Below are 60,948 nucleotides of genomic sequence, written 5' to 3'. Positions count from 1 at the left end.
TTTGTCGATATTCGGTATAAATCACCACATGCTCTACCATGGGGGAAAATTTCAGAAGCATGACCTTCATGCATCACTGCTTACCTCACTGTGTCGGATAGTGTCATGGTCTCTAGCACATGGATGGGGACAAACGAAATTACAGTGAAACCTGTATCAATTAAGCGACCTATCACTAATAATAAATTTATATATATCTGTACATTCTAAAAAATAAATAATATAACAATAATAAAAAATGTGAATAGTTGTATATACAGGTACAAATACGTTTGAATTATAAGAATAACTGTGACTAAATTGATATAATTTCGTCATTTCCATGTAGGGAGAGGGTGTAGAGTTAATAAGTTTGAATTTGTGCCCATTACCATTGATCGTCGAAAGCCACGGGTGTTTGTGTCCATTCTATTTTCACAAATAATAAATTAATAATAAATTGCGGAAGTAAAATGGATACCAAAACCCATAGCCTGCGACGATGAATATCCTATACTTATGAATGACACTAAAATGTCTGTAAAATAAATGAATGAATAAATAATCAATTAAATAAATAAAATAAATGTATGAATAATAATACTTGACTTCCTAGTTTTTTTTTTTTTTTTTTACAAAGTTTTGATTCATGTTCATATACTTTTAGATAATTGAAGTATAATTCAATAACAAAAATGTTTTTTTTTAAAGTATGTTCTAATTTTGTTAAATTTCAATTGAATTTGTTAAATATCAATTGAATTTTTGAAGAAAACAATATTCAACACTTATTAAACAATTTTTATTTTATTTATTGGGTATGTGGTGGTGGTGGTGGTGGTGGGGGGGGGGGGACAGCTCCTGTCCGCCACTCTGCAAGCGGTACCAATCGCACGTCACGCTAGACAGAGAGTCACTGAATGTGATGGAAAATTATTCAGAGGTATATTACAAGAAGTCCTTATATAAAGAGTGTCGCTATGCCAGGTTTGACTGTATTTTAATACATGTTGTAAAACGGATTCTGTTGGTTTCTGCAACCCCCATTTATAAAGCAATGTCATATTAGTCAAAACAAAATCATGTGCATGGGTGCTGTTTTTTTAATTCCACTGACCATGGCCACGAACAGCAGAGACCTTGAAGTCAGTATGGAACTTGATGATTATTATTTTAGGCTACCACATATTGAATTAATAAACAAGAATTCAAGATATATAGTGCAAGAATGATTTCAGATACATATTACAAAAAAGGTTGTGATTCGAAAAGCATAATACGAATTTAAAGTGAATCGAGATGCATAATGCAAGAGATACAAGTCCCTTTGTTGGCTTTCGCTATCAGCGCATTGTCAGGGAGCCTTTCGCTCTCCCAAAACGATTGGACATCTAAACTACTGTTTTTATTCAATTCTTGTAAAATGATTATAATTGCATCTTTCAAAAAAATATTTTTCTTCTCCATTTCTATGTATAAAATTTACAATTATATGGTATTGTGAGGTATTATATTTTCAAAATTTAATTCGATGTTAAAGTCAAGTCATTTTTTACGAATGATTGACTTAGTCTTATGTCACATTATCGCGAGTTTTGTTATTTGTTATGACCAGATAGATTTTGATTTCCGGGGGGGGGGGAGACTTGCAGGTTTTCAATTTTGTACTTTTTAAAATTGCGGTTTTATACATATGCATGTATAAGGAAGAATAGAGAGAGAGAGAGAGAGAGAGAGAGAGAGAGAGAGAGAGAACAGAAGAAAAAAAGGGGGTCATCAAAGGTTATTATTGAGGGGGCACAACCATAAAGTCCATATAGCTATGTTTTTTATATAGTATACCATATATCGACAAAATTATTGGGGGGGGGGGGCGCCCCCGACCACGTTTCCCACGGGCATTTACAGTGACACATGATGTTTATTGTGATGGTTTCATAGACATTGGGGAAAATAATTTTTGATAATAAAGAAATCTAAACTTCTTTTTCGTTAAAGATCTATAAGGATGATTTTTTGATGAGAGCCTTATTGATAGCAGAGGTATATTAATTTATTCCATGTGAATGGAAAGGTAATTTCCTTCAATGAAAAATTTACTAGTGTTAGATATATTATGCCATGTTCTGATAAGTTTAATCTATACAAGTATTTAGAGAACTTGACCCTTGTATACTCAAAGAGGGATGGCATGACATGACCCACTGAGGTAATCTCGCACTTTTAAATTCCGGGGGGAGATATTTTATGGAAAATTTTTATTTTCTCAAGGTGACGTTTTCGTTCCGTGATTTAAATAGCGGCGAGTTTAGCGACCAATGACAGTTCAAGTTTGTCGTCCACTACCACAAACTACGCACCAGTGAAGTGTAAATATTTCCATATTCATAAAGGTAAGGATTTTTAGAAGGAAATCTTGATCAGAAGTTAGTTTTTTATTTTTAATATTTCTAAAATAAATACCTTTTAGTGTTATCGATAAAATATTTAGATTCATTAAAGAAAAATCATCAACAAATTTTGAGCGAACTTTTCTTTTCATTTTTTACTCGCCAGGAATAACTCTTAAAGGTTATATAAATATAAATATAAATATAAATATATATATATATATATATATATATATATATATATATATATATATATATATATATATATATATATATATATATATATATATATATATATATATATAAGAGAAGACAAGGTGGTAAATGAAATTTAAAAGTTGATAAAAATTTAAAAGTCATGCAGAAAAATTCGATAGAAAAATTGATTGTAACCCGAAAATTTTAAACATTTGTCTATTTCCATGCATAAAAAAAATATGAAGGAAGGGATGCACTTTCGTTGTTCCAGGGCTTTTCAATTTGGTACTAAAAGCAACTAATTTCAATTGAAAACAAGTGGACATGTAATTTTTTTTTGGACAGATGGCCACTCAAACACAGAGATATTCCCTTCCAAACGAATATGACAAAGGTGCGCAACAGCTGCTAGGAAAGATTCTAGCAGAAGGATTGTCCCAGAGAGAATTGAACGCAGCTTATGATGACGTCAGTAGAGACTATGACCAGGTAAAAAAAAAATCTAATATTTTAGAATCTTATTTGATTGCTAAGAAAACCCGATACAAAACTGAAAAAGAATTGTACGAAATAATCTAATTACACATGCACATGAACGTCGATGCGATGCTGTATCAAAGTGTATTGAAAATTTGAAATGATTATGGTTGGTAAAGTAAGTTGTTTTATATTATTTGCTTAAAAAAAATTAAAAAAAACAAAAATACAGGATATTAAATTTTACGTATACTGTCACATTTACGTATGTCTCTTCTATGCAACGCTCCGCCTGTTGAAAAATAATTAAAAATTTGCAGGTTGTATTGGACAACGGGTACAAAGCCCCCAAAAGTTGTACAGACGCCGTAACAAAACTATACCCGGAAGCTGAACGGGCCCAAAAAACCATCTTAGACATTGGTGCCGGAACGGGACTACTGGCTGATGAGGTATATCTGTCATGATCACCATTGTCACACTTAAAAAAAATTTTAGCCATTTCTATAACTTAACTTAACTAATTCAATTCTAGTCAGAAAAAAAAAAACTATTGCCGAGTTCCTGTAATAAAAAGTTCAAAAGTTGAAATGTCAAAACAGCCTCTCTTTTCAACATATTGGGTCTTCAAAAAACAAAAAAAAAATTAAAGTGACGCGTACTTTCTGATTTCCGGTTTTCAGAATGTTGATGGTTTCAGGAAAAGGAAATAAATTTTCTTGAATTTCAGATGCAAAAGAAGGGGTTTAAAATCTTCGATGCCCTAGATCCATCACAGGGCATGCTTGACATTGCTAAAGAGAAAGGCGTCTATAGAAACTACATCTGCGAAGCAGTTGGCAAGGAACCTCTCAACATTCCCTCAAGTAGGAATTTTTTTCTTACATCCCCTCTTTCCATTTTAAATTTCTATCTTTGAGATGAAAATCAAACAATTATTGAACCAAATCTTTGAATCAAAGTCCATGAACACAAATAACAATACCTTTTCTTTATCTCTTTAAAGATTCTTATGATATTGTTACTGTCGTCGGAAGCCACATAGCAAACCACATCGAAAGCGAGGCTCTGATTGAGATTATTCGATTGGTCAAACCAGGTTCGTCATGTGATAATTCACTGCCTTGAAGCTGATGTTTCAATATTCTAATAATCTCAAAAACTTAAAATTATTAATATGTCTTTCTAATATTTTAAAGGTGGTATCGTGTGTATAGTTGCTCGAATGGAAAGTTTATCAAATCTTGATAAATACAAAGACTCATTTTTTCCACTGTGCCAAAAACTTGAAGAGGAGCAAAAATGGCGGAAAATCGACTGCTCATCTTGTCCATATTGGAGCAAGATTGAAGGCGTTCAAATTGTCTATAGAGTTTGTTGATATATGTTGATTAGACTTTCAGTTAGATCTGTGTTGATGTATATTTGTATAACATGAACGGTATACACTTACTTATTTCGAATGTTATTTATAAGCTTAGTTTGTACATGTAAATGCATTGTTAATTAGTTTATGCATAACTATTGCAATAAATGTGTTTGTGCATTTTTAAACGACTTTCTTAATGTTTCAAATATTTCAATTTTTTTTTCGTCGTGTCCGCACAATTGTAATCCCTGTGTCAAGGCCACTGAAACCTTGAAGTCAAATTAAAGTGATAACCCGCTTGGAAAAAAATATGCAAAAGTAACTTTTATAAGTAATCTCCCCACCCCACCCTAAAAATAAATAAATAAAAAAAATAAATAATTGCACTGATCACAATTTCGTGCTCAAACTAATGACCCGCATTGAATATGAAAGGTCATTCATTTAAACCAGTGTAGTAATTCTGAATGCACATGTCACAACTAAAACAGAGGTTATCCAGAGAGTTCAGGAGTTGAATATTTGATGTTAAATGGATTTCAGCAAAAAATAACTACCGTCACACTGCATAGTTAAACTGGAAATAAAACTATAAATAAAAATAATACTATGAACAAGGGACTCCTCTGAGTTGGGTGTCTAACATTAGAATGACAAGTTATCTGGATTTCACACATTCATCTAAACCGTTAGTACGTACAATTGTAACTGAAATGACTACTTTTAGGAAAACTTGTCACTCCTCAATCAGACAGGTTTTAGAATTATCCTTATTTATAACCCTGGAGTAAAAAATTACAATATCCTTAAATCCATAAATATTTTTTTTTCAGAAAACTCTTTAACAAAGGGGTTCTTTAAAGTTTGATCTTGGAAGAGGGTACCTGAGTTGCTACAGCACTACTTTGGGATTTTTGTTTAAATAAACTACACTGGCAATGACTTGTGTATCACAGAACCTTCTCCCCCACCCTGCATACCCCGGGACTAATATCCTCATGGCTGAATTAGTTACAATTAACAAAGAATTAATGTGAAAATTCCGGAGGAAAAAAAACACGCACACAAAAAAAGACCCATGGGCATTGACAGTCACCTGAGCACATCATAGGTTACGCAGGTTATTACCCTTAAGCCCCCTTCCCCATGAACTCATAATTTTAGTACATGCAGGGCTAATTTAAACGTGTTTATCATAATCATGGAAACTGTTTGCCTTTGATTTCCATATGTAAAGAAGAACATTTTCAATATAAATCTAACTTTGCCACAAGAATTTTACAATTTTGGTAAAGAGCTCAGGGGTAATTTTAAACATTCTAACAGTTTTCTTAAAATGTTATATAGATGTTCAGTTTGAAGAATGCAATAGATACGATGGCAGTAAGTCAAATCCTCTCATAGTAATACTAATAAATTTTTCTTGTCGAAAGTTTGAACCTTAATACCCCCCCCCCCCTCATTTTCAGGTATCTTATCAATCACTTTTCTGACTGTCTTCCCTTTTTGAAAAAATGATGCATTTGGGGGGGGGGGGGGGGAGTTGTTCTATTATTTTTTTTTTAATACTTAGAACGTCTTACAAAAAATTCTCATTAGCATGTGCGAAAATTAATGTACGTAACGCATGTTTATCTCCCTTTGACTGCAAGTTGCACAGGTGGCACGTTGTTTTTCATTTATTGATATAAAACATTGAATTAAAACAAGCTTCATGTAAATAAAAATAATCAGTGACATGGTATTAAGTATTTTTTTAAATATATTTATTCATTTACACCCCTCTCCATATATATATATATATATATATATATATATATATATATATATATATATATATATATATATATATATATATATATATATATATATATATATATATATATATATATATATATATATATATATATATATATATAATTAATACCATGTCACTGATTATTTTGATGAATAAATAAATAAATAAATTTCATTTATGATGTATACGAAGTCGAACAGCCCAGGGGACGTAAATTCAGAGAGAGAAAGGGGATGGTCCCGTTCAGAAGCACGTGCGTGTTGTACAGGCATCTTCAAAGATATACTCTCTTATTATAAAAAGGATATCTTGAAATAGATATAATTTAATCAATAAATAAATTTGTTCATTATAATTAAAATAAATCAAAATAAATAAATAAACAGATACATGTAGATAAATATTTAACAAATCATGACCCAGAGATCCACCTATAGCGAACATAAAAGTAATTAATTTACATTTACAAGCTTAATCCCCAAAATCAATATCATTTTTGCTTCGTTTTAACATTACCCCCCCCCCCCTTCCCCGAAACCCCGATGCTTAAATCTCCCCCACTGGACCAGAACAATTAAAGAATAAACAAAAGAATGTATTTACTTTTCAGTTTATAAATATACATGATTTTACAGGCCTACGAAACGTCGCAGTCTGAAATTTGACCAACAAACATTATATGTTTAAAAAAATTCCCCCATGGTCTGTATTTAAATTTTACCTTCACCTTTTCATCGTGGACCGAATCCTTATTCGTGTACATTTCCCCTATCAATCTGCGAACATCCGTGAAAGCTTTGTACGAAGTGACCTATTTTCTGTCGTGGACATAAACACTGTAAACTGACCAGCGTGGCGAATATTTATAGCGTCCAAACACGAGTTAAAATTACTTCAAGGTAAGGAGTAAATTATATATATCTTTTTTTTTGCGTGTGTAAGGTTGACTGAAACTAAACCGGGAGCTTATCAACTGCATGTTCTGCACAAACTATTATTTTTATAAATGAGATGAAACATTTACTGCATTATTAATAAAATACATGTAGAATATGAAAGGATGTCTGAATACTGTTGTAGCATCAGCTGCCGAACTCATTAAGGGGGATGTACAAGCCATCTTGGATGTATACTGCTCTAAAATAAGAAATACCAAGAATGCGCTCAATACATTACCAAACCAGCTCAAAGTTACTCAAAGTGCTAATGCACTTATTACCTACTGTTAGAGACCAAAACTAGTAAATAATTATTTTTCTATTGTTTGCATTTGGTGAAAATTAATCATGTTAGAACTGCGCAGCCACAGCATTTAGGAGATGAATAATGCAGTGAAAATGATGTCAGTTCGGTTCATTAATAATATGGCTACAACCATTTGTTTTGCTTTTTTCTTGTCGTTGTCCATAATTTTTGAAAATTTGATTTTTCATATGGTGGTCTCCCTGAGGCCATGCGTTTATTATGTCCACCATTCCTCTGTCACACAGAGTTCAAATAACATTGTTTTTAGAATAAATGAGACCGTAACAACATCAACACAAGACATATCTAAGTAATGGTCCTTAGTTTACACAACTTACATCTTTTATTTGTTGCATCGCATCGTCTGATTAATGACAAAACGCGATTTTAACCCATCTCTCGCAAACCGGGAAAAAATGTCCTGTTTATCACTCGAGTTTCCTCAGTCATATCATTCCACAGAGCACATGGTTGGCATATGCATATTTCTTTTGTGGATAGATGCATTTATTACAATTGAATTTTGCTTAGAACAAGTCTTGATAGTTTGTTGACTCCTTTCAAACTAATGGGAAAAGATTAAACAGTTCTTAACATATGTGTTTACGGCGGATCTCTTTCCTATGGCGATGGAAGAATGAATGTCCATTGTTTCCGGTGAAAACAGCTGATAGAAGGTAAGACACATTTCGGGTGTGTAAAAACGTGACTCTTTGTTTGAATCCTTGCAATGAACATGTAATAATTTTATGCAGACTTGCAGAGTTTCTAAAAATGCCATATATCTATGTGATTTCTGATCAGTCATCAGATATCCGTTAAAATTCTTGACTTCACGTTCCGAATTGCCTCTCCTTTAAGTTGTGTTTGTACATAAAGACTATTTTTAAGTGGGGCTCTGCAAGGAGGGTGAATTTTTTTGAAATTTAAAAATGTTAAGCAGGTTGTGATATATTCAATAACACATTGTAATTATTACATTCGGAAAGTAAGTACACGTGCCAATATTGTTCAGCAGATAGAAAGAAAAAGTAGTCAGTAGTAAAATTTCCTTCAGGAGCCTCATAATAATAGGAGATTGTTTGCTGTACTGTCGAGTATTAGGGCCACACATTGTATGGAACGTTGTTTGGGACCTAAAACACATCATGGAAAAGTGTGTCCAGGTTTTTAACTGCAATGTTTTGAAGTCTATTTTTTTTTAAAATACTTAAGTTATTGGACATGTTGAATAGTCATTAGTCAGAAAAATAAACTATTCATGTGACTGTGTGAAATTGTTTCCACAATTTGTTTTGCATAAATTTTGACACTGTATCATATATCTATACACATGCACTTATTTCTGTAATAAAAACTTACCCTATAGTATAATAAAATTTTACATGACTCGTGTCATAATCTCAAGGTTTCTAATGCCAAATCCAATTACATGGAGTAAACCCTCCCAAAAATTGCAGCTTTTTATATATTTAAGTAGCACTTTCAGAGGACATGGAGGAAAGGTAATAGGAAAATGTTTGCTACCATTTTCTTCTTCAATAATTTATCTCCAAAATCTGAGTATGATACACTTTTCTTGTCTTTTTTCTGCATCAACTGTGTCAACTTATATTGCTGTTGAACTGGAAAAAAATATTTACACTAAAATTGCCAATGCATCAATACTTATAATAAGTAGGCCAGGCCAGGGTTTAGCATTCACAAATTACACATCAAATATATGGAAATAACGAACAGTATTCAAGCTCAAAAGTCCATTAAACAATACAAATCTGGAGCAGAGCAAACATGGACCTCTAAAACATCAGAGGTGGGATCAGGTGCCATGGAGGAGTGAGCATCCCCTGCCGACCGGTCGCACATATCTCTTCTTAATTGTCTTGAAATGGCCTTGCTTGCAGATACCGGTAAAAAAAAAAAACTTGTGAAAATTTTGGATAATATTTCATGTACTAAATTTGCTTGAACCCATTATTTCTTAGTATTTAATATTTTGAGTTTGATGGAGAATCATGCAACCACAGTAGAGTAGGTATATATATTGTCTCTCTGGGGACTACTGAGTAAATGTAATATATTTTTAATTTTATTATCTTGGTGACTTTAGAGAGGAAGTGGGACACACATTTCTTAATGTGTGGTTTAATTACTATGTGAAAATCACATTTTATGAATCCATTATTTTTATAACTAGGCAGCACAGTGTAATATGTAAACAGTAGGCAGTATTATACATTTTTTAGAAAATTAAAATTCTCCATGGAAATTTTTGTATTACATGTATTACATTATTTGAACCATTAACTAGTGCATGATTTAAGGAAGATAATCAAGATGTGTGTATGGAAAGTAACAGGAATTAATGGAAAGCTTCATGTATTGTGTATTTATTGTTGATTAAATTATTATGAATTAAATACTTTACATATTGTAGGTGTCATATCCTTAACTAGTTTCCCATAGATTTTCTGAGATGCAATTTAATACAGACCTTAGTTTTGCACAAAAGAATCAAGTAAGTTTGTTAATAGCCCATGCATTTGTATTTATGTGCAGTTCCTCTTTTTTAATTTCAAGTTTCTTGCTAATAAACACTAAAATTTTTCATTCTTAACACCATTTGTCAATGAATTTATTAATACAGGTACTTGTAAAATTTTGTTTACAGGGGGAGTCAATGAAAGAATAAGCAAACTCAAGATTCATAATGGTGTGGATATAAGTTATAGGTGCAAATGGACTGCAAATATGAACACGAGTCTTCCCATTATTACAAAAGAAAAGCAAGAGAGAAGTAAGTCATTTGGATATCCAGGAGCTTGTCTAGATAATGATGTGCATGGCATGTCATTTAAATGCTTTGATGACAATGATCAGCTAAAGGCATCTTTGGTTAATGCATATCGAGCTTCTAAAGCAGGTCCCCTCTCATAATTTAATATTAAGCTCTTCTTGTTCACAATTTGATATGTACATTACAAAAAGTAATTGACATATTGCATTTGCAATACTAAACTTCCTTTGATTTGTGTCATTTATATTCTTGCTAATTTATGTAAGTAAGTCAAGTAGGCCAGTGAAGAGTTTTGTTATGTGCCTGATATTAGTTCAGGTTTCTTAGTAATGGATAAGCAAATTAGACCATGCAACCAGAAATATGTTTTAAAAAATAGAGATATGTCCATAGGACATGAATGTTCCACCCAGGGTTCATTAGTAATGCAACATGAAAATTTGTATCAGTGTATGAAGTTTGATGAAAATATCTTGAATAATTTCTTTAAAATTTGGTTTTATACATAATAAATGTTAAAGTCAAAGATTATTGGGAAGGTCAAGGTTAAAAAAATTGGACAAATTTGATAAATTCTCACCAAATGATGTATCAGTGCAGAAGCTTACATAAAAATATTTAGAATGGTTTCTTTGAAACTGAGCTAAACTCAGAAATGAGGTCAAGATCAAAAAATGTTCATGAAGCTGAAAGTTCTCCACAATATACATGTATATCAGCACATGAAGTTTGATAAAAATATCTTAATTTTTTTCTTTGAACTCTGGAAGAGAGGGCAATGTTTGCAGAGAGGGTAAGGCTTGTCATCCTTGGCAACAGAGAAAGGATTTATAAGTATTGTTTTGTAATTTGGTACTGTTATAATAATTTTTTTCTGATTGTTGAATGTTCTGAATGATCTTCTAAAACTGCATTTTATTATTGTAGGTCTTTTAGGAATATCTTGTGAAAATTGCATTGAAATTCTAAACTATAAAGAAATCCGTGGTAAACCCAGCCTCTTGCCAGTGAGGATACATTGTAAATCAGAGCCCAATAGTGCCATCTTGGAACATCAATTCTGTTCGTTATACTGTGCTGTTCCCTGTGATGTTTTACATATAGGATTTTGAGATAATGTTGGTAACAGAATATCAATCATATAATGTAAAATAAGAGAACTCCATTCAGTGTTTTACTTTGAAATATATTACTCTGAAATAGATTTCTAAATAAGAAAGAATTCATTCCTTTTATCTGTCTGCTGCAAGGGCTGTGTATTCAAATTAAAATTCACACATATTATGATACCTCTCCAGAAAATATCAGATAAAAAAAAAATCGGAGAGGGCTACATTATTGCAGCTAATTATGATACAATGTCTTTAAGCAGTGTGCAATGTACATGTGTAATGTGTATAGGGATTAATCTTGTGAATCTTTTATACATAATTTTTCAGGGACTAATTATTTTAAAATTTATCATGTAGTTCTTATCTCACTCTCATTACAAAAAAAGACTTCAGACTTTAAAAATACATGTATGTAAAACCAATGTCTAAAATCACAGCTTTCTGTGAGTAACACACTATTTTTTTTTCAAATGAGCATCTGTCAATTTGCTGAATGTTTTTTTAATCATAATAGGTCATAGGTGTATTTCAGAACAGTCAAATTTTTTTCCCCCTCAAATTTCTCTTGACCAATATATTGAGATTTTATTTGTAAGAATTAAGTAAAAAAAATTACCAGATCAGCATTAGAAATATGTCCACATTTATATGCATTTAGTTTTATAGAGTGTATCCTCATGTATATTGAACATTGTAGGTTCAATTGTTTGATTTTTTTTTAGGGGGGGGGGGGGGGGGGCTCCATGGTTAGAGCATAACAAGGGAACTACATTGAAAAGGGAATACTAATCTGACAAATTTATGTTTAGTAAATGCAGTTGTCAATACATATATAATGTAACACTCAAAACCTGGTTTAGGGAGGTTTTTTTATATTTACTTGATGTGAGAGACAGGGGGCTGAGAGACTCAGAGAAAGCAATTTGACTAAGGTGAGCATTGTGAACATCAGGTATCCATCAATATTATAAAAAAAATTATGCTAGTATAAACTTTAAAAAATAAATATTGAAATTTAGATTTCATCACTGGAGAGTAGATTGCATATTTGTCTTAATTTTATTAGCAAAATGTTTCATTAGCACTTTGTTTTGCAATATTGTACATGACAATCTTGAGTTTGTTTTTGAAATTATGGTCAAAGTTTTAAAATTCTAGCATTACTAGGTATATGATTAAACATGTACTAATCTTGTATATAATTATGTTGATTTTGTTTTCTTTATTTGGTGAAATTATAAGTTGGAAACCAAAATAAAGAAATTAAAAAAATGTTTGTAAATCATTAAATCCCCTAATAATTACTTTTAATGATTTTGTACCTATTGAAATGGAGCTAGGATGTAATGGAATTTGAAAATGTATGTATGACAAAATATATGTACTAAAACAAGCTCATTCACATTAATTTTATGATGCCTACTTTTTATTTGTGATTCATTGTTGATAATTACAAATCTGGAAGTTATCAATACTTGAAATACCACATTTGTTTAATTACAAAGTGGAAAAAAATTCATTCAAAAACTTTAATTTTGATGTTGCACAATTTTCATTGCCTGGAAGCAAAGACTTGAAGAATTTGTTATAACAACACACTATAAAACAAATGTTCAATAATAATTATTATTTTAATTCACTACAATTTATTACACACAACATCTCTTTTTATTGTGTTTAAATAATTTAAAAAAATTCGTAAGTAATTCTCCTTTACTTTTAAAATAAACTTAATATAGAGGTGTTTTATTACTTTGTCTGTAGTTTTTCTTCATTTCAGACCTTTACGTGCCTCCATAAAAAGAAGTGGTCTGGAAAAATTTTGTGCTAAAAATAGATCACGTGCTGCTGTCCATGAACTACTCTCATGGTTCTTTACACTCATTTTGAAGACAACAGTGCCTTGTTTGTAACGGGCAATTACCATTTAACAGTGCAAAATTCAGACATTTTCTCAACAAATGATTGTAGGAAAAACATTAAGGCACACTTTGCATATTTTTTTGGATTTTTTAAGGCTCTATTAAAGTGTGTAGCTGCGCAGTTCTAAAGTGCATATCAAAAGCATTTTTCTGCAAAAGTGTAAATTATTTACGCAAAACATGCATTAAGTTATGCATATTTATTGTTTCTTCATCCTAAGGACATAAAATTTGATCAAGTTATAGTGTACTTTAGTCATTTGAAGAAATGTTTACTTTTTGTTTTCATTGCACCCAAGGTGGCCGGACATCCCCCTTAAAGATCACTTGCTACAAAGACTGTTTTGTTTTTGTTTTTTTTTTACTTCAAAAATCATTACTGCCCTCTGCCAAATTTAATTATAATTTTAATTTAAATATGTAAAAACATACGACAATTAATTAATCATGTACTCATTGGCAATTAAAAATTATTTTAATTGTTGGACTTACGTAAAGGTTATAGGCCGAAAACTGTCCATTCTGTGAGAAGAAAGAACTGTTGGAGGGCCGTTAGGCCCGACAATAGTTCTCTCTTCTCACAGAATGGACAGTTTGAGGCCTATAACCTACTTAAAACATTTACTCTATTGTGTTCATAATATACTCTCTTAGAATTGCTTCTCATCCATTGTATTGAGTAAGCATTATCTACTTATTGGACGGTCTCAGGTAAGGGTTGCTTAAAATCAAAAGAAACTTACACTCATTGTTATTGTTAACTAAGTGGACAGTTACAGGTAAGTGCTAAATAAACGAATTAAGAATATTTAACCACAATGCCATGAGATTCCAAAATTATTTTCTTGTGATTGTCAATGTTGAAAGCACGTCTTCTTCTGAGGGAGAAAGCATATTTCTGATGCAAACCAAATCCAGATATGATGAGCAATCTACTAATAATACAGATGTCATTTTTCAAGTGATTTTTGGATTTTGAGGTTAGGATTGTCAAGATTATGAACTTTGAACTCAAAGTGGACGTTTTCTCAAATATTTCTCAACTTTTGGCCAAGGCTATTCAAGGATGCAAAAAAACAAAGGGAAAGTAGAAAGATTTCTGCAATTAAATCAACAATATTAAGATGATTTAGAAAAGGCTTTTCTCAGAAAATAGAGAAATGTAAATTGGCAATGTCTGTTCTTTAACTGTCAGGGAGAATGTTGTTCAATACCCAATGTTGATGTTTTCGTGCTTAATGACGTTGGATGATAAAGAAATCAACAAAATTATTTTTTTTTCATCACTGAAGTCAGAAACGAATCGGACAAAGACTAATGACCAAATAACCTTGCGTTCCTATAACGGAAGAAACTATGTGCTCCTGCAGAAAGTGAGCAAAATTATTCGGAGTTCTAGTGAGAAAGAAGTAGCGATTGATTCTTGCCAGTAAGGCATTAAAAAAGGAAAAGTGATATCCCCGCGTGTGTTGATGGTGCAAGTTACATACCGGTAGAATTCGGAGATATTTCCTTCAATCAATATTAAGTTTTTACATTCATTGTGATTTGGATAAACATTTCATCATTTTCAATTTTTGTGTCTGTGACTTAGAATATATATTTCATTACATTGTGAAACATTTTGGATTCATTACTTCAAATATTTATTTGTGTCTTTGTTGTGTTTTCTTAATCCATTGACTTACCTGTAGCCGTCCAATAAGTTATTAAATACTGTCCATTATTTTTAATAATGGACAGATTTTTTAACTTATTGGACGGTTACAGGTAACTTATTGGACTGTCTTTGGGCCTTTCAAGGAATAGAAAGTATTAAAAGAACAAAGGATGATGTCATACTAATGTTTTAACAATAATTAGTGAAAGACAGTTATGGACTCAATTTTAAACTCATCTGATCAAAGCGATGGTAAGTTGTCCGTCATCTGTCCGTTCATTGGTCTGTTTAGCTGCCTGTGTTTGTCTGTCAACATTTTCTTCTTCTTCTTCTTCTTCAAAAGACTACTTCTCCTACACATTTTTGGTCCGATTTCAATTAAACTTGGTACACAGACACACTAAGATACACAATTCTTTTCATCGGTTTTTGATTTGGACGAAGGTGTTGCCATGGTTTCACTTAAATACAAATTTCTGTCAAATTCTTTCAAACTTATTGTAATAATTTCAGTCCGATTTAATAAAACTTTATCCACAAGTAGCATACACTATTATAATAGAAATGATTCTGTGTATTGGATAAAATAAGGCAGTCGACTGAAGACCCTTTTCACGCAAGATTCAAGAATGACCTAAAAAATGCATAATTTCCCTACGCTTTTGTCTCTCGAAAAACCATATCTTTGATCTGTGACATACATGTTCACCCGAAATATTTTTGTTGCTAACTGTCAGAAATTTTTTTTGCAGATGACAACACAGAGATACACTCTCCCTAATAATGACCAAGGGGCGGTAAATCTGTTAGGAAAAGTGCTTGCTGAGGGACTGTCTCAGAAAGAGTTGAATGCAGCTTACGATGATGTTAGCAAAGATTACGACAAGGTTGTGTAAGATTGAATCCTATTGTAAAGAAAAAAAAAACATGAAAAATGTTATCTTTATGCAGCACAAAACTTTGAAATAAGGTATAATTTAATATGTATGGTAGGCCAGATATTTCTCTCTCTCTCTCTCTCTCCCAACATGCAAGATAAAATTATGTCAACATGCGAAAAATTATGTCTACTTGCAAGATAATAAGTTAACATGCACGGTACACGGATTTTAATACGGGTAAATTACTAATACCTGTACCTGGCATCATGTATAAGATAGAATATGTTTATGACATGCGACTTATTTATGTGAACGTGCTAGATGATAATGTTGACATCAAAATTATGTTGCATGTCTACATAATTAACGCACATGTGGACATAATAAGTCTAATGTCTACATAATTTTGTTGCATGTCGACATTATCAACTCGCATATCAAAGACATAAATATATAAGTCGATATCGACTTAAATGACTCGCATGTCAACATAAATGTCTCATGTCACCATAAATATGTTGCATTTTGCATGCATGATGTCATGTGCTAGCGTCAGTACTTTAATTTACCCATTTTAGAATCTGAATAGATTTACATGTCAGCGTTTTATCTAGCTGTACAGTAATTTGGATCAAATCATCCTATCGTTCACTCTGTATCAAACACAAAGAATCTTTATATTGGAAGTCTCTTGTCTTAAAAGGTACATTCATTTAGCTGTTTGCTGAACCATTGAGTGAAGACATGATTGGCAAATCTGAGAGTGACTTTTTTCACAAAATATCTTACTACTAAGTAAGACAAAAATTTTCCCATTCTCCAAAAAGTATCTAAGCTACAGTAGGTCACCAAAAATCTTATATTTCTATTACATGACAATATATTGTGAATAATAATAAAAAAACAAGATGTGTTTGCGAAACACTGATGCCCCCGTATGGCAGCTTATGGCGAAGGTTAAAGTTTCTCAAATGCAAGTCAAACTCCAGGTCAAGAGATCAAAATTGTTGGTATCCAAAGACAGGTTTTGTCTCGAAGAATATACCTGTGAAATTTGAAAGCCCTAGCTCCAACTGTTCAAAAGTTATGGCGAAGGTTAAAGTTTTTTTAAAAGTAAGTCAAACGTCAAGGTCAAGTGGGACCCCGAGGGAAGGTCTTCTCACAAGTGATACACATGTTCGTGAAATGTGAAAGCCTTAGAACCAAACGTTCACATGTTATGGCCAAGGTTAAATTTTTTTTTAAAGTAGGTCAAACTCCAAGGTCAAGGTCAATGCCAAAATTGTTGGTATCCAAAGGAAAGTCTCCCAAGGAATGCACTTGTGAAGTATGAAAGCCGTAGCACCAAATGTTTAAAAGGTATGGCCAAGATTAAAGTTTTTCAAAAGTAGGTCAAACTCCTAGGTCAAGGTCAAAGGGTCAAAGAGGTTGGTATCCAAAGGAAGGTCTTGTCACAAAGGATTACATATGTGAAGTATGACAGCCCTAGCACCAAACGTTCAAAAGTTATGGACAAGGTTAAAGTTTTTCAAAAGTAGGTCAAACTCCAAGGTCAAGGTCAAAAAGGGCAAAGTTGTTGGTATCCAAAGGAAGGTCTTGTCACAAGGAATACATATGTGAAGATTGAAATTCCAAGCACCAAATGTTCAAAAGCTATGGCCAAAGTTAAAGTCTCATAAAATGTTGCGAAAGTGGGTCAAACTCCAAGGTCAAAAGGTCAAATATGATGGTACCCAAAGAAAGATTTTGTCACAAGGAATACACATGTGAAATATGAAAGTCATAGCTCCAACCATTCAAAAGTTATGGGCAAGGTTTAAGTTTTTGCGGACAAACAGACAAACAGACAGCTAGACAGACGGGCGGACAGGTCAAAAACTATATACCCCCGAATCTTCGATACGGGGGCATAAAAATATGAATACCATATTAAACAAAGAAATTACAGAGTTGTAAAATTTTTATCTTGGTCGTAAGATTTTTTTGTGAAAAGGGCAACTGGTACATCGGTAGTTGAAACGTAAAACCGGAAGTCTCTGACGAGACTGTAGCTCTACTGGTTTGTACTTATACCAAAGAAGGAGAAAAGTAGCATTTGGACTTGAAACATTGCAACATCGATAAATAGAATAATGATCCGTGATTTAGTCTCTTTTTGTGGCAAGATTTATTGCAATCAGACTAAAACTGTAGGAGGAATAGCCTTTTCAAGAATTTTACAGAAATTTTGATCTTAGTAACCATGGAAACATCATTCATCAAAATCAAAAACCGATAAAGACAATTATTTATCTTATTAAGTCTACTTGCATGCACAGTTACACTAAATCAGACCAAACTATAGAAGAAGTAGTATTTTGAAAGTTTTTCACAGAAAGTTCTATTTTAAGTAACCATGGTAACACTTCATCAAAATCAAAAATTGATACACAGAATTATGTATTTCAGTATAATCTACTTGTGTGCCAAGTCATATTAAAATCAAACCAAAACTGTAGGAGGAGTATCGTTTTAAAAGTATTTCACAGAAGTTTCTATTTTAGTAACCATGGCAACACCATTCATCGAAATAAAAAACGGATGCAAAGATTTACGTATTTTAGTGCGATCTACTTATATGCAAAGTTATATTGAAATCAGACCAAAACTGTAGGAGGAGTTTCGTTTGAAAGTTTTTCACAAAAATTTCTATTTTTAGTAAGCATGGCAACACGGTTCATCTAAATCAAAAACTGATAACCAGAATTATGTATATTTTTGTGTAGTCTACTCGTTGAAATCAGACCAAAACTGTAGGAGGAGTTGCGTTTTGAAATTATTTCACAGAAAGTTCTATTTTTAGTAACCATGGCAACACCGTTATTGAAATAAAAAACTGATACACAGAATAATGTATCTTAGTGTTACAGTAGTCTACTTGTGTGCCAAGTTATATTGATATCAGACCAAAACTGTAGGAGGAGTAGCATTTTGAAAAAAAAAATGTTTACAGACGGACGGACTGACAGACAGACAGACGGACGACCTACACCTTACTATCTTATAAGCTCGCTCTTATGGTCTCTGACCAGTAGAACTATATATTATAAGGCATAGGTGTTGTTAACCACGGTGGGTTGACATAGCATGAGGATTCAATATTAAAGACCATAATCATTCTAATGGTGAGAAATGTGTGGCAGACTCTTCATAAATCTTGAACAATTTTGTTGAACAGGTGATGACGGGCAATGATTATCAGGCACCGACCAGCGCGGCTTTAGCTTTGGCGAAAGTTTTTACTGAGGAGGAGCGCCCACAGAAGACAACGCTTGACATCGGTGCTGGTACCGGACTATTGGCAGTGGAGGTACAAATACATAGTAACTAATATATACTACACATATCAGAACTTGGGTAAATAATATAGGGTTACATCTGATAGATACGTACATATTTGCTAGACATAGCAGCATATGATTTTTTTTTGTCCGTCTGTCTGTGTAATTGTCTGTTTGTCTGCAAAAACTTTAACCCTGGTCATAACTTTTGTACGGTTGGTCCTATGGCTTGTGACAGATCTTTCTTCAGATCAGAATTTCTGATCTCTTAATCTTAAGAGTTTGACCTCCTTGAAAAAAACTTCAACCTTGGCTTCTGTATGACCTCTGAAAGATTTGTGCTAGGGCTTTCAAATTCATAATATTTCACAAATATATTTCTTGTGACAAGATCTTTTTTTGGGTACCACCATTTCTGACCTAAGGACATACTTGTAGGAGTTTGACCTACTTTTGAAAAAATTATAACCTTGGCCCTAGATATGGGGATATCAAAGTTTTACAATACAACTTGTTCAACAAATTAGGGGCCCCAGATCCTCGTTCTACGTGCCTGCATTTGGTCATTCGAATGTAAATACTTTTATACTTTGACAACTATTAATTTTAGTAATGCAATAAAGCCCCACCCCCCCCCCCCCCCACCCCGGAATGCGGAATGCCAAATTAACATAAAATCAAATGATTAAAGGTATCTTTACGGGTAGTTATTTGGACTGTTTAAACCGAGGTCCCGTGTCACAGTAGGTGCTGGCACGAAAAAGATCCCTCACTGCTCAATGGCCCCCAGTGCCGAGTATAGGTATGAATTTGAGCCCTCCACCGGCAAGTTGTGGTGTCTCCATATGAGTGAAAAATTCTCGAGAGGGACGTTAAACAATAAACAAACAAACAAAGGATAATTATTTGAAATAGATATCATTAAGCTTAGATTCTTGTGTTTTAGATGAAAAAATTAGGATTCAAAATCATCGACGCCCTTGAACCGTCCCAAGGAATGATTGACGCTGCAAAAGAGAAAGGTCGTTACAGAAATTACATCTGCGAGGCCATTGGCAAAGAACAACTTGACATTCCATCCGGTAATTAAACTTTTTCATAGAAAAAAGAGTCATTAATGAAAGAATACATTGTATTAATCCTTCGATGAAAACAATAAATGGTTCTTGTTTGCAACACTTATCGATAAGACATACATGTAGGATATACATGTGTAAGTATGAACAACGTGCTCAGAATTTCGCAGCATATAAGTATTTTGCCCAGAAAAGTATGAAAACAAATGATAGATAACTTCTCTTGTCTTTTCATATTTTTTTCTTTTCAGCATCATACGATATCGTCACGGTTGTTGGAAGTCACGGAGTGAACCATATTGAAAGCGAGGCTCTGTACGAGATAATTAGGTTAACAAAGTCAGGTTGGTTACAAAAACTCGCTCAGATCAGTAAAGTTTGGTATTTGTTTCTTTTGAACAGGGATGAATCAAATAGCATGAAAATATAGCCGAAAAAAGTTTACGAAATGGCGTAATTATTCTGTAGTGAAGTAAAAATACAACTGGACAGCATTTTTGACTCTGTACTGGATATGGAGAAGAGATTATGCAATGGTAAAGTATCAAAAGTGGTCTGAGCGTCTAGTTGTCCGTCTGTTTGATTGTAAATATTTTTTTTAACATGCTACTCCTTCTATAAATTTGGTCCGATTTCTATAGACTTCACGATTCACCAAGATAAAGCTTTTTTGTCAAAAATGCAAAAATGAAGAAAGCTGTAAAATTCTTTCAAAAATACAACTACTCCTATTGTTTAAATCTGATATTAATAAAGCAGAATTCACCAAGCAACTTGCATAATTCTGTACATTACTTACGAAGTAGTAATGGTTACTAGATAGAAATTTCTGTAAAATTCTTTCAAAACTCTACTTCTCATACAGTTTTAATCCGATTGCAAAAAAAAAAAAAAAAAAAAAAAAAAACCTTGTAAACAACTTAATACTCAGTACATCAAGATAGACAATTCTAATCATTTGATGAACAGTGTTGTAATTTGGAAAATGGTCACTGAAGAAAGAGTAATATGGGAATTCTTTGAATATATGAATAAAAATTGCTTTAATTAAAAAAAAAAAACAACAACGAAGATACCGTAAACAGGTCTGGAAATGTACCTATAAAACTCTTTAAAAATGTAAAAATTTAGTACAGATTCTAAACTATCAAGAATTGAAACCAGTAAGGTTACAGTGCCATCAGAGACCGCTGGTTTCGTTCCAAAGATAGGGAGCATAATACTTATTAAAAAAAAAATTGTCCCTCTGCGAAACATTTGGCTTAATTTAATCATTTTTAAACCTTAATAGGTAGATTCTTCAATTCAAGTAAGCACGCATATTATTAATCAAGTAAAGTAAAGCTTTTTCATATGTCATCAGATCAAAGACCATCAAAACGTGTCCATGTTTGGGGGCATTTGTATTTGTCAAACGATCTGCCCTCTGTAGCCTACAATAAGTGAATAACTGTTAATGGTATAAGAATTTGGTTTCCCAATGTTTTTTTTCCATCTATTTTTTAGGTGGAGTCGTATGCATCGTGGCTCGTATGGAGTGTTTAACAAATCTAGAAGAATATAAAGATACTTTCTTTCCTCTATGTGATCAACTTGAAAAAGAAGGAAAATGGAAAAAGATCGATTGCTCATCATGTCCGTACTGGAAACAAGTAGAGGGTGTCCAGATTGTGTATAAAGTTAGCTGAATGTCGTTCATACCTGTATCTGTAAAATAAACAAATTTCTTATATTGTATGAAAGAGGATCTGTGCCTTTGACGTTTATGTTACTCCGAAAGCTTATGCAAGCTGGGGAATAGTAAAAATAAAATGTATAAAAATTAATTATAAGTGCAATTCTGTACACTTTTTTCTATATTACATGTACAATTACTTTTTAAACAAGAAAGAAATTATCATTATAACTGGCCAGAAGATCGCGCGGGTGGGGGTGAGGGCGCCTCCTTTTTTTTTTTTTTGATGTATGTACATGTATTTTGCTATAGTAAAATTTCTTTTAGATGCTGGTTGGCCTCCACTTTCTGTCGCTGTAAGGTCGAGCAGTAGCAAATTCTAGGATTTTGGACTGTAAACAATTAATTACTAGTATTTTTTTTTAAACATTTTTTTAATTTAATTTTTTTTCTGCTTGTCAGATTGTTTTGGGGAGTTGCCCCCTCCCCCTTTTGGTCGCCCGCATTGCGTAGTGGTAGAGCGTCTGCTCTAGAGTCGCGGAGTAAGGAGTTGATCCTTACATCAAGGGTTCGAATCACACTGTGGAACGTGGAGACCGGTCCTTCGGATGAGACCGTATAAACCGAGATCCCGTGTCGCATAAGGTGCTGGCACGAAAAAGATCCCTCACTGCTCAATGGCCTTATGTGCCGAGTATATAGGTTTAAAATTTGCAGCTCTCCACCGGCAAGTGGTGGCGTCTCAATATGAAGGAAAAAATTCGAGAGAAGGACGTTAAACAACAAACAACCCCATCCTTTTGGTCAGTTTAGTTTTTTTTTTTGGGGGGGGGCTTGTTAGATTTAAGTTGCCCCCCCCCCCCCGCCCCTTTAAAAATTTGCTACGGGTCTGTATTGTAAGGTTCTCTGATTGGCGAAATCAAACATTCTGTAAGTTATAGAAAAGTAATATTCACCCGTAACCAACCTTTAAGATGAAATATTTGATTTTCCTACATCGTAACAATAATGAATTAGGAACTTCCGGATTGGTTCTGTTGTCCAGTGACTTCCAGTGTATTCCCCTGCGTTCAGCAAAGAATTCAAAACAACCAACAATGGTGGCAAGGTTTAACGAATATTTACTATTGAATTGTACAAAAGTAATATAATTAACATGATAATAACAATTCTCCCCCCGCCCCGCACCTTTGCAAAACCGAGAAGAAGACTCTTGTTGAAGTTTAGATCAAAAGATCAAGGTCAGAAATTAATATTATATCGCGTAAAATGCTTTCCAGATAGGTGGTTTTCTTTGAGATTTTGTAAATAAATTCTATATAGTAAATCTTAATGACGTTAAGAAGACCCCTACTGAATTTGACGTCATTAGGTCAAATGTCAAGGACAGAAATTAATATATTGCGAAAATGGTTTCCAGATGATATGATATTTTTTTTAGAGCTTTTGCAGTGATATTTTTATCATAATTATTAATGGTTTTCAGAAAATAAATTGAGTTCTTTTTTAATAAGCGTATACAATGAAACGTAGTGTGATGAATCTCTGTAACTGAAGAAAGATCCATGCAGATTTGCCCAAAAGATGAAAGTTCAAGGTCAGTTCCTTGTTCCATGTAGGTATTCACACTTTTCTCTCCTAAGGTGAAGGGCATAAATTTCTTGAATTAAATTGTTATTAGCTCACCTGAGCTGAAAGCTCAAGTGAGCTTTTCTGATCACCCGTTGTCCGGCGTCTGTCTGTCTGCCTGTAAACTTTTCACATTTTCAACTTCTTCTCAAGAACCTCTGGGCCAATTTTAACCAAAGTTGGTACAAAGCATTTCTTGGTAAAGGAGATTCTAAATTCTTAAAATGAAAGGCCAAGCCCCCTTCCAAGGGGAGATAATAAAGGAGAGGCAAAATAGGGTGGGGTCATTAAAAATTTCTTCTCAAGGAAACTGGACCAGAAAAGATGAAACTTATGTGACAGCTTCCTGAGTAGATTCTAAATTGTTCAAATCATGGCTCCTGGGGGAAGGGTGGGGCCACAATAGTGAATCAAAGTTTTACATTGAAATATAAAGGAAAATCTTTAAATATCTTCTTCACAAGAACAACTAGACTAGGAAAGATGAAACTTATGTGGAAGCTCCTTGGGATAGTGTAGATTCTAAATAATACAAATCATGGCCCCCGGGAATTGGATGGAGCCAATAGGGAATCAAAGTTTAACTTTGAAATATATAGGAAAAATTTTATTTTTTCAAGAACCACTGCATGGAACAGAAAAGCTGATATTTATGTGAAAGCTTCATGAGGACTGATGAGGTAGTGTAGATTTTAGATTGTTCAAAACATTGCCTTCGGGATTAGGGTGGGGCCACAATATAGGGAATCAAAGTTTTACTTTGAAATATATTTGAAAATCTTCTCAAGAACAATTGGACCAGGAAAGCTGAAACTTATGTGGAAGCTTCCTGAGGTAATATAGATTCTACGTTGTCCGAAACATGGCCCCCGGGGGTGGGTGGGGCCGGCCTCTGGGGTTAGGATGAGATCAAAATAGGGAATCAATGTTTTACATTGAAATATATAGGAGACATCTTTAAAAATCTTCTCACGAACCACTGCACCAAAAAGGCTGAATCATATGTTGAAGCTTCCTGAGTTAGTGTAGATTCTAAATTGTTCAAATTATGACCCCTGGGAGTCGGGTGAAGCCACAATAGGGATTATATAGGGAAAAATCTTTAAAACTCCTCAAGAGCAAATCCATGATGAATCAATTTAATGTGGAATCATCCTCTGGTAATGATCCCTCTTTTTGTTCAGACATAGCCCCGGTTTAAGGGTGGGGCTATAAAAAGTCAATCAAAAATACAGAAGAATACATGTATTCTGGGAAAAAAATCTGATGCAGAACAGCAGGGCAAAAGTGACTCAGGTGAGCGTTGTGGCCCATGGCACCCTGTTATTTTATTCTGTATGTACATTCAGAGACAATAAATGAGGAATTAATGTTGCGACATTTATTTTTATGTTCCCCAAACGAAGTTTGGGAACATATTGTTTTTACTCTGTTTCTTATTATTATTATTATTAAGGTCTTCCGACTTCCTTCGGAAGACCTTATTGTTTTCCGTCTGTTTTCTATTATTATTATTATTATTATTCTTTTTTTCATAGTTATGGCGATATCTCAGCTGTGAGTGAGCAGATTTCAGAGATTTTTTCGCGGAAGATGCATCATGTAAATATCTCCAGACGTGTTTTTCATTTTTTCAAAATTCACTTCCGTTCGCGATTTTTGGGGAAATTTGTATTTTTTAAATGGCATTTTGTCCAGAATTTTTCTCGACAACGGCTAAAGATATGAAATTGAAACTCAATGAATAAATAGAACATCAAATTCCAATATGGGGAACGACCTTTATTTTTCGTCGTCGCCACTTCCGGTCGCAAACGGAAGTGAATTCAAAAAGTCCAATTTTTCAACTTTTTTGTTTTTCAATATTTTTCTTTAGAATTTACAGGGTTTATAGAGTGTTTTACAAAAATTCTAAATATGTATTCAATATTTTGATGCGTGCATTTATTGCAAAGATATGACCGATCCAAACTTTGTCCCACTGTCTGGGGTTCGAATCCTGCTGGAGGTAGTTAATTTTTTTTTCTTTGTTTTTCTCTTTTTTTCAGTTGCTAATGACTTCTCTCTCATTAAAAACATGTATGGTAGTTTTTGCTGATTTTTAAAAGCTTTTTTGTCAGAGATTCTGTAGAAAACCTTTCGACATATACTGAATATCTTTGCATCTATAATATGTCCTTCTAAAACTATTTTAAGGATTTCATTCTTGTCCCCAAAGCTTGACCCATTCAAAAGTTGTCACCCCTTTTGCAATAAAACCTTGTTATCGCTACTCCTCCGAAACCGTAAAACGTAGAGATTCCAAGCCTTCAGCAGTGTCTTCGACTCATTTAATACTCTCTTCATTCTATCATTGCAAAAGCATTCTTTGGTCCCTTGTATGAGTTACTGCCCCTGAAAGTTTATGCTGCTTACATTTAATGAGCTTTTTTTAAAACGGTGTATCCTAGAGACATGGGACCAACTGCATCGGCATGTTTGACTTTGACCTTGAAATATAGGTCAAGGTCAAAGTCATTTAAAAACATAAGAAATTCCTTATATATTTGTAAAATATAGCAATTCACCAAATGACCTTGAACTTTGACCTTGACCTTTGGCCTTGACATTGGGTCAAATGAAAAGTAAGGACATGCATCCAGCTCCAGTATCAGGTAAAAACATAGAAAGTAAAGATTTCCTTGTTTTGTTTTGGTTTTTTTTTTTTTTTTTTTTTTTTGTTTTGTTTTGGAAATGACCTTGACCTTTGATCTTGACCCAAAGGTCACAATCAGGCTTAAAGATGTGAAAGTAGTTACAATTCTTAGTTTATAAGAGGCATAAAATAAATAATTCATTCCCCCCCCCCTTCTTAAAAAAAAATCACATCAACAACAACGTAGAATATTTCTGTAAAATTCAAACCAGACCTCGGATCGACAACATATTTGGTACATATGTAGCATAGACCTCAGAGAAACTTTCTTGAGAGTTTTACGGTGAGTCTTATAAGTTTATAGAAGTCATGAAGTTTGACGGCAAGAACTACAGGTTCTGTTGTGTTTGAAATTAAAGTGCAGGTGGACGAAGAAATGATCTAAACCTTTTATCGGCTATTTCTTCAGATGTCGTTAGTAGCATTCGATTTTCCTGATATGATACGACATTTTAATACCAAGCATTCTCTCTTTCTTTTACATTTGGAATTTATTTGATTTTTATTTAGAATTAATCAGTTTCCAGAAATAGCGATTTTCGGTATATTAAAAACAATTCTCGCTTTCATTGTCGTGTTTCCCTTCTAAAAATGCATGTTGGGAGTTTAATTTGTGCTACACATATTTAATTTAACCCAAAGAAATGCTTATTTAAATGTTTCATATTTATTTCAGGATATTCAGTCAGAAATGTTAAAATCCGAACCCGATCTTTTAAGCTTACAACAAAGCTATTTTCAAAAAATTCAGCATGCTCACAATATCGATGAATCGGGCTACAGTCCATTAATACGTTTTCATTAGGGAACAGTGTTAACGTTTTCTCACGCAGCCCGTCCCTTTTTATTAAGGTCTTCCGACTTCCTTCGGAAGACCTTATTGTTTTCCGTCTGTTTTCTATTATTATTATTATTATTATTCTTTTTTTCATAGTTATGGCGATATCTCAGCTGTGAGTGAGCAGATTTCAGAGATTTTTTCGCGGAAGATGCATCATGTAAATATCTCCAGACGTGTTTTTCATTTTTTCAAAATTCACTTCCGTTCGCGATTTTTGGGGAAATTTGTATTTTTTAAATGGCATTTTGTCCAGAATTTTTCTCGACAACGGCTAAAGATATGAAATTGAAACTCAATGAATAAATAGAACATCAAATTCCAATATGGGGAACGACCTTTATTTTTCGTCGTCGCCACTTCCGGTCGCAAACGGAAGTGAATTCAAAAAGTCCAATTTTTCAACTTTTTTGTTTTTCAATATTTTTCTTTAGAATTTACAGGGTTTATAGAGTGTTTTACAAAAATTCTAAATATGTATTCAATATTTTGATGCGTGCATTTATTGCAAAGATATGACCGATCCAAACTTTGTCCCACTGTCTGGGGTTCGAATCCTGCTGGAGGTAGTTATTTTTTTTTTTCTTTGTTTTTCTCTTTTTTTCAGTTGCTAATGACTTCTCTCTCTTTAAAAACATGTATGGTAGTTTTTGCTGATTTTTAAAAGCTTTTTTGTCAGAGATTCTGTAGAAAACCTTTCGACATATACTGAATATCTTTGCATCTATAATATGTCCTTCTAAAACTATTTTAAGGATTTCATTCTTGTCCCCAAAGCTTGACCCATTCAAAAGTTGTCACCCCTTTTGCAATAAAACCTTGTTATCGCTACTCCTCCGAAACCGTAAAACGTAGAGATTCCAAGCCTTCAGCAGTGTCTTCGACTCATTTAATACTCTCTTCATTCTATCATTGCAAAAGCATTCTTTGGTCCCTTGTATGAGTTACTGCCCCTGAAAGTTTATGCTGCTTACATTTAATGAGCTTTTTTTAAAACGGTGTATCCTAGAGACATGGGACCAACTGCATCGGCATGTTTGACTTTGACCTTGAAATATAGGTCAAGGTCAAAGTCATTTAAAAACATAAGAAATTCCTTATATATTTGTAAAATATAGCAATTCACCAAATGACCTTGAACTTTGACCTTGACCTTTGGCCTTGACATTGGGTCAAATGAAAAGTAAGGACATGCATCCAGCTCCAGTATCAGGTAAAAACATAGAAAGTAAAGATTTCCTTGTTTTGTTTTGGTTTTTTTTTTTTTTTTTTTTTTTTTGTTTTGTTTTGGAAATGACCTTGACCTTTGATCTTGACCCAAAGGTCACAATCAGGCTTAAAGATGTGAAAGTAGTTACAATTCTTAGTTTATAAGAGGCATAAAATAAATAATTCATTCCCCCCCCCTTCTTAAAAAAAAATCACATCAACAACAACGTAGAATATTTCTGTAAAATTCAAACCAGACCTCGGATCGACAACATATTTGGTACATATGTAGCATAGACCTCAGAGAAACTTTCTTGAGAGTTTTACGGTGAGTCTTATAAGTTTATAGAAGTCATGAAGTTTGACGGCAAGAACTACAGGTTCTGTTGTGTTTGAAATTAAAGTGCAGGTGGACGAAGAAATGATCTAAACCTTTTATCGGCTATTTCTTCAGATGTCGTTAGTAGCATTCGATTTTCCTGATATGATACGACATTTTAATACCAAGCATTCTCTCTTTCTTTTACATTTGGAATTTATTTGATTTTTATTTAGAATTAATCAGTTTCCAGAAATAGCGATTTTCGGTATATTAAAAACAATTCTCGCTTTCATTGTCGTGTTTCCCTTCTAAAAATGCATGTTGGGAGTTTAATTTGTGCTACACATATTTAATTTAACCCAAAGAAATGCTTATTTAAATGTTTCATATTTATTTCAGGATATTCAGTCAGAAATGTTAAAATCCGAACCCGATCTTTTAAGCTTACAACAAAGCTATTTTCAAAAAATTCAGCATGCTCACAATATCAATGAATCGGGCTACAGTCCATTAATACGTTTTCATTAGGGAACAGTATTAACGTTTTCTCACGCAGCCCGTCCCTTTTTATTAAGGTCTTCCGACTTCCTTCGGAAGACCTTATTGTTTTCCGTCTGTTTTCTATTATTATTATTATTCTTTTTTTCATAGTTATGGCGATATCTCAGCTGTGAGTGAGCAGATTTCAGAGATTTTTTCGCGGAAGATGCATCATGTAAATATCTCCAGACTTGGGGAAATTTGTATTTTTTAAATGGCATTTTGTCCAGAATTTTTCTCGACAACGGCTAAAGATATGAAATTGAAACTCAATGAATAAATAGAACATCAAATTCCAATATGGGGAACGACCTTTATTTTTCGTCGTCGCCACTTCCGGTCGCAAACGGAAGTGAATTCAAAAAGTCCAATTTTTCAACTTTTTTGTTTTTCAATATTTTTCTTTAGAATTTACAGGGTTTATAGAGTGTTTTACAAAAATTCTAAATATGTATTCAATATTTTGATGCGTGCATTTATTGCAAAGATATGACCGATCCAAACTTTGTCCCACTGTCTGGGGTTCGAATCCTGCTGGAGGTAGTTAATTTTTTTTTCTTTGTTTTTCTCTTTTTTTTCAGTTGCTAATGACTTCTCTCTCTTTAAAAACATGTATGGTAGTTTTTGCTGATTTTTAAAAGCTTTTTTGTCAGAGATTCTGTAGAAAACCTTTCGACATATACTGAATATCTTTGCATCTATAATATGTCCTTCTAAAACTATTTTAAGGATTTCATTCTTGTCCCCAAAGCTTGACCCATTCAAAAGTTGTCACCCCTTTTGCAATAAAACCTTGTTATCGCTACTCCTCCGAAACCGTAAAACGTAGAGATTCCAAGCCTTCAGCAGTGTCTTCGACTCATTTAATACTCTTCATTCTATCATTGCAAAAGCATTCTTTGGTCCCTTGTATGAGTTACTGCCCCTGAAAGTTTATGCTGCTTACATTTAATGAGCTTTTTTTTAAAACGGTGTATCCTAGAGACATGGGACCAACTGCATCGGCATGTTTGACTTTGACCTTGAAATATAGGTCAAGGTCAAAGTCATTTAAAAACATAAGAAATTCCTTATATATTTGTAAAATATAGCAATTCACCAAATGACCTTGAACTTTGACCTTGACCTTTGGCCTTGACATTGGGTCAAATGAAAAGTAAGGACATGCATCCAGCTCCAGTATCAGGTAAAAACATAGAAAGTAAAGATTTCCTTGTTTTGTTTTGGTTTTGGGTTTTTTTTTTTTTTGTTTTTTGTTTTGGAAATGACCTTGACCTTTGATCTTGACCCAAAGGTCACAATCAGGCTTAAAGATGTGAAAGTAGTTACAATTCTTAGTTTATAAGAGGCATAAAATAAATAATTCATTCCCCCCCCCCTTCTTAAAAAAAAATCACATCAACAACAACGTAGAATATTTCTGTAAAATTCAAACCAGACCTCGGATCGACAACATATTTGGTACATATGTAGCATAGACCTCAGAGAAACTTTCTTGAGAGTTTTACGGTGAGTCTTATAAGTTTATAGAAGTCATGAAGTTTGACGGCAAGAACTACAGGTTCTGTTGTGTTTGAAATTAAAGTGCAGGTGGACGAAGAAATGATCTAAACTTTTTATCGGCTATTTCTTCAGATGTCGTTAGTAGCATTCGATTTTCCTGATATGATACGACATTTTAATACCAAGCATTCTCTCTTTCTTTTACATTTGGAATTTATTTGATTTTTATTTAGAATTAATCAGTTTCCAGAAATAGCGATTTTCGGTATATTAAAAACAATTCTCGCTTTCATTGTCGTGTTTCCCTTCTAAAAATGCATGTTGGGAGTTTAATTTGTGCTACACATATTTAATTTAACCCAAAGAAATGCTTATTTAAATGTTTCATATTTATTTCAGGATATTCAGTCAGAAATGTTAAAATCCGAACCCGATCTTTTAAGCTTACAACAAAGCTATTTTCAAAAAATTCAGCATGCTCACAATATCGATGAATCGGGCTACAGTCCATTAATACGTTTTCATTAGGGAACAGTGTTAACGTTTTCTCACGCAGCCCGTCCCTTTTTATTAAGGTCTTCCGACTTCCTTCGGAAGACCTTATTGTTTTCCGTCTGTTTTCTATTATTATTATTATTATTATTCTTTTTTTCATAGTTATGGCGATATCTCAGCTGTGAGTGAGCAGATTTCAGAGATTTTTTCGCGGAAGATGCATCATGTAAATATCTCCAGACGTGTTTTTCATTTTTTCAAAATTCACTTCCGTTCGCGATTTTTGGGGAAATTTGTATTTTTTAAATGGCATTTTGTCCAGAATTTTTCTCGACAACGGCTAAAGATATGAAATTGAAACTCAATGAATAAATAGAACATCAAATTCCAATATGGGGAACGACCTTTATTTTTCGTCGTCGCCACTTCCGGTCGCAAACGGAAGTGAATTCAAAAAGTCCAATTTTTCAACTTTTTTGTTTTTCAATATTTTTCTTTAGAATTTACAGGGTTTATAGAGTGTTTTACAAAAATTCTAAATATGTATTCAATATTTTGATGCGTGCATTTATTGCAAAGATATGACCGATCCAAACTTTGTCCCACTGTCTGGGGTTCGAATCCTGCTGGAGGTAGTTAATTTTTTTTTCTTTGTTTTTCTCTTTTTTTCAGTTGCTAATGACTTCTCTCTCTTTAAAAACATGTATGGTAGTTTTTGCTGATTTTTAAAAGCTTTTTTGTCAGAGATTCTGTAGAAAACCTTTCGACATATACTGAATATCTTTGCATCTATAATATGTCCTTCTAAAACTATTTTAAGGATTTCATTCTTGTCCCCAAAGCTTGACCCATTCAAAAGTTGTCACCCCTTTTGCAATAAAACCTTGTTATCGCTACTCCTCCGAAACCGTAAAACGTAGAGATTCCAAGCCTTCAGCAGTGTCTTCGACTCATTTAATACTCTCTTCATTCTATCATTGCAAAAGCATTCTTTGGTCCCTTGTATGAGTTACTGCCCCTGAAAGTTTATGCTGCTTACATTTAATGAGCTTTTTTTAAAACGGTGTATCCTAGAGACATGGGACCAACTGCATCGGCATGTTTGACTTTGACCTTGAAATATAGGTCAAGGTCAAAGTCATTTAAAAACATAAGAAATTCCTTATATATTTGTAAAATATAGCAATTCACCAAATGACCTTGAACTTTGACCTTGACCTTTGGCCTTGACATTGGGTCAAATGAAAAGTAAGGACATGCATCCAGCTCCAGTATCAGGTAAAAACATAGAAAGTAAAGATTTCCTTGTTTTGTTTTGGTTTTGGTTTTTTTTTTTGTTTTTTGTTTTTTTTTGTTTTGGAAATGACCTTGACCTTTGATCTTGACCCAAAGGTCACAATCAGGCTTAAAGATGTGAAAGTAGTTACAATTCTTAGTTTATAAGAGGCATAAAATAAATAATTCATTCCCCCCCCCCTTCTTAAAAAAAAATCACATCAACAACAACGTAGAATATTTCTGTAAAATTCAAACCAGACCTCGGATCGACAACATATTTGGTACATATGTAGCATAGACCTCAGAGAAACTTTCTTGAGAGTTTTACGGTGAGTCTTATAAGTTTATAGAAGTCATGAAGTTTGACGGCAAGAACTACAGGTTCTGTTGTGTTTGAAATTAAAGTGCAGGTGGACGAAGAAATGATCTAAACCTTTTATCGGCTATTTCTTCAGATGTCGTTAGTAGCATTCGATTTTCCTGATATGATACGACATTTTAATACCAAGCATTCTCTCTTTCTTTTACATTTGGAATTTATTTGATTTTTATTTAGAATTAATCAGTTTCCAGAAATAGCGATTTTCGGTATATTAAAAACAATTCTCGCTTTCATTGTCGTGTTTCCCTTCTAAAAATGCATGTTGGGAGTTTAATTTGTGCTACACATATTTAATTTAACCCAAAGAAATGCTTATTTAAATGTTTCATATTTATTTCAGGATATTCAGTCAGAAATGTTAAAATCCGAACCCGATCTTTTAAGCTTACAACAAAGCTATTTTCAAAAAATTCAGCATGCTCACAATATCGATGAATCGGGCTACAGTCCATTAATACGTTTTCATTAGGGAACAGTGTTAACGTTTTCTCACGCAGCCCGTCCCTTTTTATTAAGGTCTTCCGACTTCCTTCGGAAGACCTTATTGTTTTCCGTCTGTTTTCTATTATTATTATTATTATTATTCTTTTTTTCATAGTTATGGCGATATCTCAGCTGTGAGTGAGCAGATTTCAGAGATTTTTTCGCGGAAGATGCATCATGTAAATATCTCCAGACGTGTTTTTCATTTTTTCAAAATTCACTTCCGTTCGCGATTTTTGGGGAAATTTGTATTTTTTAAATGGCATTTTGTCCAGAATTTTTCTCGACAACGGCTAAAGATATGAAATTGAAACTCAATGAATAAATAGAACATCAAATTCCAATATGGGGAACGACCTTTATTTTTCGTCGTCGCCACTTCCGGTCGCAAACGGAAGTGAATTCAAAAAGTCCAATTTTTCAACTTTTTTGTTTTTCAATATTTTTCTTTAGAATTTACAGGGTTTATAGAGTGTTTTACAAAAATTCTAAATATGTATTCAATATTTTGATGCGTGCATTTATTGCAAAGATATGACCGATCCAAACTTTGTCCCACTGTCTGGGGTTCGAATCCTGCTGGAGGTAGTTAATTTTTTTTTCTTTGTTTTTCTCTTTTTTTTCAGTTGCTAATGACTTCTCTCTCTTTAAAAACATGTATGGTAGTTTTTGCTGATTTTTAAAAGCTTTTTTGTCAGAGATTCTGTAGAAAACCTTTCGACATATACTGAATATCTTTGCATCTATAATATGTCCTTCTAAAACTATTTTAAGGATTTCATTCTTGTCCCCAAAGCTTGACCCATTCAAAAGTTGTCACCCCTTTTGCAATAAAACCTTGTTATCGCTACTCCTCCGAAACCGTAAAACGTAGAGATTCCAAGCCTTCAGCAGTGTCTTCGACTCATTTAATACTCTCTTCATTCTATCATTTCAAAAGCATTCTTTGGTCCCTTGTATGAGTTACTGCCCCTGAAAGTTTATGCTGCTTACATTTAATGAGCTTTTTTTAAAACGGTGTATCCTAGAGACATGGGACCAACTGCATCGGCATGTTTGACTTTGACCTTGAAATATAGGTCAAGGTCAAAGTCATTTAAAAACATAAGAAATTCCTTATATATTTGTAAAATATAGCAATTCACCAAATGACCTTGAACTTTGACCTTGACCTTTGGCCTTGACATTGGGTCAAATGAAAAGTAAGGACATGCATCCAGCGCCAGTATCAGGTAAAAACATAGAAAGTAAAGATTTCCTTGTTTTGTTTTGGTTTTGGTTTTTTTTTTTTTTTTTTTTTTTGTTTTGGAAATGACCTTGACCTTTGATCTTGACCCAAAGGTCACAATCAGGCTTAAAGATGTGAAAGTAGTTACAATTCTTAGTTTATAAGAGGCATAAAATAAATAATTCATCCCCCCCCCTTCTTAAAAAAAAATCACATCAACAACAACGTAGAATATTTCTGTAAAATTCAAACCAGACCTCGGATCGACAACATATTTGGTACATATGTAGCATAGACCTCAGAGAAACTTTCTTGAGAGTTTTACGGTGAGTCTTATAAGTTTATAGAAGTCATGAAGTTTGACGGCAAGAACTACAGGTTCTGTTGTGTTTGAAATTAAAGTGCAGGTGGACGAAGAAATGATCTAAACCTTTTATCGGCTATTTCTTCAGATGTCGTTAGTAGCATTCGATTTTCCTGATATGATACGACATTTTAATACCAAGCATTCCCTCTTTCTTTTACATTTGGAATTTATTTGATTTTTATTTAGAATTAATCAGTTTCCAGAAATAGCGATTTTCGGTATATTAAAAACAATTCTCGCTTTCATTGTCGTGGTTTCCCTTCTAAAAATGCATGTTGGGAGTTTAATTTGTGCTACACATATTTAATTTAACCCAAAGAAATGCTTATTTAAATGTTTCATATTTATTTCAGGATATTCAGTCAGAAATGTTAAAATCCGAACCCGATCTTTTAAGCTTACAACAAAGCTATTTTCAAAAAATTCAGCATGCTCACAATATCGATGAATCGGGCTACAGTCCATTAATACGTTTTCATTAGGGAACAGTGTTAACGTTTTCTCACGCAGCCCGTCCCTTTTTATTAAGGTCTTCCGACTTCCTTCGGAAGACCTTATTGTTTTCCGTCTGTTTTCTATTATTATTATTATTATTATTCTTTTTTTCATAGTTATGGCGATATCTCAGCTGTGAGTGAGCAGATTTCAGAGATTTTTTCGCGGAAGATGCATCATGTAAATATCTCCAGACGTGTTTTTCATTTTTTCAAAATTCACTTCCGTTCGCGATTTTTGGGGAAATTTGTATTTTTTAAATGGCATTTTGTCCAGAATTTTTCTCGACAACGGCTAAAGATATGAAATTGAAACTCAATGAATAAATAGAACATCAAATTCCAATATGGGGAACGACCTTTATTTTTCGTCGTCGCCACTTCCGGTCGCAAACGGAAGTGAATTCAAAAAGTCCAATTTTTCAACTTTTTTGTTTTTCAATATTTTTCTTTAGAATTTACAGGGTTTATAGAGTGTTTTACAAAAATTCTAAATATGTATTCAATATTTTGATGCGTGCATTTATTGCAAAGATATGACCGATCCAAACTTTGTCCCACTGTCTGGGGTTCGAATCCTGCTGGAGGTAGTTAATTTTTTTTTCTTTGTTTTTCTCTTTTTTTCAGTTGCTAATGACTTCTCTCTCTTTAAAAACATGTATGGTAGTTTTTGCTGATTTTTAAAAGCTTTTTTGTCAGAGATTCTGTAGAAAACCTTTCGACATATACTGAATATCTTTGCATCTATAATATGTCCTTCTAAAACTATTTTAAGGATTTCATTCTTGTCCCCAAAGCTTGACCCATTCAAAAGTTGTCACCCCTTTTGCAATAAAACCTTGTTATCGCTACTCCTCCGAAACCGTAAAACGTAGAGATTCCAAGCCTTCAGCAGTGTCTTCGACTCATTTAATACTCTCTTCATTCTATCATTGCAAAAGCATTCTTTGGTCCCTTGTATGAGTTACTGCCCCTGAAAGTTTATGCTGCTTACATTTAATGAGCTTTTTTTAAAACGGTGTATCCTAGAGACATGGGACCAACTGCATCGGCATGTTTGACTTTGACCTTGAAATATAGGTCAAGGTCAAAGTCATTTAAAAACATAAGAAATTCCTTATATATTTGTAAAATATAGCAATTCACCAAATGACCTTGAACTTTGACCTTGACCTTTGGCCTTGACATTGGGTCAAATGAAAAGTAAGGACATGCATCCAGCTCCAGTATCAGGTAAAAACATAGAAAGTAAAGATTTCCTTGTTTTGTTTTGGTTTTGGTTTTTTTTTTTTTTTTTTTTTTTTTTGTTTTGGAAATGACCTTGACCTTTGATCTTGACCCAAAGGTCACAATCAGGCTTAAAGATGTGAAAGTAGTTACAATTCTTAGTTTATAAGAGGCATAAAATAAATAATTCATTCCCCCCCCCCCTTCTTAAAAAAAAATCACATCAACAACAACGTAGAATATTTCTGTAAAATTCAAACCAGACCTCGGATCGACAACATATTTGGTACATATGTAGCATAGACCTCAGAGAAACTTTCTTGAGAGTTTTACGGTGAGTCTTATAAGTTTATAGAAGTCATGAAGTTTGACGGCAAGAACTACAGGTTCTGTTGTGTTTGAAATTAAAGTGCAGGTGGACGAAGAAATGATCTAAACCTTTTATCGGCTATTTCTTCAGATGTCGTTAGTAGCATTCGATTTTCCTGATATGATACGACATTTTAATACCAAGCATTCCCTCTTTCTTTTACATTTGGAATTTATTTGATTTTTATTTAGAATTAATCAGTTTCCAGAAATAGCGATTTTCGGTATATTAAAAACAATTCTCGCTTTCATTGTCGTGGTTTCCCTTCTAAAAATGCATGTTGGGAGTTTAATTTGTGCTACACATATTTAATTTAACCCAAAGAAATGCTTATTTAAATGTTTCATATTTATTTCAGGATATTCAGTCAGAAATGTTAAAATCCGAACCCGATCTTTTAAGCTTACAACAAAGCTATTTTCAAAAAATTCAGCATGCTCACAATATCGATGAATCGGGCTACAGTCCATTAATACGTTTTCATTAGGGAACAGTGTTAACGTTTTCTCACGCAGCCCGTCCCTTTTTATTAAGGTCTTCCGACTTCCTTCGGAAGACCTTATTGTTTTCCGTCTGTTTTCTATTATTATTATTATTCTTTTTTTCATAGTTATGGCGATATCTCAGCTGTGAGTGAGCAGATTTCAGAGATTTTTTCGCGGAAGATGCATCATGTAAATATCTCCAGACGTGTTTTTCATTTTTTCAAAATTCACTTCCGTTCGCGATTTTTGGGGAAATTTGTATTTTTTAAATGGCATTTTGTCCAGAATTTTTCTCGACAACGGCTAAAGATATGAAATTGAAACTCAATGAATAAATAGAACATCAAATTCCAATATGGGGAACGACCTTTATTTTTCGTCGTCGCCACTTCCGGTCGCAAACGGAAGTGAATTCAAAAAGTCCAATTTTTCAACTTTTTTGTTTTTCAATATTTTTCTTTAGAATTTACAGGGTTTATAGAGTGTTTTACAAAAATTCTAAATATGTATTCAATATTTTGATGCGTGCATTTATTGCAAAGATATGACCGATCCAAACTTTGTCCCACTGTCTGGGGTTCGAATCCTGCTGGAGGTAGTTAATTTTTTTTTCTTTGTTTTTCTCTTTTTTTCAGTTGCTAATGACTTCTCTCTCTTTAAAAACATGTATGGTAGTTTTTGCTGATTTTTAAAAGCTTTTTTGTCAGAGATTCTGTAGAAAACCTTTCGACATATACTGAATATCTTTGCATCTATAATATGTCCTTCTAAAACTATTTTAAGGATTTCATTCTTGTCCCCAAAGCTTGACCCATTCAAAAGTTGTCACCCCTTTTGCAATAAAACCTTGTTATCGCTACTCCTCCGAAACCGTAAAACGTAGAGATTCCAAGCCTTCAGCAGTGTCTTCGACTCATTTAATACTCTCTTCATTCTATCATTGCAAAAGCATTCTTTGGTCCCTTGTATGAGTTACTGCCCCTGAAAGTTTATGCTGCTTACATTTAATGAGCTTTTTTTAAAACGGTGTATCCTAGAGACATGGGACCAACTGCATCGGCATGTTTGACTTTGACCTTGAAATATAGGTCAAGGTCAAAGTCATTTAAAAACATAAGAAATTCCTTATATATTTGTAAAATATAGCAATTCACCAAATGACCTTGAACTTTGACCTTGACCTTTGGCCTTGACATTGGGTCAAATGAAAAGTAAGGACATGCATCCAGCTCCAGTATCAGGTAAAAACATAGAAAGTAAAGATTTCCTTGTTTTGTTTTGGTTTTGGTTTTTTTTTTTTTTTTTTTTTTGTTTTGGAAATGACCTTGACCTTTGATCTTGACCCAAAGGTCACAATCAGGCTTAAAGATGTGAAAGTAGTTACAATTCTTAGTTTATAAGAGGCATAAAATAAATAATTCATTCCCCCCCCCCTTCTTAAAAAAAAATCACATCAACAACAACGTAGAATATTTCTGTAAAATTCAAACCAGACCTCGGATCGACAACATATTTGGTACATATGTAGCATAGACCTCAGAGAAACTTTCTTGAGAGTTTTACGGTGAGTCTTATAAGTTTATAGAAGTCATGAAGTTTGACGGCAAGAACTACAGGTTCTGTTGTGTTTGAAATTAAAGTGCAGGTGGACGAAGAAATGATCTAAACCTTTTATCGGCTATTTCTTCAGATGTCGTTAGTAGCATTCGATTTTCCTGATATGATACGACATTTTAATACCAAGCATTCCCTCTTTCTTTTACATTTGGAATTTATTTGATTTTTATTTAGAATTAATCAGTTTCCAGAAATAGCGATTTTCGGTATATTAAAAACAATTCTCGCTTTCATTGTCGTGGTTTCCCTTCTAAAAATGCATGTTGGGAGTTTAATTTGTGCTACACATATTTAATTTAACCCAAAGAAATGCTTATTTAAATGTTTCATATTTATTTCAGGATATTCAGTCAGAAATGTTAAAATCCGAACCCGATCTTTTAAGCTTACAACAAAGCTATTTTCAAAAAATTCAGCATGCTCACAATATCGATGAATCGGGCTACAGTCCATTAATACGTTTTCATTAGGGAACAGTGTTAACGTTTTCTCACGCAGCCCGTCCCTTTTTATTAAGGTCTTCCGACTTCCTTCGGAAGACCTTATTGTTTTCCGTCTGTTTTCTATTATTATTATTATTATTATTCTTTTTTTCATAGTTATGGCGATATCTCAGCTGTGAGTGAGCAGATTTCAGAGATTTTTTCGCGGAAGATGCATCATGTAAATATCTCCAGCATTTTTTCAAAATTCACTTCCGTTCGCGATTTTTGGGGAAATTTGTATTTTTTAAATGGCATTTTGTCCAGAATTTTTCTCGACAACGGCTAAAGATATGAAATTGAAACTCAATGAATAAATAGAACATCAAATTCCAATATGGGGAACGACCTTTATTTTTCGTCGTCGCCACTTCCGGTCGCAAACGGAAGTGAATTCAAAAAGTCCAATTTTTCAACTTTTTTGTTTTTCAATATTTTTCTTTAGAATTTACAGGGTTTATAGAGTGTTTTACAAAAATTCTAAATATGTATTCAATATTTTGATGCGTGCATTTATTGCAAAGATATGACCGATCCAAACTTTGTCCCACTGTCTGGGGTTCGAATCCTGCTGGAGGTAGTTAATTTTTTTTTCTTTGTTTTTCTCTTTTTTTCAGTTGCTAATGACTTCTCTCTCTTTAAAAACATGTATGGTAGTTTTTGCTGATTTTTAAAAGCTTTTTTGTCAGAGATTCTGTAGAAAACCTTTCGACATATACTGAATATCTTTGCATCTATAATATGTCCTTCTAAAACTATTTTAAGGATTTCATTCTTGTCCCCAAAGCTTGACCCATTCAAAAGTTGTCACCCCTTTTGCAATAAAACCTTGTTATCGCTACTCCTCCGAAACCGTAAAACGTAGAGATTCCAAGCCTTCAGCAGTGTCTTCGACTCATTTAATACTCTCTTCATTCTATCATTGCAAAAGCATTCTTTGGTCCCTTGTATGAGTTACTGCCCCTGAAAGTTTATGCTGCTTACATTTAATGAGCTTTTTTTAAAACGGTGTATCCTAGAGACATGGGACCAACTGCATCGGCATGTTTGACTTTGACCTTGAAATATAGGTCAAGGTCAAAGTCATTTAAAAACATAAGAAATTCCTTATATATTTGTAAAATATAGCAATTCACCAAATGACCTTGAACTTTGACCTTGACCTTTGGCCTTGACATTGGGTCAAATGAAAAGTAAGGACATGCATCCAGCTCCAGTATCAGGTAAAAACATAGAAAGTAAAGATTTCCTTGTTTTGTTTTGGTTTTGGTTTTTTTTTTTTTTTTTTTTTTTTTTTTTTTTGGAAATGACCTTGACCTTTGATCTTGACCCAAAGGTCACAATCAGGCTTAAAGATGTGAAAGTAGTTACAATTCTTAGTTTATAAGAGGCATAAAATAAATAATTCATTCCCCCCCCCCCTTCTTAAAAAAAAATCACATCAACAACAACGTAGAATATTTCTGTAAAATTCAAACCAGACCTCGGATCGACAACATATTTGGTACATATGTAGCATAGACCTCAGAGAAACTTTCTTGAGAGTTTTACGGTGAGTCTTATAAGTTTATAGAAGTCATGAAGTTTGACGGCAAGAACTACAGGTTCTGTTGTGTTTGAAATTAAAGTGCAGGTGGACGAAGAAATGATCTAAACCTTTTATCGGCTATTTCTTCAGATGTCGTTAGTAGCATTCGATTTTCCTGATATGATACGACATTTTAATACCAAGCATTCCCTCTTTCTTTTACATTTGGAATTTATTTGATTTTTATTTAGAATTAATCAGTTTCCAGAAATAGCGATTTTCGGTATATTAAAAACAATTCTCGCTTTCATTGTCGTGGTTTCCCTTCTAAAAATGCATGTTGGGAGTTTAATTTGTGCTACACATATTTAATTTAACCCAAAGAAATGCTTATTTAAATGTTTCATATTTATTTCAGGATATTCAGTCAGAAATGTTAAAATCCGAACCCGATCTTTTAAGCTTACAACAAAGCTATTTTCAAAAAATTCAGCATGCTCACAATATCGATGAATCGGGCTACAGTCCATTAATACGTTTTCATTAGGGAACAGTGTTAACGTTTTCTCACGCAGCCCGTCCCTTTTTATTAAGGTCTTCCGACTTCCTTCGGAAGACCTTATTGTTTTCCGTCTGTTTTCTATTATTATTATTATTATTATTCTTTTTTTCATAGTTATGGCGATATCTCAGCTGTGAGTGAGCAGATTTCAGAGATTTTTTCGCGGAAGATGCATCATGTAAATATCTCCAGACGTGTTTTTCATTTTTTCAAAATTCACTTCCGTTCGCGATTTTTGGGGAAATTTGTATTTTTTAAATGGCATTTTGTCCAGAATTTTTCTCGACAACGGCTAAAGATATGAAATTGAAACTCAATGAATAAATAGAACATCAAATTCCAATATGGGGAACGACCTTTATTTTTCGTCGTCGCCACTTCCGGTCGCAAACGGAAGTGAATTCAAAAAGTCCAATTTTTCAACTTTTTTGTTTTTCAATATTTTTCTTTAGAATTTACAGGGTTTATAGAGTGTTTTACAAAAATTCTAAATATGTATTCAATATTTTGATGCGTGCATTTATTGCAAAGATATGACCGATCCAAACTTTGTCCCACTGTCTGGGGTTCGAATCCTGCTGGAGGTAGTTAATTTTTTTTTCTTTGTTTTTCTCTTTTTTTCAGTTGCTAATGACTTCTCTCTCTTTAAAAACATGTATGGTAGTTTTTGCTGATTTTTAAAAGCTTTTTTGTCAGAGATTCTGTAGAAAACCTTTCGACATATACTGAATATCTTTGCATCTATAATATGTCCTTCTAAAACTATTTTAAGGATTTCATTCTTGTCCCCAAAGCTTGACCCATTCAAAAGTTGTCACCCCTTTTGCAATAAAACCTTGTTATCGCTACTCCTCCGAAACCGTAAAACGTAGAGATTCCAAGCCTTCAGCAGTGTCTTCGACTCATTTAATACTCTCTTCATTCTATCATTGCAAAAGCATTCTTTGGTCCCTTGTATGAGTTACTGCCCCTGAAAGTTTATGCTGCTTACATTTAATGAGCTTTTTTTAAAACGGTGTATCCTAGAGACATGGGACCAACTGCATCGGCATGTTTGACTTTGACCTTGAAATATAGGTCAAGGTCAAAGTCATTTAAAAACATAAGAAATTCCTTATATATTTGTAAAATATAGCAATTCACCAAATGACCTTGAACTTTGACCTTGACCTTTGGCCTTGACATTGGGTCAAATGAAAAGTAAGGACATGCATCCAGCTCCAGTATCAGGTAAAAACATAGAAAGTAAAGATTTCCTTGTTTTGTTTTGGTTTTGGTTTTTTTTTTTTTTTTTTTTTTGTTTTGGAAATGACCTTGACCTTTGATCTTGACCCAAAGGTCACAATCAGGCTTAAAGATGTGAAAGTAGTTACAATTCTTAGTTTATAAGAGGCATAAAATAAATAATTCATTCCCCCCCCCCTTCTTAAAAAAAAATCACATCAACAACAACGTAGAATATTTCTGTAAAATTCAAACCAGACCTCGGATCGACAACATATTTGGTACATATGTAGCATAGACCTCAGAGAAACTTTCTTGAGAGTTTTACGGTGAGTCTTATAAGTTTATAGAAGTCATGAAGTTTGACGGCAAGAACTACAGGTTCTGTTGTGTTTGAAATTAAAGTGCAGGTGGACGAAGAAATGATCTAAACCTTTTATCGGCTATTTCTTCAGATGTCGTTAGTAGCATTCGATTTTCCTGATATGATACGACATTTTAATACCAAGCATTCCCTCTTTCTTTTACATTTGGAATTTATTTGATTTTTATTTAGAATTAATCAGTTTCCAGAAATAGCGATTTTCGGTATATTAAAAACAATTCTCGCTTTCATTGTCGTGGTTTCCCTTCTAAAAATGCATGTTGGGAGTTTAATTTGTGCTACACATATTTAATTTAACCCAAAGAAATGCTTATTTAAATGTTTCATATTTATTTCAGGATATTCAGTCAGAAATGTTAAAATCCGAACCCGATCTTTTAAGCTTACAACAAAGCTATTTTCAAAAAATTCAGCATGCTCACAATATCGATGAATCGGGCTACAGTCCATTAATACGTTTTCATTAGGGAACAGTGTTAACGTTTTCTCACGCAGCCCGTCCCTTTTTATTAAGGTCTTCCGACTTCCTTCGGAAGACCTTATTGTTTTCCGTCTGTTTTCTATTATTATTATTATTATTATTCTTTTTTTCATAGTTATGGCGATATCTCAGCTGTGAGTGAGCAGATTTCAGAGATTTTTTCGCGGAAGATGCATCATGTAAATATCTCCAGCATTTTTTCAAAATTCACTTCCGTTCGCGATTTTTGGGGAAATTTGTATTTTTTAAATGGCATTTTGTCCAGAATTTTTCTCGACAACGGCTAAAGATATGAAATTGAAACTCAATGAATAAATAGAACATCAAATTCCAATATGGGGAACGACCTTTATTTTTCGTCGTCGCCACTTCCGGTCGCAAACGGAAGTGAATTCAAAAAGTCCAATTTTTCAACTTTTTTGTTTTTCAATATTTTTCTTTAGAATTTACAGGGTTTATAGAGTGTTTTACAAAAATTCTAAATATGTATTCAATATTTTGATGCGTGCATTTATTGCAAAGATATGACCGATCCAAACTTTGTCCCACTGTCTGGGGTTCGAATCCTGCTGGAGGTAGTTAATTTTTTTTTCTTTGTTTTTCTCTTTTTTTCAGTTGCTAATGACTTCTCTCTCTTTAAAAACATGTATGGTAGTTTTTGCTGATTTTTAAAAGCTTTTTTGTCAGAGATTCTGTAGAAAACCTTTCGACATATACTGAATATCTTTGCATCTATAATATGTCCTTCTAAAACTATTTTAAGGATTTCATTCTTGTCCCCAAAGCTTGACCCATTCAAAAGTTGTCACCCCTTTTGCAATAAAACCTTGTTATCGCTACTCCTCCGAAACCGTAAAACGTAGAGATTCCAAGCCTTCAGCAGTGTCTTCGACTCATTTAATACTCTCTTCATTCTATCATTGCAAAAGCATTCTTTGGTCCCTTGTATGAGTTACTGCCCCTGAAAGTTTATGCTGCTTACATTTAATGAGCTTTTTTTAAAACGGTGTATCCTAGAGACATGGGACCAACTGCATCGGCATGTTTGACTTTGACCTTGAAATATAGGTCAAGGTCAAAGTCATTTAAAAACATAAGAAATTCCTTATATATTTGTAAAATATAGCAATTCACCAAATGACCTTGAACTTTGACCTTGACCTTTGGCCTTGACATTGGGTCAAATGAAAAGTAAGGACATGCATCCAGCTCCAGTATCAGGTAAAAACATAGAAAGTAAAGATTTCCTTGTTTTGTTTTGGTTTTGGTTTTTTTTTTTTTTTTTTTTTTTTTTTGTTTTGGAAATGACCTTGACCTTTGATCTTGACCCAAAGGTCACAATCAGGCTTAAAGATGTGAAAGTAGTTACAATTCTTAGTTTATAAGAGGCATAAAATAAATAATTCATTCCCCCCCCCCCTTCTTAAAAAAAAATCACATCAACAACAACGTAGAATATTTCTGTAAAATTCAAACCAGACCTCGGATCGACAACATATTTGGTACATATGTAGCATAGACCTCAGAGAAACTTTCTTGAGAGTTTTACGGTGAGTCTTATAAGTTTATAGAAGTCATGAAGTTTGACGGCAAGAACTACAGGTTCTGTTGTGTTTGAAATTAAAGTGCAGGTGGACGAAGAAATGATCTAAACCTTTTATCGGCTATTTCTTCAGATGTCGTTAGTAGCATTCGATTTTCCTGATATGATACGACATTTTAATACCAAGCATTCCCTCTTTCTTTTACATTTGGAATTTATTTGATTTTTATTTAGAATTAATCAGTTTCCAGAAATAGCGATTTTCGGTATATTAAAAACAATTCTCGCTTTCATTGTCGTGGTTTCCCTTCTAAAAATGCATGTTGGGAGTTTAATTTGTGCTACACATATTTAATTTAACCCAAAGAAATGCTTATTTAAATGTTTCATATTTATTTCAGGATATTCAGTCAGAAATGTTAAAATCCGAACCCGATCTTTTAAGCTTACAACAAAGCTATTTTCAAAAAATTCAGCATGCTCACAATATCGATGAATCGGGCTACAGTCCATTAATACGTTTTCATTAGGGAACAGTGTTAACGTTTTCTCACGCAGCCCGTCCCTTTTTATTAAGGTCTTCCGACTTCCTTCGGAAGACCTTATTGTTTTCCGTCTGTTTTCTATTATTATTATTATTATTATTCTTTTTTTCATAGTTATGGCGATATCTCAGCTGTGAGTGAGCAGATTTCAGAGATTTTTTCGCGGAAGATGCATCATGTAAATATCTCCAGACGTGTTTTTCATTTTTTCAAAATTCACTTCCGTTCGCGATTTTTGGGGAAATTTGTATTTTTTAAATGGCATTTTGTCCAGAATTTTTCTCGACAACGGCTAAAGATATGAAATTGAAACTCAATGAATAAATAGAACATCAAATTCCAATATGGGGAACGACCTTTATTTTTCGTCGTCGCCACTTCCGGTCGCAAACGGAAGTGAATTCAAAAAGTCCAATTTTTCAACTTTTTTGTTTTTCAATATTTTTCTTTAGAATTTACAGGGTTTATAGAGTGTTTTACAAAAATTCTAAATATGTATTCAATATTTTGATGCGTGCATTTATTGCAAAGATATGACCGATCCAAACTTTGTCCCACTGTCTGGGGTTCGAATCCTGCTGGAGGTAGTTAATTTTTTTTTCTTTGTTTTTCTCTTTTTTTCAGTTGCTAATGACTTCTCTCTCTTTAAAAACATGTATGGTAGTTTTTGCTGATTTTTAAAAGCTTTTTTGTCAGAGATTCTGTAGAAAACCTTTCGACATATACTGAATATCTTTGCATCTATAATATGTCCTTCTAAAACTATTTTAAGGATTTCATTCTTGTCCCCAAAGCTTGACCCATTCAAAAGTTGTCACCCCTTTTGCAATAAAACCTTGTTATCGCTACTCCTCCGAAACCGTAAAACGTAGAGATTCCAAGCCTTCAGCAGTGTCTTCGACTCATTTAATACTCTCTTCATTCTATCATTGCAAAAGCATTCTTTGGTCCCTTGTATGAGTTACTGCCCCTGAAAGTTTATGCTGCTTACATTTAATGAGCTTTTTTTAAAACGGTGTATCCTAGAGACATGGGACCAACTGCATCGGCATGTTTGACTTTGACCTTGAAATATAGGTCAAGGTCAAAGTCATTTAAAAACATAAGAAATTCCTTATATATTTGTAAAATATAGCAATTCACCAAATGACCTTGAACTTTGACCTTGACCTTTGGCCTTGACATTGGGTCAAATGAAAAGTAAGGACATGCATCCAGCTCCAGTATCAGGTAAAAACATAGAAAGTAAAGATTTCCTTGTTTTGTTTTGGTTTTGGTTTTTTTTTTTTTTTTTTTTTTGTTTTGGAAATGACCTTGACCTTTGATCTTGACCCAAAGGTCACAATCAGGCTTAAAGATGTGAAAGTAGTTACAATTCTTAGTTTATAAGAGGCATAAAATAAATAATTCATTCCCCCCCCCCTTCTTAAAAAAAAATCACATCAACAACAACGTAGAATATTTCTGTAAAATTCAAACCAGACCTCGGATCGACAACATATTTGGTACATATGTAGCATAGACCTCAGAGAAACTTTCTTGAGAGTTTTACGGTGAGTCTTATAAGTTTATAGAAGTCATGAAGTTTGACGGCAAGAACTACAGGTTCTGTTGTGTTTGAAATTAAAGTGCAGGTGGACGAAGAAATGATCTAAACCTTTTATCGGCTATTTCTTCAGATGTCGTTAGTAGCATTCGATTTTCCTGATATGATACGACATTTTAATACCAAGCATTCCCTCTTTCTTTTACATTTGGAATTTATTTGATTTTTATTTAGAATTAATCAGTTTCCAGAAATAGCGATTTTCGGTATATTAAAAACAATTCTCGCTTTCATTGTCGTGGTTTCCCTTCTAAAAATGCATGTTGGGAGTTTAATTTGTGCTACACATATTTAATTTAACCCAAAGAAATGCTTATTTAAATGTTTCATATTTATTTCAGGATATTCAGTCAGAAATGTTAAAATCCGAACCCGATCTTTTAAGCTTACAACAAAGCTATTTTCAAAAAATTCAGCATGCTCACAATATCGATGAATCGGGCTACAGTCCATTAATACGTTTTCATTAGGGAACAGTGTTAACGTTTTCTCACGCAGCCCGTCCCTTTTTATTAAGGTCTTCCGACTTCCTTCGGAAGACCTTATTGTTTTCCGTCTGTTTTCTATTATTATTATTATTATTATTCTTTTTTTCATAGTTATGGCGATATCTCAGCTGTGAGTGAGCAGATTTCAGAGATTTTTTCGCGGAAGATGCATCATGTAAATATCTCCAGCATTTTTTCAAAATTCACTTCCGTTCGCGATTTTTGGGGAAATTTGTATTTTTTAAATGGCATTTTGTCCAGAATTTTTCTCGACAACGGCTAAAGATATGAAATTGAAACTCAATGAATAAATAGAACATCAAATTCCAATATGGGGAACGACCTTTATTTTTCGTCGTCGCCACTTCCGGTCGCAAACGGAAGTGAATTCAAAAAGTCCAATTTTTCAACTTTTTTGTTTTTCAATATTTTTCTTTAGAATTTACAGGGTTTATAGAGTGTTTTACAAAAATTCTAAATATGTATTCAATATTTTGATGCGTGCATTTATTGCAAAGATATGACCGATCCAAACTTTGTCCCACTGTCTGGGGTTCGAATCCTGCTGGAGGTAGTTAATTTTTTTTTCTTTGTTTTTCTCTTTTTTTCAGTTGCTAATGACTTCTCTCTCTTTAAAAACATGTATGGTAGTTTTTGCTGATTTTTAAAAGCTTTTTTGTCAGAGATTCTGTAGAAAACCTTTCGACATATACTGAATATCTTTGCATCTATAATATGTCCTTCTAAAACTATTTTAAGGATTTCATTCTTGTCCCCAAAGCTTGACCCATTCAAAAGTTGTCACCCCTTTTGCAATAAAACCTTGTTATCGCTACTCCTCCGAAACCGTAAAACGTAGAGATTCCAAGCCTTCAGCAGTGTCTTCGACTCATTTAATACTCTCTTCATTCTATCATTGCAAAAGCATTCTTTGGTCCCTTGTATGAGTTACTGCCCCTGAAAGTTTATGCTGCTTACATTTAATGAGCTTTTTTTAAAACGGTGTATCCTAGAGACATGGGACCAACTGCATCGGCATGTTTGACTTTGACCTTGAAATATAGGTCAAGGTCAAAGTCATTTAAAAACATAAGAAATTCCTTATATATTTGTAAAATATAGCAATTCACCAAATGACCTTGAACTTTGACCTTGACCTTTGGCCTTGACATTGGGTCAAATGAAAAGTAAGGACATGCATCCAGCTCCAGTATCAGGTAAAAACATAGAAAGTAAAGATTTCCTTGTTTTGTTTTGGTTTTGGTTTTTTTTTTTTTTTTTTTTTTGTTTTGGAAATGACCTTGACCTTTGATCTTGACCCAAAGGTCACAATCAGGCTTAAAGATGTGAAAGTAGTTACAATTCTTAGTTTATAAGAGGCATAAAATAAATAATTCATTCCCCCCCCCCCCTTCTTAAAAAAAATCACATCAACAACAACGTAGAATATTTCTGTAAAATTCAAACCAGACCTCGGATCGACAACATATTTGGTACATATGTAGCATAGACCTCAGAGAAACTTTCTTGAGAGTTTTACGGTGAGTCTTATAAGTTTATAGAAGTCATGAAGTTTGACGGCAAGAACTACAGGTTCTGTTGTGTTTGAAATTAAAGTGCAGGTGGACGAAGAAATGATCTAAACCTTTTATCGGCTATTTCTTCAGATGTCGTTAGTAGCATTCGATTTTCCTGATATGATACGACATTTTAATACCAAGCATTCTCTCTTTCTTTTACATTTGGAATTTATTTGATTTTTATTTAGAATTAATCAGTTTCCAGAAATAGCGATTTTCGGTATATTAAAAACAATTCTCGCTTTCATTGTCGTGGTTTCCCTTCTAAAAATGCATGTTGGGAGTTTAATTTGTGCTACACATATTTAATTTAACCCAAAGAAATGCTTATTTAAATGTTTCATATTTATTTCAGGATATTCAGTCAGAAATGTTAAAATCCGAACCCGATCTTTTAAGCTTACAACAAAGCTATTTTCAAAAAATTCAGCATGCTCACAATATCGATGAATCGGGCTACAGTCCATTAATACGTTTTCATTAGGGAACAGTGTTAACGTTTTCTCACGCAGCCCGTCCCTTTTTATTAAGGTCTTCCGACTTCCTTCGGAAGACCTTATTGTTTTCCGTCTGTTTTCTATTATTATTATTATTATTATTCTTTTTTTCATAGTTATGGCGATATCTCAGCTGTGAGTGAGCAGATTTCAGAGATTTTTTCGCGGAAGATGCATCATGTAAATATCTCCAGCATTTTTTCAAAATTCACTTCCGTTCGCGATTTTTGGGGAAATTTGTATTTTTTAAATGGCATTTTGTCCAGAATTTTTCTCGACAACGGCTAAAGATATGAAATTGAAACTCAATGAATAAATAGAACATCAAATTCCAATATGGGGAACGACCTTTATTTTTCGTCGTCGCCACTTCCGGTCGCAAACGGAAGTGAATTCAAAAAGTCCAATTTTTCAACTTTTTTGTTTTTCAATATTTTTCTTTAGAATTTACAGGGTTTATAGAGTGTTTTACAAAAATTCTAAATATGTATTCAATATTTTGATGCGTGCATTTATTGCAAAGATATGACCGATCCAAACTTTGTCCCACTGTCTGGGGTTCGAATCCTGCTGGAGGTAGTTAATTTTTTTTTCTTTGTTTTTCTCTTTTTTTCAGTTGCTAATGACTTCTCTCTCTTTAAAAACATGTATGGTAGTTTTTGCTGATTTTTAAAAGCTTTTTTGTCAGAGATTCTGTAGAAAACCTTTCGACATATACTGAATATCTTTGCATCTATAATATGTCCTTCTAAAACTATTTTAAGGATTTCATTCTTGTCCCCAAAGCTTGACCCATTCAAAAGTTGTCACCCCTTTTGCAATAAAACCTTGTTATCGCTACTCCTCCGAAACCGTAAAACGTAGAGATTCCAAGCCTTCAGCAGTGTCTTCGACTCATTTAATACTCTCTTCATTCTATCATTGCAAAAGCATTCTTTGGTCCCTTGTATGAGTTACTGCCCCTGAAAGTTTATGCTGCTTACATTTAATGAGCTTTTTTTAAAACGGTGTATCCTAGAGACATGGGACCAACTGCATCGGCATGTTTGACTTTGACCTTGAAATATAGGTCAAGGTCAAAGTCATTTAAAAACATAAGAAATTCCTTATATATTTGTAAAATATAGCAATTCACCAAATGACCTTGAACTTTGACCTTGACCTTTGGCCTTGACATTGGGTCAAATGAAAAGTAAGGACATGCATCCAGCTCCAGTATCAGGTAAAAACATAGAAAGTAAAGATTTCCTTGTTTTGTTTTGGTTTTGGTTTTTTTTTTTTTTTTTTTTTTTTGTTTTGGAAATGACCTTGACCTTTGATCTTGACCCAAAGGTCACAATCAGGCTTAAAGATGTGAAAGTAGTTACAATTCTTAGTTTATAAGAGGCATAAAATAAATAATTCATTCCCCCCCCCCCCCTTCTTAAAAAAAATCACATCAACAACAACGTAGAATATTTCTGTAAAATTCAAACCAGACCTCGGATCGACAACATATTTGGTACATATGTAGCATAGACCTCAGAGAAACTTTCTTGAGAGTTTTACGGTGAGTCTTATAAGTTTATAGAAGTCATGAAGTTTGACGGCAAGAACTACAGGTTCTGTTGTGTTTGAAATTAAAGTGCAGGTGGACGAAGAAATGATCTAAACCTTTTATCGGCTATTTCTTCAGATGTCGTTAGTAGCATTCGATTTTCCTGATATGATACGACATTTTAATACCAAGCATTCTCTCTTTCTTTTACATTTGGAATTTATTTGATTTTTATTTAGAATTAATCAGTTTCCAGAAATAGCGATTTTCGGTATATTAAAAACAATTCTCGCTTTCATTGTCGTGGTTTCCCTTCTAAAAATGCATGTTGGGAGTTTAATTTGTGCTACACATATTTAATTTAACCCAAAGAAATGCTTATTTAAATGTTTCATATTTATTTCAGGATATTCAGTCAGAAATGTTAAAATCCGAACCCGATCTTTTAAGCTTACAACAAAGCTATTTTCAAAAAATTCAGCATGCTCACAATATCGATGAATCGGGCTACAGTCCATTAATACGTTTTCATTAGGGAACAGTGTTAACGTTTTCTCACGCAGCCCGTCCCTTTTTATTAAGGTCTTCCGACTTCCTTCGGAAGACCTTATTGTTTTCCGTCTGTTTTCTATTATTATTATTATTATTATTCTTTTTTTCATAGTTATGGCGATATCTCAGCTGTGAGTGAGCAGATTTCAGAGATTTTTTCGCGGAAGATGCATCATGTAAATATCTCCAGACGTGTTTTTCATTTTTTCAAAATTCACTTCCGTTCGCGATTTTTGGGGAAATTTGTATTTTTTAAATGGCATTTTGTCCAGAATTTTTCTCGACAACGGCTAAAGATATGAAATTGAAACTCAATGAATAAATAGAACATCAAATTCCAATATGGGGAACGACCTTTATTTTTCGTCGTCGCCACTTCCGGTCGCAAACGGAAGTGAATTCAAAAAGTCCAATTTTTCAACTTTTTTGTTTTTCAATATTTTTCTTTAGAATTTACAGGGTTTATAGAGTGTTTTACAAAAATTCTAAATATGTATTCAATATTTTGATGCGTGCATTTATTGCAAAGATATGACCGATCCAAACTTTGTCCCACTGTCTGGGGTTCGAATCCTGCTGGAGGTAGTTAATTTTTTTTTCTTTGTTTTTCTCTTTTTTTCAGTTGCTAATGACTTCTCTCTCTTTAAAAACATGTATGGTAGTTTTTGCTGATTTTTAAAAGCTTTTTTGTCAGAGATTCTGTAGAAAACCTTTCGACATATACTGAATATCTTTGCATCTATAATATGTCCTTCTAAAACTATTTTAAGGATTTCATTCTTGTCCCCAAAGCTTGACCCATTCAAAAGTTGTCACCCCTTTTGCAATAAAACCTTGTTATCGCTACTCCTCCGAAACCGTAAAACGTAGAGATTCCAAGCCTTCAGCAGTGTCTTCGACTCATTTAATACTCTCTTCATTCTATCATTGCAAAAGCATTCTTTGGTCCCTTGTATGAGTTACTGCCCCTGAAAGTTTATGCTGCTTACATTTAATGAGCTTTTTTTAAAACGGTGTATCCTAGAGACATGGGACCAACTGCATCGGCATGTTTGACTTTGACCTTGAAATATAGGTCAAGGTCAAAGTCATTTAAAAACATAAGAAATTCCTTATATATTTGTAAAATATAGCAATTCACCAAATGACCTTGAACTTTGACCTTGACCTTTGGCCTTGACATTGGGTCAAATGAAAAGTAAGGACATGCATCCAGCTCCAGTATCAGGTAAAAACATAGAAAGTAAAGATTTCCTTGTTTTGTTTTGGTTTTGGTTTTTTTTTTTTTTTTTTTTGTTTGTTTTGGAAATGACCTTGACCTTTGATCTTGACCCAAAGGTCACAATCAGGCTTAAAGATGTGAAAGTAGTTACAATTCTTAGTTTATAAGAGGCATAAAATAAATAATTCATTCCCCCCCCCCCTTCTTAAAAAAAAATCACATCAACAACAACGTAGAATATTTCTGTAAAATTCAAACCAGACCTCGGATCGACAACATATTTGGTACATATGTAGCATAGACCTCAGAGAAACTTTCTTGAGAGTTTTACGGTGAGTCTTATAAGTTTATAGAAGTCATGAAGTTTGACGGCAAGAACTACAGGTTCTGTTGTGTTTGAAATTAAAGTGCAGGTGGACGAAGAAATGATCTAAACCTTTTATCGGCTATTTCTTCAGATGTCGTTAGTAGCATTCGATTTTCCTGATATGATACGACATTTTAATACCAAGCATTCCCTCTTTCTTTTACATTTGGAATTTATTTGATTTTTATTTAGAATTAATCAGTTTCCAGAAATAGCGATTTTCGGTATATTAAAAACAATTCTCGCTTTCATTGTCGTGGTTTCCCTTCTAAAAATGCATGTTGGGAGTTTAATTTGTGCTACACATATTTAATTTAACCCAAAGAAATGCTTATTTAAATGTTTCATATTTATTTCAGGATATTCAGTCAGAAATGTTAAAATCCGAACCCGATCTTTTAAGCTTACAACAAAGCTATTTTCAAAAAATTCAGCATGCTCACAATATCGATGAATCGGGCTACAGTCCATTAATACATTTTCATTAGGGAACAAGGGAACAGTGTTAACGTTTTCTCACGCACACTCGTCCCTTGTTATTTTATATACTGCTTGCAAGTTCAGGAACTATTTCCTTTTACGGAACTTCTTTCTTCCCCTACCGATTCTAAAAATACGCTTGTATTTATTCTATAGTCTCAAACAATTAACTTACTCAATTTTATCGGAATGTGTAGCGCAGTGGTTAGAACACCTGCCTTTCAAACCAAGGGTTTTGAGTTCGATCCCAGGTGGAGGAGGATTTTTTTTTTTTTTTTTGCTTTTTTGGCATTTTTCTTTTTTTTCGGCCTAAACGACACGAAAACACTTAAAAAGGTAGAAAGGCCTCTAATTGTTCTCTGAACAATTAGTTTACTTGTTATTATTAAGGTCTTTCGATATATATGATAAGATATGAATATGAAACTTGCTGAGATGATAGAACATCAAATGTAGATATGTTGATCGACCATTATTTTCCGTCGTTCGTACTTCCAGTCGCAAACGGAAGTGAATTCAAAAATGTTAAATTTGTAACTTTTTTGTTTTTCAATATTTTTCTCTGGGATTTACAGGGTTAATAGAGAGTCTTCTAAGAGTTCTAAGTCTGTTTTTATCATTTTGATTGATGCATTTGTTGCAAAGATATGTAATACAAAGATAGATTACATGATCAGTACGTACTGGTCCCTGCTGACAAAGCAGGTAACAACATTGTCTTTGTTTGTAAGACTCATTATATTAAATGTATTTTAGAGGAACTTGGATTTAATTCGACAAGTGGTAATCCAACTTATACTCATAGTTCCCTTTCTAAGGAAGAACTTCTTCAAAATCATATGTCAGTTTTGAATATTTTTAATATTCCAAACAACCAAAATGAATTCGAATTACCATATTTATATTGGATTCCGAAACTTCATAAAAATCCTAACAAACAAAGATACATAGCGGGTTCCAGTATATGTTCAACCAAGCCTCTATCTTTACTCCTCACTAAGATATTAACAGTGGTGAAGGAGAAACTTCAAGAGTACTGTGCAACAATATATTCGAGAAGTGGTGTAAATCAGATGTGGATACTTAAAAATTCCAAGGAACTTTTGGAAAATTTGAAATCACAAGATTTTACCAAAATCAACAGCTTTAAAACTTACGACTTTTCAACTTTATACACAACCATTCCCCACGATAAATTAAAGTCCAGGCTTTTTGATATCATTGACAGCTGCTTTTTCAATAAAAATGGAACTCGTAAATATACTTACCTTGTCATTGGTCATTTGCAAAATTATTTTGTTAAAAAACATTCTGATTGTACACACAAGTACTCTGAAGTTGACATTAAAAAGATGCTTGAGTTTCTGATTGACAATATCTATGTGGTTTTTGGAGACCAGGTCTTCCAACAATCTATTGGAATTCCCATGGGTACCAATTGCGCCCCGTTATTAGCAGACCTTTTTTTTGTATCGACGACGTATTGTCAATTAACAATGGCTATTTCCATTCTTATGTCGATACGATATATCCTGGTGAACTTGAGATAAAAGATACCACAGAGTCTGAAACATCTGTTTCATATTTGGATATTTTACTTGAAAAAGATATTAATGGTAATCTAACAACCAAGCTTTATGATAAACGTGATGACTTTAACTTTTCAATCGTCAACTTCCCTTACTTATGCAGCAATATACCTTCATCACCTGCATACGGGGTATATATCTCTCAGTTGATTCGATACGCAAGAGCATGCTCTACGTATGTACAATTTCTAAAACGAGGTAAATTATTGACAAATAAGTTGATGAAACAAGAATATCAGCTGTCTCGTTTAAAGTCATCATTTCGTAAGTTCTATGGTCGATACAATGACCTTGTCAGCAAATACAATTTATCATTGAGTCAAATGCTGACTGACGTTTTTCATACTAATTGTTAGGCCATTACTTACACACTGAATTGTCGACGGATTTTTCCGTGATTTCCCGATCATGACAAGGAGCACACGGCGGAAGTGACCGGTCGGCAGGGGATGCTCACTCCTCCATGGCACCTGATCCCACCTCTGATGTTTGGAGGTCCGTGTTTGCTCTGCTCCTATTTTGTATTGTTTAATGGACTTTTGAGCTTGAATACTGTTCGTTATCTCCATATCTTTCATATGACCGCATTTATTGCAAAGATATGACCGATCCAAACTTTCTCGTATTGTTGCGGGTTCGAATCCTGCTGGGGCGGGAGATTGTTTCTCTCTTTTTTCAGTTGTAAATGATATTTTTCTCTGTGAAGACATGTGTGATAGTTTTTGCTTATTTTTTAAAGCTTTTTTAACAGAGATTCTACAGAAATCCTTTAATAATCATGATCTATGTTGAAAGACTGTGTTACATAAACGCAAACAAAAAATACCTTCAATAAAGTATTAAATGAAGTGAGGTAGCACAGCGATCTGGAGAAAAGTTCGGTCGGAAGACCACTTGTTGCCCTAGAAACAAGAAACGCATCTAGTTAAGGTCTTCCGTCTTCACGGAAGACCTTATAGTGATTCTACTGTTTCTTATTATTATTAAGGTCTTCCGTCTTCACGGAAGACCTTATAGTGATTCTACTGTTTCTTATTAAGGTCTTCCGTCTTCACGGAAGACCTTATAGTGATTCTACTGTTTCTTATTATTATTATTATTATTATTATTCTTTTTTTTGACAAAATTTTGTGCACGCGATTTCTCGAAAAGTATTCAGTCGTTTTCAATGAAACTTTCAGGAAAAATCAGTCATTGTATGAACTTTGTTCATCACAAGGAAAATTTGGAAAATTCCATTTTGGTTCCAAGTTACGGGCAATTTCCTGATTTTAAAATGAAATTTTGTCGCCCCTTTTTCTCAAGAATGGCTAATGATATGAACTGGAGACTTATTGGAGAGCATAGAACGTGACTTCTAAATTTGCAGAATCGCATTTTCGTTCGTCGTCGGCACTTCCGGTCGATTACGGAAGTGATCAAAGAAATCGTAAAATTTCAACTTTCTTTTTTTAAATCAATACTTACATCACATTATTGCATCTCTTTTGTAGTTTCGAAATATGTTGGTCCCACCGGAAACAAAAACGTCAGCTTCCGGTTATAAGAGAAAAACTACATAATTTGAGTATTTTTCTTTCCCATTAATATCCTTTGTAGATAAAGTATTTGAAATGAATTTTAAATATGTTATTCAAACTGCATATATCTAGAGTAACATCAAATATCTTTGTAAAATTCACTTCCGGTCGCGTGTTTTCCTGTCCTCAAAATGAGAAGTTGTCTGAGCAAGATCTCGGAAACGGTGAGAGATTAAGACACCAAAGTTATATGGGCAACAGACCTTAAGATGTAGGCAAAACCATTTGGGTTCAGAGCGTCAGCCGTCACTTCCGGTCGTAACAGGAAGTGATCAAAGAAATCGAAAATTTCAACTTTTCTTTTTTTAATTAAAAATTGCATCACTTTATTGCATCTTTTTCTCAGATTCGAAAGATGTTGGTCCCACCGGAAATAAAAACGACAACTTCCGGTTATAAGAGAAAAACTACATAATTTGAATATTTTTCTTTCCCATTAATATCCTTTGTAGATGAAGTATTTGAAATGAATTTTAAATATGTTATTTAGACTGCAAATATCTAGAGTAACATCAAATATCTTTGTAAAATTCACTCCGGGTCGCGTGTTTTCCTGTCCTCAAAATGAGAAGTTGTCTGAGCAAGATCTCGGAAACGGTGAGAGATTAAGACACCAAACTTATTTGAACAACAGACCTTAAGATGAAGGCAAAACCATTTGGGTTAAGAGCGTCAGCCGTCACTTCCGGTCGTAACAGGAAGTGATCAAAGAAATCGAAAATTTCAACTTTTCTTTTTTTAATTAAAAATTGCATCACTTTATTGCATCTTTTTCTCAGATTCGAAAGATGTTGGTCCCACCGGAAATAAAAACGTCAACTTCTGGTTTTAGGAGATAAACTACGTTATTTTGATATTTAACATTCTTATAAATATTGCTTATCGATAAAGTACTTGAAATAATTTTATGTATGTTGAAGATACTGCAAATGTCTAGAGAAAAGTCAGAGATTTTATAAAATTCACTTTCGGTCGCGTGTTTACCTGTCCTCAAAATTAGAATTTGTTCTAACAATATTGCTCGGCCACAATAAAGGACTGAAGTCTAAAACTTTCAGGACTGATAGTCAGTCATCAGTTTATTTGAATCGTGAGAAAATCTTGTATCGCCGTTACTTCCGATCGTGACAGGAAGTGATGCAAAAAGGTGAATGGTTAATGGTTAGCACGTTGGATTTTCACGCTGACGACCAGGGTTAAATCTCCAGGATGTCTGAATTTCTTTTATCACTTTTTAAGCTTGAATTTTCGTTTTTATTTTCAGAATTGGATGGAAGACCTCTCATTGCTCGCAATGAGTTTCTAGTTATTATTATTATTATTATTATTCTTTTTTTTGACAAAATTTTGTGCACGCGATTTCTCGAAAAGTATTCAGTCGTTTTCAATGAAACTTTCAGGAAAAATCAGTCATTGTATGAACTTTGTTCATCACAAGGAAAATTTGGAAAATTCCATTTTGGTTCCAAGTTACGGGCAATTTCCTGATTTTAAAATGAAATTTTGTCGCCCCTTTTTTTCAAGAATGGCTAAAGATATGAACTGGAGACTTATTGGAGAGCATAGAATGTGACTTCTAAATTTGCAGAATCGCCTTTTCGTTCGTCGTCGGCACTTCCGGTCTTCACAGGAAGTGATCAAAGAAATCATAAAATTTCAACTTTCTTTTTTTAAATCAATACTTACATCACATTATTGCATCTCTTTTGTAGTTTCGAAATATGTTGGTCCCACCGGAAACAAAAACGTTAACTTCCGGTTATAAGAGAAAAACTACATAATTTTAGTATTTTTCTTTACCATTAATATCCTTTGTAGATAAAGTATTTGAAATGAATTTTAAATATGTTATTCAAACTGCAGATATCTAGAGTAACATCAAATATCTTTGTAAAATTCACTTCCGGTCGCGTGTTTTCCTGTCCTCAAAATGAGAAGTTCTCTGAGCAAGATCTCGGAAACGGTGAAAGATTAAGACACCAAACTTATATGAGCAACAGACCTTAAGATGTAGGCAAAACCATTTGGGTTCAGAGCGTCAGCCGTCACTTCCGGTCGTCACAGGAAGTGATCAAAGAAATCGAAATTTCAACTTTTCTTTTTTTAATTAAAAATTGCATCACTTTATTGCATCTTTTTCGCAGATTCGAAAGATGTTGTTCTCACCGGAAACAAAAGCGACAACTTCCGGTTATAAGAGAAAAACTACATAATTTGAGTATTTTACTTTCCCATCAATATTTTTTCTAGAAAAAGTATTTGAAATGAATTTTAAATATGTTATTCAGACTGCAAATGTCTAGAGTAATCGTAAATATCTTTCAAAAATTCACTTCCGGTCGCATGTTTTCCTGTTCTCAAAATGTGAAGTTGTCTGAGCGAGATCTCAAAACCAGGTAAAAGATTAAAACACCAAAGTTTTATGAGTAATAGACCTTGAGGAGTAGGCAAAACCATTTGGGTTAAACGCGTCAGTCGTCCCTTCCGCTTGTCACAGTAAGTGATCAAAGAAATCCAAAAAAAATTTAACTTTTCTTTTTTAAATTATTGCTTGCATCACTTTATTGCATCTCTTTCGCTGTTTTGAAGTATGTTAGATTCCACCGGAAACAAAAACGTCAACTTCCGGTTTTAGGAGATAAACTACTTTACTTTGATATTTAACTTTCTCATAAATATTGATCATCGATAAAGTACTTGAAATGACTTTATGTATGTTGTATATACTGCAAATGTCTAGAGAAAAGTCAAAGATTTTTATAAAATTCACTTCTGGTCTCGTGTTTACCCGTCCTCAAAATTAGAATTTGATCTCACAATATTGCTCGGCAACAGTAAACGACTGAAGTCTAAAACTTTCAGGACTGATGGTCAGTCATCAGTTATATGAATCGTGAGAAAATCTTGTATCGCCGTTACTTCCGGTACTTCCGGTCGTGACCGGAAGTGATGTAAAAAATGAATGGTTAACGTTAGCAAGTTGGATTTTCACGCTGACGACCTGGGTTAAATTTCCAGAGTGTCTGAATTTCTTTTATCTCTTTTTCAGCTTGAATTTTCGTTTTTATTTTCAGAATCAGACGGAAGACCTCTCATTGCTCGCAATGAGTTTCTAGTTATTATTATTATTATTCTTTTTTTTGACAAAATTTTGTGCACGCGATTTCTCGAAAAGTATTCAGTAGTTTTCAATGAAACTTTCAGGAAAAATCAGTCATTGTATGAACTTTGTTCATCACAAGGAAAATTTGGAAAATTCCATTTTGGTTCCAAGTTACGGGCAATTTCCTGATTTTAAAATGAAATTTTGTCGCCCCTTTTTTTCAAGAATGGCTAAAGATATGAACTGGAGACTTATTGGAGAGCATAGAATGTGACTTCTAAATTTGCAGAATCGCCTTTTCGTTCGTCGTCGGCACTTCCGGTCTTCACAGGAAGTGATCAAAGAAATCATAAAATTTCAACTTTCTTTTTTTAAATCAATACTTACATCACATTATTGCATCTCTTTTGTAGTTTCGAAATATGTTGGTCCCACCGGAAACAAAAACGTTAACTTCCGGTTATAAGAGAAAAACTACATAATTTTAGTATTTTTCTTTACCATTAATATCCTTTGTAGATAAAGTATTTGAAATG

At 33.5% G+C, this 60,948-nt stretch overlaps 2 protein-coding genes and 1 long non-coding RNA gene across 3 annotated transcripts; all 3 read left to right on the top strand.

Moving 5' to 3' along the window:
• The first annotated feature begins 2,912 nt into the window (after window positions 1–2,912).
• LOC133204189 (methyltransferase-like protein 27) lies at window positions 2,913–4,514 on the top strand. The gene is made up of 5 exons (XM_061339937.1): window positions 2,913–3,056; window positions 3,365–3,496; window positions 3,775–3,910; window positions 4,051–4,143; window positions 4,244–4,514. The coding sequence occupies exons 1-5, from the start codon at window positions 2,913–2,915 to the stop codon at window positions 4,423–4,425; spliced, it is 687 nt and encodes a 228-aa protein (XP_061195921.1). The 3' UTR covers window positions 4,426–4,514.
• A 2,496-nt stretch (window positions 4,515–7,010) lies between these two features.
• Window positions 7,011–22,050, top strand: LOC133204187 (uncharacterized). Its single transcript, XM_061339934.1, has 6 exons — window positions 7,011–7,110; window positions 15,700–15,834; window positions 19,046–19,177; window positions 20,095–20,230; window positions 20,476–20,568; window positions 21,731–22,050. Exons 2-6 carry the CDS (start codon window positions 15,700–15,702, stop codon window positions 21,910–21,912), a joined length of 678 nt encoding a protein of 225 aa, XP_061195918.1. The 5' UTR covers window positions 7,011–7,110; the 3' UTR covers window positions 21,913–22,050.
• On the top strand, window positions 8,063–12,001 carry LOC133204053 (uncharacterized). The gene is made up of 4 exons (XR_009723521.1): window positions 8,063–8,133; window positions 9,894–9,974; window positions 10,128–10,253; window positions 11,181–12,001. It is a non-coding gene; the product is annotated as an uncharacterized LOC133204053 (long non-coding RNA).
• Window positions 22,051–60,948: the final 38,898 nt, after the last annotated feature.

The sequence above is a fragment of the Saccostrea echinata genome, unplaced genomic scaffold, assembly GCF_033153115.1.
Source record: "Saccostrea echinata isolate AGI-Se365-2 ecotype Australia unplaced genomic scaffold, CSIRO_AGI_Sech_v1 ptg000052l, whole genome shotgun sequence".
NCBI lineage: Eukaryota > Metazoa > Mollusca > Bivalvia > Ostreida > Ostreidae > Saccostrea > Saccostrea echinata.
The sequence above is the reverse complement of the archived record's forward strand: the minus strand, read 5'-3'. Positions and strand labels throughout refer to the sequence as shown.

Excerpts from the sequence above, each read along its gene's own strand:
- LOC133204187 (XM_061339934.1), top strand. The coding sequence starts at position 15,700 with ATGACAACACAGAGATACACTCTCCCTAATAATGACCAAGGGGCGGTA. Across the intron at positions 15,835-19,045 it reads TTAGCAAAGATTACGACAAG|GTGATGACGGGCAATGATTA; the intron begins GTTGTGTAAGAT and ends TTTGTTGAACAG. Across the intron at positions 19,178-20,094 it reads CCGGACTATTGGCAGTGGAG|ATGAAAAAATTAGGATTCAA; the intron begins GTACAAATACAT and ends CTTGTGTTTTAG.
- LOC133204189 (XM_061339937.1), top strand. The coding sequence starts at position 2,913 with ATGGCCACTCAAACACAGAGATATTCCCTTCCAAACGAATATGACAAA. Across the intron at positions 3,057-3,364 it reads TCAGTAGAGACTATGACCAG|GTTGTATTGGACAACGGGTA; the intron begins GTAAAAAAAAAA and ends AAAAATTTGCAG. Across the intron at positions 3,911-4,050 it reads ACCTCTCAACATTCCCTCAA|ATTCTTATGATATTGTTACT; the intron begins GTAGGAATTTTT and ends ATCTCTTTAAAG.